This window comes from Nipponia nippon, unplaced genomic scaffold (assembly GCF_047370975.1).
Source record: "Nipponia nippon isolate SJK-2023a ecotype South Korea unplaced genomic scaffold, ASM4737097v1 scaffold_7, whole genome shotgun sequence".
In the NCBI taxonomy this organism is placed as follows: domain Eukaryota; kingdom Metazoa; phylum Chordata; class Aves; order Pelecaniformes; family Threskiornithidae; genus Nipponia; species Nipponia nippon.
In genome coordinates, this window is record NW_028262391.1 from 51,011,587 (window position 1) to 51,081,803 (window position 70,217).

Here is a 70,217-nt window from a genome sequence, read left to right on the forward strand (position 1 = left end):
TCAGAAGAAAATGGCTGTCAGTTTAGCCGAGGTGTGGTTTATTTTGGTTTTTTTTGGAGGAATAAGGTGAGCAGGGCATGCCTCCACGCATGGTTAAACATCTCAACACCTTTGCAAATCTGCCCCTTGCTGCAGAGTCCATGGAATCAGTTTTTGCTGATAGATTCCAAATGTGGGTTGCATAAGTTTCTCCTGAGGGACACTAGCAGACTTCACGGGCTGCCAGCTCCCAGAAATATGCCCTCGGATTGCGTGCACATATTTGGACATTTTGTGCAAATGAATGATAAAATGTTCAACTGTGCTGGCCCGTCCTAGCTGTCTTGGCTTTGTCAGTGCTTTAAACCCCCGTGAGCACAGTGCTCCTTGAAACAAGCAACCGATTAAGGAGACAACATGAGAAGTGGGCTCCGTCCTGGAGGCCTTTATGAGGACTCGAGGGTCAGACACCCCTCAGGGTGGACAAGGATGAATCTTTCAAACACCTCAATACTTGGAAGGGCTGGTGGATCTGCTGTGCTAAAGATTGTTTGGTCTTGTTCGCAGCCTTCCACGGCAGGGCAGGGCAGCAGCAGCATCTGTGTTCTTATATCAGTTGGTGTGTGCAGATGGGTAGCTGTGTGAAGCAGAATTAAATAGCAGACCTAGCATGCTCTCCAATCTATAGCTGTCCTTCCCTCGTCTGCTGTACATCAGAACTGCACCGCCTGTGCTGCCAGGGAAATCAAAGTGGTGTTTGGCTTGGCCTGCGCTATATCAGGGGTCAGCATTACTCATTCTGTCAGAGGACAAACACATCTTTCATTTTCCCCAGCAAAATATTGAAAGTGGCTACACTCACTGTCCTGGAATAACAGAGGTTGAAGAGAGCCCTGATGTTCCAGCAGAGACCTTGCCGAAGTCCATCTGCCACTACGTTGTTTTGGGACCGAACCAGGTGTCGTAAGGGTGGATGCTCAGGGTTAAGTGTTGGGAGATTTGTATTGGCAGTCGGCATCCAAAACTCTGTTTTCTTCAGGTTTCTGTCAGAAAAGGGGCCACATTTCCCTTCTCAGCTCCTTTCCCATAGCCCGGTCATTGTGTGCCAGAAGAATTCATCTACCCTGCTGTCCTCTTTCCCCAAGGCTCTCCCAGCTATGGCAGGGAGTAGGCAGGATTGTTAAATGATTAATTGCCTTTGGTGGAGTTATTTTTAACCTGAATCACTTCAGTTACTGAGTTTATAGCGCAGACTCACAAGCACTTCTGTTGGCCAACCCCAGAGGGCTGAAGTATGGAACTGGCCTGGGAATTGGTGGTCAGGGGATAATAGGAAACTTCTTCAGCTGGCTTCACTGCCAAAGCCAATCGTTTAGCTAAATCCCAACACTCAATACAAAGTTTACAAACATCAATAAATGGTTTGGCCTTGACTTTATAGGGATGGGGGGAGCAAGGGAAGAAGCTTCCGCCACTGGGTGTGCCCAGGTCTGCATAACTGGATCACCCAGACCTGGGGTAGAACCCAGGTCCCCTGCGTCCTGGCTTAGCCTAAAGCGGTAGGCAAGGCTAGGAAGGAGTGACCAGCCGGCACAGGACCAAGAAACGTGCAGCTTGTTTGAAAGAGAGGAGGAATATCTTTGGCCTCTCTCCACGTGGAAATAAATCATTGCAATCCTCCACAGCTCACAAGACAAAAGAAACTCTTTGCATGATCGTAATTAGCAACACATTGTACTACCACAGAGTTCTTTTGTTTGCTATTTTGCAACAGAGCAGAGCAAGCTTTTTCCTCTGCTCTGCCGCCCACTGCCCCCGTTGCCCTTTTGGCTCTTACCCCCTGCACCCCAAAAAATGTAGTGAGTTGTTTTGTTGAATTGAAACTGAAATCCCAAACTGAGTTTCTGCCTTTCCTTGACATAAAAGTGGGGAAAAATAGGGAAGGATTTGAAACCTTTGGCCCAGCTGAAAGATTCTCCTAGACCCCAGGGAAAACAGCCCTTAAGGTAAATCCACTGTCTGTCTTTTGTGGCAGAAGGATGTCACTTGATAATGTCAGAACTTATCTAATGTAGTTTTTTTTTTTTACAGAATGTTTTCTATTACAAACAAATCTGAGTGCCAAATCAACTGCTTTTGTTATCTCTACAGAGGGCGGAATTTAAGGTAACGATAGGTTCGCCTCGTGGGGTGGTGTTTGATGAGCAGAGCTTCAGCTTTTGTAGAAAACTAGTTCATGCCCCTTACGAAGACGTTATATGCTGTTGTAACTGCATCTTCCTGAGTTTGCAGGGAGCCTGAAACGGTAGCTCAAGGAGCTCCAGTCAAATGCCAAAAACCACTGGTCCCTCTAGTGAGAGGAGAGGCCGTGTTGAAGCCTGGCCAGCTGAAGTCTTAGAGAGTGTGCTGGCCCTTGGATTATTGAACTCCTCTCCTCGATCTGTCCTTGAAAGACTGGGAGTTCCAGAGATCATCCTGTCATTGCCCATCTCTTTGATTCCCTTTATCTACAAAGTGGTGAGGGTTTGCCCTTGCTAGCATTGGTCTTTCTAACTCAACACCCAGTCCGTGCCTTGGGAACTGAGTTTAATTTCAGGGTGAAAGGAACTGTACATACACTTGGTAATAGGTTGAGGTTGTGCTTTGGGCTCAGGAATGATTAGCTGCATGAGAATAGAAAAATGCTTTTCCTGTTTGGTTTAATTAGCATAGAGCTTACATTTCACATAGAAATTTGACAGAGGACAACAAATGTTCCTAATTGTTGGCCAGTAAAAACAAAGTAAGATGGCTTCAGCCATTGGTTTGATGTTGTATCACCCAGGGAAGGGGAGTTTGCTGTCAAACACAGCAGTCTGAATTCTTGGCTGAGAAAAAGAAACCAGTCCAAGAATCCACAGAGCAATAACTCTTCAAAATCTGAAAATGGCATGTACCTTTCAGAGTGCGGAGCCTCCCAGAGCCCCAGAGGAAGTCCTTGCTCCCCTGTACTAGCTGCCAGATTTGTTCAGAAATTGTTCTCAGTCATAACGTTCGCTCGTTTAAAGGGCCCGATCCCAAACACCTTGACTCTGCATCTGCAGCGTGGCAGAATGGAGGTGGCCTCTGCCCATACTGGTTAGTCCTATTCTGCTGTTTGATATTATATTAACAAGGTAGAGCTAGGACAGGCTTTACGTAAATTAGATTTTTATTTAGTTTCAGCCTGAAATAAAACTTGCTTGTTTGCTCCTCAGAAGAGGAGCCCTGGGAACGTTGAAGAGCCTTTTGTTGACTGGCTTTCCTGTTGCCTGAACCTAACATTGCCCCCACCCTGTCTTCAGTTTCACTCGAGTCACTTCAGAGCTGGGCTACTCTCCCTGGAGATCTGTAAATTTTAGATGTTATGTGGTGCAGCCAGATCCAAACTCACTCTGACTATAATTGTAGAACCAGGAATTCAGGGGCTCTGAGATGAGAGAGGTCTGAGCTGGGAGATCTGCAGGCATATGCTAGCCAGGGTATGCTGGTGCTAGTCCAGTACAGCCTGCTGAGTAGTGGTGGCTCATAAGCTTGGGTGCAGTAGCCTGCTAGAGTGGCTTGCTCGCACTGTGTGGGCTACTAGCTTGGGTCTCTGCTAGCTCAGGCATTGCTTCCCTAGGCTCTGTTTTGCTCCCTAAATTTAAGAATTGGATCTTGTATTGATGGATGTTCTGCTTGTCCAGCAGCCAAGTACGAATTATTCCTCCTTCCAACTGCAGTCTGCAAGCCAAGAGCCAGACCACATTAGCTAGGGAACCACTGTGTTTCCTGCCAGTCACTGAGTGCAGCCTGGGGCATCTCATGCCTGAGATGGATAGGGTTCAGCTGTTGAGGGGAAGAGCCCTTCCAGAAAAGCTGCTTATGAACTGGGGATGGATGGAGGGCTGGAGGGTTCACAGTTTTGAAGTATAGTGTCCGGGCACTCTTCCGTTTCGTGATCCAACCCAGCGGACTGGTGTGGGATCTGATGAGTAGCTGCGGGTGGTGTGTGAGGTCGGATGACAAGAGGGAGGCTGTGGTGATGTCCCACAACCAGAGAACGTGCCTCCGGCTGGGCCCACACTCATAGGAGCCCCGCTACAAGGCACGCTCCCCAGCTGCAAACTTAACACCATCGTCCCTCCCCATTGTATGACCCAGCCTATGGGGTATCCTGTTTTGGGGGAAAAGAGCACAAGGAGGTCTGCAGAATGAAAGTGCCTGATGGTCTGATGAATTGTAGGCGTGTAAGAGTCTGCCAGAGCAGGAGCACAGGCCCTCAGTCAAAGCAAATATTAAGGGATAACAATGAGAACGTGAATCTGAAAGCACCCTGATAAATAAATGTCAAAATCGAATAGTTCTGAGTTTCATTTTGATTTTCCTGCTGGATCTACATTATGCTGCTTGCTTAAAGGGTAACTAATGTTTATTTTTGTCCTGCAGTGTGTATTTAGGGAGCGACTTCAGAATCAGGCCAACAATTAGTAACATTTTGAATGCTCTGGCACTCTGAATGGTAGCAATATAATAAGGTTCCTCTCTTTTTATGGCGCGAATGGGTCCTGATGGTCTTCTCCTTCTGGAAGGAGAGAAATCTCATAATTGTATCTGTCTTCCTCCTTTTTAGGTCAGCTATGAAATGCTGGAAAAAATCCCCATCCTAAAGAGTCTTCGATACAGAGAGAAGCAGGCTGGCAAGGATGTTACCCTCCAAGATGAACGTTCAGACTTGGCAAATGCCAACACACCAGCAGCGTTAAACGAGAAGGCGATGGCTGAAAATACAAGACCGCAGGCTGCAATGGGCTCGGCTCAAATAGGACAGCATTATGTTGAAAGTGATTCTTTAAGTCCCAGATTAGAGGGATCTGGCACGATTACTACTGTGTATGTGGGGAACATACCTCCCAGCGTAAGAGTGAGCGAGCTGAAATGTGCTTTAAGGGAATTCCGTGCAACTCCTTTACGACTGAATTGGCAAGGAGCGCAGCACAGGGCTTTTCTCGATTACAAGGATAAAGCAACCGCAGAGAGTGCTGTATCCTCTTTGAAAGGCTTGAGCCTCGGGGGTAATAGTTTGCGAGTTGAGCTGGCCAAGAATCAGAGAAACAAAGGGCAAGTAGAAATCAATAGTCAGAAACGAGTATGAATAGAGGAAAAAAATAGGCATGTTTTCATTGTTTTGTGAGAAGCCAACCTAAGTTTTCAAGGATATTAGTATATCCTCTGATTTCTGCAGGCTAAACAACAAAGCGCAAAGCCAGCTCTCCAAACAAATGAGGCATACATCTCACAGCTGACTTGCCTCATGCCTGCAGTTGTACATGCAAAGTGTGTTTGTCAAGACAGATGACAGAGGGGCCATTTCTCTAAACAGTTATCCCCAAAGTATGGACACTCTGTGTATTTGTTTTTCATTGGCCGGGGGTTGATTTGCTGTTGGGTGCGTACGTTTGTTAGGCCTGGATCAAAAACCTGCCCCTTGGTAGCTGTGTGCAGCCACATGCAGCAAGGTGGTTATGTTCTGTCATCTAAAGGTGGTACCTGCAAATTTGTACTTGTGAGCTTAAAAGCCAGCTGCGGAAAATCTGTCGTAAGGGTTACAATTCTGTTTACTGAAAAATGAGGTTTGCCTGTTGGGAGTTTTCAGCATATTTTTCATAAAAATGGCCGGGGGGAGAGATTGCCCTTTCTGTGCTCTTGACGAATGGCTGTGGAAACACCGGCTCAGCCACGGAGTTCTGGTGATAGCTATTAACATCAGGTGGAAGAGGTGGTATCCCCTTTCTCAGCTTCGTTTTGTTAATTCAGCCCTTTGTAAACCTTTTATTTCTTCTTTCAGTCTGGCAGAGGAAAGTGAAGACCAGTTTTCTCCTCTGCTTTTCCCCAAAACACTTCACGTGCCTTTTTCATGGATGCAGATAATTATAAAATAGATGCTTTTCCTTATTGTTTTGTCTCTTATAGTTCGGTGTGATTCCGTTGCCTCCGTGAAATTGCATTAATATTAATCATTGTAGTGGAAATGAAAAGCAGACAGGCCACGGTCAAAACTTGTGGGTGCCTAGTCTGGTATGGAGTCGTTTGAAAAGTTACTGGAGATAGTAACGAAGCCTGTTCCCGCTGTGTCTTTGCCACCACCAGCGTGGTCTTCTTGCACCCAGGACATCAGAGAGCGATGAGGGTTGGACAGCAGCACTGGCAACGTTTCATTGTGAAAGTGCTATCAAGCACTAGCTTGCACAGGAAGATTTGCACACACACGAACATTCCCTTACAGTGTAAAGGAGAACGATGATTTATTTGGTATGGCTTTTATTACATTTTTTTTTTCCCTTCGGTTTCCTATTCCTGAAAAACAAGTTGAATTTTGGCTGAACCATCCTTTCTAAACAGAAGCACTTTTGCCATTGATGCTGGGCACATAGTCAAAGTAAGCATCGAAATGGATATTTTTTTAAGTATGAGTTGGAAACTTTTTTTAGCCAGAGGGTACTGTTAAGTATATTTTAAGCAAGTTATTATGCCTCAAGGGTCAGACATTTTGTACAGTATTAAATAAAAAGTTCTCATCGTTATCATGTACTCTGTACAGACGGGCTCAAGGAAAGCATTGCTTCAACTTCTTGTAAGATCAACAAAGAAAAGGTTTCTGAAAAAAAAAAATAGTGACATGCTCTAAAATCTAAAATGCTCTCTCTTTCTCCAGCTCTAAAATTATTTTCAGTATCACTTAGTCTGAATTAAAACATAAGCACGGCAGAGTCCTTTGCATCGTGTTTCAGTAGTTGTGCACTTCAAGGGTAAGAGTCAGGGGTTATGTTACTACTTAAACATACTCGTTACATCAGGAGCTTAGGAAAGAAAAGCAAAAAAATAATTCTACATCACTGCCTTCCCCTTCCAAATGATGGCAAATTGAGTAACATGATCATTTGATGTTCTTTTTGACTCTTGCAGTACTGCTTGCTTTGGGGAAGATGCCCAGGTGACCTTAGCAGTTAAAAAACAGTTACTCTGCCAATGAAAACTTCCAGCATCTCACTCTTCCCGTGTTGCATTACAGACTGAACCAGCCTTCTCTGGTCAAATTTGTGGGAATTTCATCCTCTACCTTATTTCTTCTCTTAACATCTGGAGTTTCAGTGCAGATACCTTTACATGTTAACGCGATACGTCAATGCGTGACGTTTGCTTGCTTTGCTCTCCACCCTGTGTGCAGTCAGTGGCCAGGTTGGTTTGGACAAACATGTTGAGATGGTTTTCTGTTTGCAGTTGTGGTTCTGCGTGTAGCCCCCGGGGTGAGCTGTGCTAGGGCCCTGTCCGGGCGGGCAGATCTCCGCGCTTCTCATCCCTCCTGTCGCTTTTTTCTGTCCTGTATTGTGAGGCCACATTTCACAGTACTACCCCATATCTTGTTACTTTCCCAATAGGCAATTAACGCTACGGAGAAGATCCTAACTAGGCAGAGGTATGTAACTCTAGTTAGGCTCAGGGAAGAAAAATAGCTACTATAAGCTTACGCTAGCGGACCATTCGTTAGCATTTTGAATGGACTGAAATAATGATGTTATGATAATTGTTTTTCCAACTTGAGCAGTCATTTCTGATGCAGGGTATTAATAAACAGCAAGGTCTTTTGGGCCTTGCCCTCTTAAAGTCATTAAAGCGTGTTTTTAATTTAAGGTAGCAGCTGCCCCAGGTCAGAGTTTGGCAGCCTGTTGCAAACCCATCTGCACCAGCAGCTTCAGCGAATCGGTAGCAACGGAAGTGCAGGTACAAGTTCATTTCTGTCATCTCTGCTTCAAAAGCAACAACCTGCAGGGAATGAATTAGTACCGGCAGCTGTTGAAAATAGAGCCTGAAGCTGCAGAAGGCTCACCAGGGTTCAGAGCTTCTGCAGAGGTTTAGTTGTAAGAGGTCACACGGCGGCAAAACAGTAGTCCTCAGAAATCACCTTTGGGTTGCTATAGGATTCCCACGGGAAAAACAGGAGCTGGAGTATTTACGTTCTGCAAAAAAGCAGCATGACTTGCAGCAAAGCTGTTCTACAAGCTTACCTGTGAGGCGGAGGGTATAGCTCGTGCTTTCTGAAATGCATCATGTACCAACACAGCAGGAGTCTGAGCCCGCGCGCTCCAAAGTCAACGCAATTTCTGTCTTGGACAGCAAGGGAAGTGGTGACGAGGATGGGGCCCTTACCGCTGCTTGGGAAGTTGCACATCTTTAGCTAAAAGACATTTCAATGCAAGATGCTAAATTGCTATTTAATTAAATAATGCGAGACTGCCCAAGGCGCACGCCTACATGGCTTTCTGGTGTCTTCAGCTGTATGATGTGGATTTTTTTTCTTGGCTGACCAAGTTCCTACTTGAGGAAACGGCGGATTTTGAAAAAAAGTGAATGGGGCAGTCTGCGTCTCTTGGATCTATTGTTTCAGGCTCTCTGCACGCTCAGGAAGACATCAGTTATACATGAGGCACTCCTGACTTTTCTCTAAATCCACCAAACGGAAGTGCAATACATTTTAGTGAATCCTTGGCCTCCGATCTCATAATGAAACCCAAGGAACTGAAGCCTGCTTACGTTTCACTTTGGCCCAGACCAAGACTATGCAAGATATTTTACCGACAATCAAACCATGAAGTCCGTGCCCTGAAGAACTGACAGTCCGAATTAACAGGCTCTAAAGATGGGCACGTTTACTCGAGCGATACTTCTTCATTTCGTACCCGAGGTAGTTGTGGCCCTGCTGTTAGCACCTAGGTTGAGCTAGGCTACCTCTACGTAGACACGCCTCATCTCGGGTGGATACCGGCCCGTAATCCCCTCCTTCTTGCTGTGGCTGAAGCACCACTCCAGGACTTCAGAGGCCTCGCTGCTTCAAGCCGAGTCTCTGTAATGGCCTTTCTGTCACCCCCCATCTCTTTCTGTAAGGACAGGGGGACATCCTTGCTTCTCGAGACTCATGATAAAAGCATCCACAGTGACGAAGAAATGCCTGGATGCTGCAGAAAACTCTGAAGCACTGGTGATGGATGGGTAGTCTGCTTTTAATAGGAAATGAAGTGATCCCTAACGCAGGCTTGATTTTTGTTCACTTGCAGCAGCAGAGGAGCCCGCGTTTCACTGCTGTGCGAGGAGAAGAAAAGTTCAGCAGTACAATGGGAAATACTTTACTGAGCCAACTTTGTTCAAAAGTAATTAAAAATGAGGTCTTTCTATTCTCTGCGCAGCCTGATGTCCTCGCTTGTCATGTGGTTCAGCGCATTCTTTCCAGCTCCTTTCATGGCACAAACAAGTTCGGATGTTGTTATTGCACACCCCTCTTTTTGAGGGTTCAAGTGGGAAAGATGCTGAACAGCTCCGGAGGCTGGTCGGTGTGAGCAAACCCAGCTCCGCTCCGATGGCAGCTGGGAGGGTGTGGGATCCAGCAGCGACCACCCGAGGTGTTGCATCACGGACGTGAGCTTCCCGGGGCGATTCTGCCCCTCTTCCTATCCTCGCTCGTGGGAGACCTGCGAAGAGAAAAACAGTATCATCAGATGAACGGAGCCTCTACCGGATCCATGAGGCCGAAGAACATGGTCACTTCGGAGGGGATTTTCTTTTGTTGAATGATGCTAGTCACAGCGTGGTGTGTGGCACAGAGCAGTGAGGCAACGTTATAATCTGGTAACAATAAAAGCGAGGTGGCTGACTGCCACTTAGCACTGAAAACTATACAATCATTAGGGTTTTCCTTCAGACAGCTATGTCCATGCGTTTCCTGGAACAAGGACAAGGCCACACAGCTTCAATCCACCGAAGACAACAGCGAGTAAACAAGCCGTGTTGCTGTGTAGTCTTCTCTGAGTGACAAGAGTCAGGGATTGTTTGTTTCCACGGGGAGAAAAAGGAAAAATAAAAATCTCGCCATCGGGGTGGGAAGAGAGTAAAGCCCTGTCCTGGGTCCCACAGCCGGGTCCTCATCCAGCCCTCCAGCATCTCCATGCGCATCAGCCCCTGGTCCCCTCCCAGAAAGCAGTCATTAAGGACGGAGGCTTCAGCCCATTATCTTTGGAGACCAATAAAATATCTCGGAAAAGGGACGGCTAAATACTGTCTTCAGGTCATGTCTTTTTTTTTTTTATTATTATGTCATCGTCCTCTACTGCTCCAAAGGGAGAAAAAATGTTTTTAGGGGAATGTTTCCATTGAAAAACCTAGCACTGGGGCTGCGTTTTTCTCCACAACTGCAGCGAGGGGTGAGGAGGGGGAGGAAAAGCTGTGCTGGGATTTCTCTCATTCCGGTTCCTCCGAAGGAACAGCCCCATGCGGCCGTTCTGGCTCTGGAGGAAACATCTGTGGCTGTGGCCATGTTATGAGGCAAACATACCCCTCCGTGAGGTAGGCTGTTGTGTACGAATGCTTTAATTTCCTCATTGCCATCTATTAAAGATTATCTCCCTACAAGAAAAGGGCACCATTTCCCATGTTTTCATGTGTAATGTCTGTGATGTCTGCTATAAACATCATGAACCGTTTCCCTGCCCCTACACGGACATAGGTATAAAAGTCACTGCTTTTCATCTTTCAAAGCCCTGCAGAAATGTTTAGGGTCGTGTATCCTGCCATTGTTCTGGGCTGGGCATCCCACTGAAGTCACTGGGAGAAATGAGTTCAGGATACGGACCTATCTAGTCCATCTTTACAGCGGCCCCAGTAACACCCACCTTTTACAGATGGGAAAATGAGGAAGGCGGAGATGGCTCCTGATAGATCCAACTGGTAATTCCTACCGCTTTGGAAAACAACTGGAGAGAACAGACTAGAAAGTCATCAAAAGCTCTCAAAAAAACCCACAAAACCAAAACCAAAAAACCCACAGTGCGGCAGCCTTTGGATTTTTCCATGTGATGGGTACCTGGTGTCCCAGACCGGCGTCTTGTTGCTTCCCAACGGAGAGCTGCAGCATCGTGGTCGCTCTGCCTCCGCACACCGGCCAGCCCTGCTGTGGCTGGGAAGCGTGCGATCCCGCGGGCCCCCCTGCTCCGGTCCGGGTAGCCCACACAAGCCTGTCGCCAGCCCAGAGACAAACCACGGCTCTCCTGCCCTGTGAGACAAGACAGGAGAGAGAAACCGCAATACTTTTCCCAAAACCTGCCTCCTCCAGAGGCCTTGCAGGTCACATACATCTGTTATGGTCCACCCACCCCATGCAGGAGCACATGGCGCTCAACCAGGTTGATTTTCTTTCCTTAAGGAATAAGGCAAACAGACAGGACTGTTAGGTGGGAGGGGAAAAAAGGGGCAACATTCAGGAGATGCTGCAAAAGCTTCTACATTTCTAGGCATTAGTGTACCCATTGCTGCCACTCCTTAGTATTTTTAAGCGAATAATTGTTCAGACAAGAGTAATACTTACATTTTTCCAGAGGGATATCGTGTTTTCAGAGAGTTTCCAGGCACCTGCGCTGCTCACGCTCCGAAGCGTGGCGTTTCCATCTCTCCGAAGGAGGCGATTGCTCGGGTAGCTGGTCTGCAGCGGCTCTTCTGTCCCACCGCAGAGGAACACAATTGCTGCAGCAAGTCCTGCTCCAAGTGAACTCTTAGTACTCTAAGTCCCTGCAAATCTTTCCAGGCCCTGTCGTCTTGCTTTCCCAGGTGTGTTTGCTTGTTTTTTCAGTAATTAGCCCGAAGCTGAGCTGAGCCGCAGAACTGCACTTTCTGTACCATTCTGGGTCTTTCAACTCCTGCCGCTTTAAATAAAGAACCGCCTATGTTCAGGCTCATGTATTTATACCAGTTAAGAACTCCTGAAGTAAAGTGGCACTGCCAGTGTCCCCGCATCTCTTTCCATATTTAAACAGAGATGGTTTGATCTCGAGGGTTGTCATTTGCCCTCTGATGGCCTGCAGGCTTCTTGGGATCGCTCAGAGGACCTGCGAGAAGTGTCCGAGAAAAGGAGATTTACATTTACTACACAGCAATCCACCTCGGCGGATTTTTTTCTGAAGGACCTGCATCTCCCTTGCAAACATTTAGCTCATTTTAAGATGGGGTTTAAAACATTTATCAGAAGGTTTGATGGATCAGAGCAGCCGGTGATAATGGGAATTGGTCTGAAAGAGCTTTTTATAAGCCTGTGCAAATAGACAGGGCTCCAACCCAATAAAAATAAGGTTTATTCCTTCTGTTGTCTTTCCTTAATAATATCCTGATTTTAGTTTCTTACTGGGCAAGATGAATACTGGCAGTGAAAGTTACTTAAAAAACCAACTGAGCTGCGTGCCTTTCCTCACTTGTCGAGCCAATCCGATAATTGTTTTATGAATAAAACACCAGCTCACGACTGCAGAGCTGCTGCTGGCACTCAGGGCATCTCCTGCTCATCCAGGGCTCTCCTTTAGCCAGACACACGCTTACCTCCATCAGCTGTTTTGTCCCTGAGGATGACTCCCACTGGCAAAGATCCTTGGCAGGGATGTGCACCTGCGAAGCCAAGGGGAGCACCCCATGCAATGGCTTTTCCTGCAGAGATCGGTGCCAGGCAGCAGTTACGCTTGTAAACGTGCATGGAAAGGGAACAAACCTTCCTGTCTTGTCTTCCAAAAGCATTTCAGTCACATAGAAATCAAAGTCCCCTTTTCAAAAGTGACAAGTGGCTCAGATCCCCCGAGGTACATAGGTCCCAAACTTCTTGGTTTTGAGGGAGAAATCAGGCACCCAATTATTCTGATGGATCTGAGCTTTTACCTGCTAAAAAGCTGGTACCAAACTCAGAACCCGGCCTTCCAAATACCTGTTTAAGATTCAAAGCGTCTGTTCCCACCAGTTAAGTCTCCGAGGTACCCAGCTTTCTGCTAGCCTGGGCAACCAGCCCGATCTGAGAGCACCATGTGCTGAGTGTCTGTGGTGACGGGCTACTTTATGCTGCCCTGTGCCAAGTGTCCCCATCTGCCCCACCTGGGCACGGAACAGGGCCTGATCCAGAAGCATCCCATAAACGAGTTTCGCCTGGCATGTTCGATCACCAATATTGCACTTACAGACCTTACAGCAGCCTCCCAGTACCTGAAAGGAGCCTACAAGAAAGCTGGAGAGGGGCTCTTTGCAAGGGAGCGTAGCGATAGGACAAGGGGTAACGGCTTTAAACTGAAAGAGGGGAGATTTAGAGTGGATATAAGGAAAACGCTCTTTGCTCTGAGGGTGGTGAGGCACTGGAACCGGTTGCTCAAAGAAGTTGTGGATGCTTCCATCCCTGGAAGCGTTCAAGGCCAGGTTGGCTGGGGCTTCCGCTGGTCTAGTGGAAGGTGTCCCTGCCCATGGTGGGGGTTGGAACCAGATGATCTTTAAGGTCCCTTCCAACCCAAACCATTCTATGATTTGATGATTGCGATGCTAAATCTGAAGCTGGGATAAAGGGACGCTGCCCTTCAGAGCTCCGGATGCCAGATAAGGGGGGGGGGGGGGGGAATAAAAGAAAGCAACCCTTTAACACCCACCCCGTGGAGGAAAAGGTCGGAAACCGCCCGAAGCGGCCCGGTCGTGAGCCCGGTTCGGGGCAGGGCGCGGCCGGGCGGGGAGCGCGGAGCGGGGGCGGTGCCGGTCCGCCGACAGCAGGTGGCGCTGCCGCCACGGGAACGGCGCCGCCCCCGGCCCCGCTCCCCCCGGCTCCCTCCCAATCCCCCTCCCTCGGCACTATCCTGCCCCCAAAAAGGGCCGCAGGTCGCCCCCCCCCCCCCCCCCAATACAGACACCTCTCCCAGCAGGGACCCAGCCCCCCATCTCCTTTTGCGGGGGGTCCTGCTTTGGGATCCCTGCATCACCCCGCGCTGCGCCCCCCACACCCGACCCTGTGCCCCCATGGGGACACAAGCCCAGGGGCAGGTGACAGATGCGGAGCTCCAGCCCGGCGGTGGCCCTGCAAGGATGGGAGGAAGCACCCAGGGAAGGCGCAGAGGGAAGCAGCCATCCCAGTCCTTGCCATGGGTGCAGCACGCCTGGGGACCCCCAGGTCCCCCGAGCCAGGGGTTCATCTCACGCCCAATCCAGGTGGCAACACCAGGTCCTGTTTCCCTGTTTTGTTCTGCTCCAGATTTTCAGCCCTGTCGAAAACTCATGGGCCTGCGCAGGGCGTCTGCAATGAGAAATTCTTTCCTATAGCAGAAATGCCCCAAAACCCCAAGAAAAGGGCGTTGTTGTATCACCTACGGATTGGGAAGTGGGTGACGAGGAGCAGTGAGCAGATCGCTGATACTGAACACACAGCAGCTGACCGGGGAAGATCCAGGCCCTTACGTGAGCAAATACCACATTTCTGAGCGAGCCTATGTCTCATCTCCTCTTACAGGGCTCCCACAGCACTTCTGAGCAAGCTTATTTCTCCTCGCCTCCTACCAGAGCCCAACCGATCCCGCAAACGTGCGAGCGGAGCTTGTACAAAGCGACCGCTTGCGATAGCGGCTAGGCTGTTTGCCATCCCCGGGACGATATATGCAGGGAAAAAATCAAGTTTGCCTTGTGCAGAATAAGGGCTGGGGGCAGGAGCCTGGGGGGTTTCACCCTCTCCTCCCTGGTGTAGGTGTCTGAGATGGAGAGCTGTCTGTTTAGACTGCGCTCACTGGCTTGAGGAATATGTGGCGTCCACGGTATGCGGTGGTTCTGTTTTTCCAGGTTTGGAAACCGACGGGAGGGAGAAAAATGAATCGTGTAAACCTTTGTTGGGGGCCAGATATCAAACCCCTTCAAGCCGGACCTGAGGCTCGCAAGGTGCCTGCCTGCCCTTTCCAGCCTGGCGGAGGCCAGGCCGTGAAGGCATCGGTCCTGCACGCAAACGAGTCCAAAATTAATCTGAGGGATGAAAACGAAGCTCAGGAGCGACAGTGAGATTTCAGGGAAGGAAAAACCACTTGGCAGAGGCTGAACCCCTAACCCTGGACCTTTACCTCAGCCACAGCTAGCGCAAATCTGTGCTTCGGGAGCAAAAATCTCAGTCTTCAGCTTGTGTATAAAAAAGGACGGTAACAACGCGGCTCACCTCCAACAGCGACGGGCACGGTGCAGGCGACGGAGGGAAGGATCAATCCATAAAGGCATAAAACCAGGGAAACCCCAATAATTACTGCAGGTTCATTACAGCTAGCTTAAACAGACCTATGCTTAAAAGAAAAAAGCCCTCCCCAAACCAATTCCCCCCCAAAACAACAACAAAAACCCCTGCTCCAAGAAAGGCCTCCACCAACTCTGATAAAGCCTTTCCCACCTGCCTTAATTAAAAGAATAATTAGATTTATTTTTGTTGTTACCAGCTACCTTTGCTTTTAATTAAGCTGATTACACACAGCTGGGCTAATTAGTGTGCAGTAACCTAATTTCCCTGTACAAAGACAGAAATACACAGCCAATAATCAGACTAATTCACGTGCATCTATTTTTGCTGTGCGTGTATATTTGCAGTATGAGTGTTGATAGAGACATACCGGCCCACGGATTAAAGCAAAATTTCCTGGATGTGGTAGTATCCTGAATTAAACCAAAGAAACCCAAACTTTGCAGGAAAAGACCTATTTTTCAGAAGAGCCGGGTTTGCCTCCCCGCTGCCCGCTCTCCCCTCGCTGCGAATTTATCGCTGCCCAGCGCAGGACGGTGATGGTGCAGGAGTTTTATCTGCTTGGGTTTGATGATGATGATGATTTTTTCCACGCGGGGAAAAAGCCTTGGGAAGCTTTAGCGCGGTTCTCGGCGCGGCCGCTGCCAGCGGAGGTTGCGCGGAGCCGGGGCCGAGGCCGCGGGGATGGGCGGCTCGGGCTGCCCGAAAAACGCCCGCGTCCCTCCCGGGGGGGAGGAGGAGGGAAAAAGGAGCCGCGGGGGCACCCCTGCAGCCGAGCAAGAGGCAGAGCTGTCAAACACCGCCTTTCGCTTTCTCCTCGGGGGGGGGGAAATAAAATAGTAATAATAAAAAAAGATAAAAATAAAAACCCCCTCCGCTTTTCCTCCCTCCTCCTCTCATTATCCAGATTTTAAATATTTCCGCGCAGCGAATGGGGGGGGGGACCCGGGACACAGGGTCCCTCGGAAGCCGCAGGCAAACCCCCAAAAACGCCCTTTCGAGCCCGCCCCGAGCTGGGAAACGATCGCCCCAAACGCAGGCAGGTTTGCAGCGGGCGGCCCCTCTGCTCCGCGGCCCCTCCGCGCCCTGCGCAGCGCTCCGCGGAGCCCACAGACTCCCGAGATATAATTACGCGTGTTACACCGCATGCTCCTTTATTTGCTGCTCATACAATCGTGAAGCCCATGTACAAATAACATACATGTTTTATTTCGGTTCGATTTTTTTTTTTCTTTAGGGACAAAACGTACACAAAAGGGCAGGACGAAAAAAAAAACCACCACATAATTACAATTTTATACAGTGCAGAAAGAATTAAAATAGGTGTCACCGAACTGGACAAAGTTAGGGCGAAAAAAAAAAAAATATCGAGGGGGGAGGGAGGGGAATAATCCTTCATTATATATATATTTCTATAAAAACATATGGAGGATTGTCTTTACACAGAGATCATGATCGGTTTAAAATTTACAAAGGTTAACTAAAAAAAAAAAAAAAATCTATATGGCAAATATTGCCAACAGAGATTCACCGATTTAATACTGATCAACTGAGACTACTCGTGTCTCGATTATTAGCAACAACAACAAAAATATGTAGAATAAATAACAGAATGAGCATGGCTGTCTCTTTTCAAAGTGCCTTATTCTCTCTGCATAGGGTCTCATCCCGCAGTCTTTATGCAGGCAAAAGAAAAAATATTAATAACTAAAAAAAAAAAGTCCCTCTGAGAGATTTTTGCCCGCTGGGTGTTTGCCGGAAAAAAAAAAAAAAAAAAAAAAAAGGTATTTTTCTGAAGAAGGGGCTCGAAGTGAGACGGGACCGAGAGGTTTGGGGCGGGGGGACCCCGCGGAGACTCCGCTCCCCCCCCGCGGTGCAGCGCGCAGGGGCCGCGGGATGCGGCGGCTTTGGGGCCGGGTCCTTCCCGGCCCCCCCAGCCCGGTCCGGCTCCGCGCCGCCCAGCCGGGATGGTGGCATTGCTCAGTGCCAATACACAACCGAATTCGTCATTTAATTTTTTTTTTTTTTTAAAGAAGCATCAAAACCTCATTTGTCAAACCCTTAACCCAAACTCGCCGTCGAGGTTTTCGGGGGGGGGGGGGGGGGGCTGGTTTTGCTTTCTTCTCAACCCAACCCCAAAGCGAAGAAGCAGAAGAAGGCAGAGACCGTCTGTGATTTAAGACCCGCGTTGGAGGCCGGGTCCGGCCGATGCTCAGCTGCGGGGCAGGCTCAGCCCCGGGGCCGCTCGCTCCGGTCCCCGGCCGCTCCCCGGGGCTCCTGTCTATACCTCCTGGACAAAACCAGTCTGCAGAGCCCCCCCCTTCCACCGAGAGGGTCCTGGGGGGGGCTCGGTGCCCGGGTCAGGCCTTGCCGGTCCCAGGAGGTGTTTTTTCCGCCCCGTATCACATAACGCACGGCTTGATGTCCTGGTATGTCACTTGTTGGTGGTAATAGGAGCCGCTGCTCGCTGAATGCATGGAGGAGGAGGCCATGGCGTTGAAAGAGAAGACGAATTCCTTTCTGTCGCACATGCTCGGAGACTGGGAGTGATACCGCGGGATGCCTGCGGGACGGGGGGGAGAGACAGTCAGCCATCGGAATTATATTTAGTAGAGGAGGTTGAGCGCGGGAAGGAGAAAGCCGCCGTCTGGGGGTAAAAAAAAAAAAACCGCCCCCAAAAAACCCAAACCCTCCGCAGCCCCCGGGTCTCAGCGCGGAACTGGGTATATGTTTGCATGCACAGGAATAACACGGGCACCGGCGGGGCTCCGCGGGCGCGGACAGGTGCGGAGGAGGGAACCCCCGCGGCCGCGGGACGGCGCGGCCCAAGGGCGCTTCGAGGAGACGGGATTTGCTTTGGGTTGGGTTTAGTTGGCTTGTTTTGTTTGTTTTTTTATCCCCCCCCCCCCCCATTTTGTCCCTTTGAAGGTACCGGCTGCTTTTCCCATCGCCTCCGCCCGCACGGAATGTCCGCGGGGTGCGGAGCGGGGAGCAATTTCGCCCAGCGGGGCCGGCGGAGAGGCCGAGGGCGAAAAGCCGCCGAGGGCCGAGCTGTTGCTGCCGATTCTGCCGCCGGCTCGGGACGCAAAAACCGCCCCGAAAATTTGGGGTGCGCTGGGGAGGAGCGCCCGGCCGGGGACCGCGCTCCCCGCCGCTCCGCCGCCGTGAATTTGGGTCTTAACCCGGAGTGTTTCGGTTAAAGGCCGCGGGCAGGCTCGGGGGCTCCTGGGGACAGATTTTTGCTGCGTTTTCCAGCGGATCTGGGTGCGCTCGCCCGGAGTCGGGACCGGCCCGGCAGCAGGAGGGGGCCCGGTGCCCGCCGGCCCCGGCCCGGTGCTGTGCCCGGCCTCGGCCGCTCCGTACCGGCCCGGCTGATCCTTTTTTTCCCCCCGTTTCTCTTCATCTTTTTGACCCGCTAACGCTCCGTTTCACACCCGTTTCTGCCAGGCACTTCCCGCTCCCCCGAAGGCCCGGGGTGATGTGCGGGGACCCCCAAACCTGCCCCTTCCCCCGGCCACGGCTCCCAGGGCTCCCCCGTGCCCCGAGAGCCCCCCCCGAGGTGAGGCTGGGCCGCAGGACGAAGCCCAGCGCCGGCCTCGTCCCTCCCGAGGCCTCCTCCCGGCCAAAACACTATCTCCCCGCTCCGCTCCGGGAGCCAGGGCAAATCCAACCCCGGCAGCTCCTTCCCGGGGCCGGGGCCGAGGCCGGGCCGGGGCTCGGGGGGCCTCGGCCACCGGCTTCCCTATGGGCGGAGGGAGGCGATGGGCCTGGAAAACGCAACCCCGAGAGGAGCTGATGGCGGGGGCCGGGGCCGGGAGGGGCCGGCGGACCCCCCGGTGGGGAAATCGCCCCTTTTTTTCCCCCTCCAGGTCCCGCTGGAGGTGGAAGACCCCTCGGGTCCATCCCCGGCCTCGCCATCCCGCAGCTCCCCGCCTGCCTGAGCCCACCGCTCCCAGCGCAGCCGCCCGGCGGAGCGGAGCCCGGACCCGGCGCTTGCCAGCCCCGCGGCGGCGGCGAGCGGGTCCCCCAGCGGGGCAAGCCCCGACGGCTGCCCGGTTGCCCCCGGGGAGAGAGGCGAGGAGCGGGGGTGGACAGCGGCCTCCTCCCCCGGGTGGGTGCATTAAAACTCTCCACGAAGCGGGGCGCCTCGGCGAGGCCGGGATCCACGCGTGGCGGCCGAGCCCGCCCGCCCCCGCCGGCAGCCCCCGGGCCGACCCCCGCGGAGGCGGCCTGGGGGCTCTCCCACGCGTGTCCGCGCCTTACCTTGCAGCTCGGCGGTGTTGTGGCTGTTCTGGTGCAGGTAGGACTGGTCGAGGGAGTGCGTGGAAAGGCTGGAGGAGAGCGGGTTGGCCGTGGGGTTGCAGGGCGAGAGGGGCTGCTGCTTGATGTAGGACGGGCCGGTGTTCAAGGCCGCCGAGGCGGAGGGAGCCCACGCCGAGGCCGAGCTGGAGTAAACCGAGTGGGGCTCCATCACGCCGCCGCCGGCGAGCAGCGGGGAGGCCGGCACGGAGCTGTCGTGGTGCGGGTAGTCCCCCGCCGAGGAGCCGGTGCAGCTGCCCATGTAGGAGTGCCCGCCGTTGGCGGGCAGGTGGGGCACGGAGTGTCCCGCAAGGCCCATCCCCTCCACGTTGCTGGACAAATGCCCGTTCATCATCCCCAAACCCCCTTCGAGGGAGAGGCTGTTGGGGGGGCAGGAAAGCCCGCCGGCCGAGCCCTGGAAGCCGTAGCTCTCGGGGAGGTGGTTGAAGCTGAGCCCGTTCATCATGCTATACATGGGCTTCAGAGCCTGGCATTTCCTCCTGAAACCGCGGGGCCGGCGGCGAAACGAGCCCTCCTCGAACATGAACTCGCTGGCCGGGTCGATGGTCCAGTAGTGGCCCTTGCCCGGGCGTCCCAGCCCCTTGGGCAACTTGATGAAGCACTCGTTGAGCGAGAGGTTGTGGCGCACCGAGTTTTTCCAGCCCTGGTAGGAGCCTCGGAAGAAAGGGAAGCGGCTCTGCAAGAACTGGTAGATCTCGCTGAGGGTCAGGCGTTTGGAGGGCGAGCTCTGGATGGCCATGACGATGAGGGCGATGTAGGAATAAGGCGGTTTCTCCGGCCGCCGGATCCCCGCGTTGGTTTTCTTCGCCTTGGGACCGCCGCTGCCGGCGGCTCCGCCGCTGCCCGGGGCGCTGCCGGCCGCTCCGCCGGGCGCCGCGGAGGCGGCGTCCATGGCCGAGCTCGGCGGCTGCTTCTCGGCCACGGAGGACATGGGGCCGTAGCTGTTCTGCACCGGAGGAGGAGGGGGCTGAGAGGACAGAGCCTGCTGCGCTTCTGCAGTCATCTACGGCCAGGTCCGCGGCGGCCAGCCCCGGCCCTCCTCCGCCACCCTCCCCCCCGCGCCCCCCCAAAAGGCCACGCTGCTGGGGGCTCGCCGCCGCCCCCCCCCCCCCCCCCCCCCAACCCCCGGTCTCCTCCCGGCCCCCCGGCGGGGTTTCTTTCCACCGGGAGACTTCAGCCCTCCGTGGATAAACAAATGGAAGCGACCCCCCCCCCCCCCCTCCGCCTTTTTCCCTCCTCCTCCCACTTTATCCCTAAATCCGAGCCCGGCTGCAGAAGGCGAGCGAGAGGCGGAGGTCGGGGGGGGCCGCAGGAAGGCGGGATGGGGGGGCGGGTGGAAGCGATCTGAGCTCGGCTGCTGCGAGAGAGAGAGAGAGGGAGAGAGAGAAGCCGGCGGCCGCCTCCGCCTTGCCCCGCTGCCCCTCGGCGGGCCGGGCTCCCGGGGCCGCCGCCGTCCCCCCCGCCCCCGGCTTTAGCTGGGCTGGCGCTGCCGGTGCTGCGGGGAGCTGCTTCCCATCGCGGTGGCTGTCGAGTCTGCCCCCGGCCCCGCCGCTCGCCTTTTACTTTATCTCTCGCAGCGGCGTCTGCCGCTCCTTGACAGACGTAAGAGCGGAGAGGAGATCCCCGCCCCGACCCGCTCCCCCACGCCCTCCCGGGCGGCCCCCTCCGCCGTCCTGTCCCGGCCCCCCTCCGCTCCCCGCTCCCAGCTGGTGGGCAGCTTTTAAAGAGCCCTTTCCACGCCGCCCTGCCCGCCGCGGGGGCTGCGCGACGCATCCCTGCCCGCCGCGGGGGGAGCCGCCTCGTACGGAGGGGAGGGGGGGGTGTGTGTGCCACGCGTGACCGCGGCGCTGCGTGGGCCGCTCCCCCCCCTCACCCCCCGCCTCTTTTCTCCCCACCGCCTCTGCTGAAAATCACGGGGGAGGGTGGGAAGGGCCCCACGCGGGCCGTGGAAGGGGCCGGGGCGCGGCGGCCGGGGCCTGCGGGCAGCGCGGAGCTTCCGCGGGAGGCGCAGGGCAGCGCAGGCGCTGCCCGCCCGCGGCCTCCGCGCAGCGCGGAGCTTCACCCACTTTAAACCCCCTCTTTCGTGCGCTCTTTTTAAGCTCGGCGGGCCCGGGCAGGATGTTTATACTGCGCAATGTAAACACGGGCTCGGGGGTGCTTTAATAAAAAGAAATCGGCGAAAACTCCTGCTGCCTCGCGAAATGCCCTTTTCTGCCTCCGCCGCCGGGCCGGGGATGGGAGCGGGCTTGGGACCCCTCGCCTGCTCCGGGGCTGCTTTAGGGATGAGGGTGGGTTTGGTTTTTTGGTTTTTTGGTTGTTTTTTTTTTAGAGGGGGGGTATATAAACCTGTGCTGAAGGTTTGCAGTTGAATGCCAGGAGCCCGATGCTCAGCTCCGGCGATGCCACGGGCATGCACAAGGGGTGGGGGGAAGCAGAATAGAAAGAAAAGGGGTCACAGATTATCCCCCCCCCCCAAAAAAAAAAAACCTTTTGCGCATCGCCCCATCAGGAGAGCTGTCACTCAAGGTAAGTCGCTTTAAACTTTTGTCACCTTTTTGCGGACCGCGCGTGGAAACCTGCGCTCCGGGGGGGTGGGGGGGCGGCAGGGCTGCAGCAGCCTGGGCTCTCAGGGCTGCCGGCTAGGAGCGGAGCAGATGTGCTGGCCGCGGCAGCCCGCTCGCTTTCAAGGTTAGGGAAAGGAAGAGAGAAAGGAAGGGGGGGAAAAAAAAAAAAAAAAAGAAGAAAAAACCTCCCCCCCCGCCCGTTGCAGGCCGCACCGCAGTGCTGTCGGTCTGTCCCGCTGCACCCTCTGCAGAGAGAGGGGGGACCGCCCCCGGGCTTCCAGATTCGCTTTTAAAGTTTTTTAATGATAATTTAATACCTTTTAAAAGAAAGATAGAGACCGGTCGGGTTTCCAAACTCCCTCCGCGTTATTCGCGAGCAGTTGCGAGCAGCCGCCGGGGCGCCTGTCACATCTGTGATACAACCGAGAGGGATTTCACATCAGGGGCTTTTTTTTTTTTTTTTTTCCCGCCCCCCTCTCTCCTTCCCCTTCCCATCGTCTGCCCCCTCTCCGCAAAATAATTCCTCTGGCAGAAAACACCGGCCCTGCTGTTCCCGGGGCAAGGGGGGAGCTTTGGGGACAGGCAGGGGAGAGCCCTGGGCAAACCCCAGGCCGGGGGCAGGTACCCGGGGAGGGGGTGGGAGAGGGGGGAGCAGTTATTTCTGGAGTTTTTCCCTGGAGGAGGGGGAGAAGGGGCTGCTCCGGTTGCCCGGGGTGCGGCGGCCGCTGCTCCCCCCCGGCCGGGGCCGCCGGGCGCGGAGCAGAGCGCGGAGCTCAGGGACGGGGGGAAAAAAACACCCCCAAAATCGCTTTTTGGGGAAGGGATCACCTTCCCCGGCTGCTCACAGCCCCGGGGCGGCTGGTGCAGAATAAACCCTCCGCTTCTCGCTGGATTTCTTGTTATTTTGGCGGGGAGGGGGGAGCGCATCGCTGCCCCTGAGCTTTGCTCCGCATCCGATGACACCCCCCCACCCCCGGCCGCGAAAACGGTGGTTTGCTTTGCTTTACATCGCTCTGCGACTGAATCTCCCCGATCTGCACCCAAAACACCCGGGGATGGAGCTCGAAACACAACACAAAGGGCTCGTGTGAATCCCACGTTCAAAACCGTCGCCACCGGCAGCCTTTCCACTAGGAAAGAAAATATCTCCCGGCAAAAATCCACCCTCGCCGTGGAAATCAAACCATTCCCCTTCAAAGAAAACCAGTCCCGGCACGACTGCCCTTTCTCCCTCTCGCAGTATCTTTTCGGAGTGTGAAAATTTGGTTTTCCGTATATTTATTATAGCCAGCAAACGTTAAAAATGGAAATATATCGCCCGGGGTTTTATAGGCCTCGCCGTGGGAATAGCAGAAGCGCTGGAGGGTTTTAAACCGAGCCCGGGAATTGGGGAAAGGAGAGTTTTGGGGAGAAAAAGCCGGGCCGTGGGGTGCCTGATGCAGGAGGGGGGTGATGGTGTCCGGAGGGATGGAGGGGAGAGAAACACGCCGGGAGAGGGGCTGGTGGTGACACTTTATTGCTTATAAAACCCCCACGCAGGTCCCAGAAGCACTTTCAGATTCGAGATGGGCCGCGGATGGGTTTTTGGAGGGGAGAGGACGGGAAAATGACTGGGTTGAGGCTGCGGGTTGGCCCCCGCAGAGGGACGGGACTCGCTTTTGCTGTTCGCTGGGGGTTTGGCTGGTTTCAGCAGGTCCGGCCCCCGCCCCCGGGCGGGGAGAGATGCAGGGAAGGGGAAAAAAGAAGAAGAAGAAGAAAAATAAAAGATCACCTAGAGCAATTAGCCCTGCTAATCCCCGCACCTTTGGGGGCCCGTTTTGCCGGCCCGGCCCCGCATATTCCCCGCGACCACCCCCGGCCCCGCTGCGCTTCCCGCCCGGCTCCGGCCCAGACCCGCTCCCCTTCCCTCCCCCTCCCCGAAACTCGGGCAGTGTTTTGTGTAAAAATAGACAAATCCGAGCTTTCTTCCTTTTCCTGCGCCGAAGGTATTTTTACTAGCTAATTGCTTAAGTGAAGTCAACTTTGCAACCAGGCCGGGTGTAATCCGAGTATGGAAATGTATATAGGTGGTATTGTTATAGGCGGGCTGGGTGCTGCTCGGAGAGGGGCCGGGGTGTTTCTGCGAGCCCGGACCACCCAGGGCGAGGGGAGTGACCACCCCATGTCCCCCTCCCCGCTGCCCCTGCTTTGCATTAACACCACCCGCAGGATCCCCCCCCCTTTTCCCCAGCACCGGCCCTTTTCCCTCGACTGGGTTTTTTTATTTTGGTTTTCTTTTTTTTTTTTTTTTCCCAGTCGCGGCCATCCCCGTGGCCGCTGGCCCCAAATCCGCGACAAATTGATCCCTAAATGTTTATTTAAGGCCGAGGGGGTGCGTTCAAGCGAGGGGCTCAAGGCTGGGCAGGGGGAGAGGCGCGCTGGGGAGGGGGTGAACGGGCCGAGGGAGAGGTGGTATTTGGGGGGACACACGCACCCCCCGACCATTTTTGCGGCTCCCTCCCACGGCAACGCTTTGCCCCACGCGTGTGCGTGTGCCGGGGTGGGGGGGGGCCTTGCCCAGTGGCACCCAGAGCCCAGCCCCGGCCCCCCGGGGCTCCGGGCGGGCAGAGCCCGGCCTCCAGGACCGGGCGGGACCTGGAGGAGATTTTTAGGAAAGAATAAGCCGAAATGAGGAGCGGGTGCGAAGCAAAGCTGCGGGGTGGTGCGGGCTGGCTGTCAGCCGCCGTGTCTCAGGCAGAAGTTCAGGCTTTGGTCGGGGGGGGGGGGGAAGTAAAATCTTACACGTTTTTCCCCCGCTTTGTCTCTCTTTTCCCCCCTCTGCCCGTCCCGAGACGTCCCCCCTGCCGCCCCCGAAGCCCACATTTTCCATTACGTCCTTGGATGAAATATTGCAGCACAGGAATTTACAGCCTTCTTCAGGGCGGGATTTTTTAGGAGTTTTCTGGCGGGACCCAGTGCCTGCGATACAAACCGGTTCCAGCGATAATAACCTCCGAGCGCTACCACTGAGACACAATCCCTTCCCACAGAGATCTTCAAAATATCTCCGGGTATTTATATCCCTGCTCAGGGACAGATAGCTAGAATACTTTCCCGGAGGGATGCTTTTTGGCTGGCTGGGATTCAGACCCGAGGACCTGGGTACCGAGGGGAACAGCGGGGCTGAGCCGGAGCAGAGCTGGGACCCGGCGAGTGATGCTCTCGGCCATCCCTCAGCAAACAAGTTCGCCCTTAAAGGCGGCCCGAAGTGTAAATCCAGGTGTAAATCCAGATGTAAATCCCGGCTGGCATTGCTGAGCCATCCATACTTTCCCGGACATTTTTTTTTTTTCCCTGGGGAGCTCCTCTAGGGACGGGGCCCGGTGCTGGGGATGCCCCAAAACCAAGCGGACCCTCGGGAAGGGATGCTCCCCTCTCCCAGCTCCTTGGCAGAGCACTGTGGCAGGCAGAAAAAATAAGGAGCCATTTCCAGCTTTTCTAGCCCCAAACTGCGGCGGGTTAGCGGTAAAATGGGAACGGCGGTACTGGAGAAACCTTTCGATCCGCTGAATTTTTGAGGGTCGGGAATCGCCTCCAGCCCCTAAAGTCTCCCGGAGCGAAAAGCCCGGCCGGGCCGGGCCGAGCCGGGCCGGGGAGTCCCCGCCAAACGGGGAGGGCGCGGGGCTTCCCCGGGGCTTAGCCTTCTTTCCAGGCTTATTGAGCTTTTTTTCGTTGTTTTCTTCCCAACTTTAAACCAAAACCCCGTGGAAATCGCCCCGGTGTGCCGGTGCTGGCGGGGGGGGGGGGGGGCATTTTTAGCGTTGGGTAGGCGAGGGCCACCGGCCCCCTCGATGGCCCCGTTTTGGGGCACCACACAAAATCCGTCTGCAGGCAGAGGTGAGAGAAGTTAAAACGGAATTGCCCAAATCAAACAGAAAACCGTTGTTTTCTTGCACGGGTACTAAAAGCCGCGGGGACGGTGTATTGTCGGGCTAAATAATAACCAGTCTGGCGGCTTCGGCTGCACTTAAATATCGAGAGATGCTGCGAAAGAACCCGACGGCTTTTGGGAAGGTGCCGGCCTCCCCGCGCTGCCCCTCGGTGCTCAGTCCCGGGAGGGGGCCGCCCGGCCCGGTGCGGCGGGGGTACCCCGCTCCCCTGGGCGGGGGGTGCGGGCAGCGGGGTCCCTGAGGAAAACCCCGGGGGGAGATCGGGGGTCCCGCACGGTTCCCGGGACGGTGCAGAGCCCCGGGTCTGTCCCCCGGTGCTGCCGGTCCGGGTGGGCTCCTCGGGAGGGAGAAAGGACCTTGTGCAGCACAGCCCCCCCGGGACCACCGAGGCAGGAGCACCAGCCGGCCCCCGGGGGAAGAGGGGGTGCCAGCACCCGGGCAAGTGTCCCTGGGGTCCCCAGCATCGGGGTCCCCAGCCGCCACCACCCCTTTTGCCTTGCCACCTGCCGAGAGGGAAGAGGGGGCTGCGGCGGCAGAGCCACCCACGCAGGACGCGGCGGTCCCCCGTGGGGAGGGATGCGGCGAGAACAGCGGCTGCCGGCGAAGGGTGCTGAGGGCAGGGCTCCCCCGGGAGAGCGGGGAAAGGCTGGCACCATCTCCGGGAGGCACCGACCTGCGCAGGTACCTGGCCGGGGGAGCAAAGCCCCCGGCGGGTCTCGGCGTGCGAGAAGGTCCCTGGTGCAGCAGAGGGGCTTTGTCCCTCTGGTCTCTGCCCACGGAGCTCCCACGCTGTCCCGGGACCGGCCAGGTCAGCCCCACTTGCAAAAACGGCCGTTTCCCCGGGTCTTCTGCTGCAGGGAGAGGGGCTGGGCTGCAGAGCGGCCTTGCAGCCCCCAGGCAAAGGGGCAGCGCACGGCAGGCGGACGGGGGGCTGCCCCGGCCAAGGCAAAGGCCGGCGGCCCGGCCCGGAGGGGCTGCAGCGGGCTCTGCCGCCCGCCCCGGGGACCCCCCTGCTCTCCCCGGGGACCCCCTGCCCGCCCCGGGGACCCCCCTGCCCGCCCAGCTCCCGCCTGCGCCCCAGGACAACCTCCTGAGTTCTTAAAACCTTGTTTCTATAATAAACCCCGCACCTAAACTCCTTTCCCCCCCTCCTTCCCCAACCCAAAGCGGGGGGCTCGGGGCTCATCTTCATAAACAACATGAAAAATCCCCGCTGTAATCCACTGCAGTTCCCCGCTCCCCTCTTTGCAGAGACCTGAGGATGCCTTTCCTTGAAAGCTCTCCCAGCAAAACCTGTTTCCCATCGTTATTATTATTTTCTTAATGAGTAAACTCCCAATTAATGATGGATCGCTTGATGAGCGGACCCTGGTCGCTCTGTAACGCACCAGCGGGCTCTGGAGCCGCACCGCGGGGTGCTGCAGATTCGGGACCCCCTTTGCTTTGCAGGTACCAGCGTAGAGAGTTAAAATACACCAAAAATTGGTTAATCACCTTTCCCACCTCCTTAGAAAAAAACAGAATAACGCCGCGTAAAACGATCCCTTTCGTACGACTGGTCCCTACCTAAATATTATAGGCGATTTGGGGGGGGGGGCTTTAAAAATGTTCTGCAGGGAACAGCGTTGGCATTCCCGGGAAAATGGCTCGGTGGATAGGTGAAATGCCCGAGCCAAGGTGGGAAGGCTTTCCGCAGCACTGGGTGTTATGCCCCGAAGTTCACCGATTTCTGCAGCAAAGCGGTTGCCTTTTTTTGTGAGAACCGGGCTGCGAATGGGAAGGGGCACATCCATCCTCCCGCTGCGCACCTGGGGGCTTGGGGAAGGGGGTGTGCGTGGGTGGAAGCCGGAGAGGAAAGGGGAAGAAATCTGTAAAATAACCCCCACCAAAACTGGCGTAGAACTCCCTAAAAATCCGAATAACGAACGCAGAAACGGTTTTGCTTTTCCTCTTTTCAGAACCGCTCGCTGGCAGCGCGTTAGGCAGAGCACCCTCAGCTCCGCGCTCCTGACCCCCCTTAAATTCCACTCCTTAAAATACGCAAAATCAGTTTGCGCCTAACTCCTTTAAAATCGGTGAGTGGGGGAAGTCCTGCCCGGCCCCCAGGGTGCTGGGAGCAAACCCCTTTTCCCAGCAGATTTCGCGGGTACCTGCGGGGAAAGATGCTGCCCGGGCGCTTAGCTTGCAGCGTCGTGGTTTTTCCTACGGGATCATTCGTTTCTCCCTTGGAAACGATCGAATCGGACCGTTTCTCACGGAAAGCACCGCGTGTTTCCCCCACGAAGCGGGGGTGAAGCCGCAGCCGCCGAGCTCCTGCGGGGCCGGGGCCGGGGGAGCTGCCGGTGCCCGGGGCAGAGGCAGCCCCGGGTCGCCCGTGTCCCCCTCCACGCGTGCGGGGTGCCATCGGGGCGCGGTGCTGAGCCCCTAACGCGAGTGGAAACCCGCCTGCACAGCCCTGGGGAGGGAGCGGGTCCGACCCACGGGGGTGTTCAAACGCTCCCGGTTAAGGTTAAACGGCTGTGGTTAAACCGAATCCAGGCGTGCTGTGAAATCGGCGCTGGCACACCAGGAAAGGGCTTTTTCTTTCCATCGGGAAGAGGTTTTAGAGCAGGTCTGGAGCGGGGTCCGCTTTGCCCCGCAGCCCCCGAAGAGGAAACCAGAAATGCCTCCACGGACTGAAATAGATAAATGGGTACAGAGAGACTGACCTGGAGGGAGAGAAGGAGAGAGAGCAAGAGAGTGGGGAAGAAGAAAGACAGAACAACATACAGAACCACATGCAGTAAGACAGAAAGAAAGGAAAAAAAAGAGAGTAAGAAAAAGAGATAAAGAACGAGAACTAGAAAGAAAGAATACGAAAAAGAGAGAAACAAAGAGAAAGGAGAGAAGAAAAGAGAGAATTTAAGAAAGAGAAATTAAGAGAGAGTGAGAAAGAAAGGGTGAAAGAAAGAAACGGAGAAACAGGGAAACACAGAGACAAAAAAGAGGGAAACAAAAATTAAGAAAGAAATAGAGAGAAAAACAGAGAGAAAGAGGAAAGAAGGAAAAAGAAAGAAAACGAGAGAGAAAAAGACAAAGAAAGAAAGGGAGAAAGGGAGAAAGAAAGAGACTGAAAAAGAGAAAGAAAGGAAAAGAGAAAGAAAGAGAGAAAGAAAGAAAGAAACAAAGAAAGAAAGAGAGAAGGAAAGAGAAGAAAAGCAAGAAAGCGAGAAAGCAACAAAGAAAGAAAGAAAGAAATGGAAGAAAAAAAGAAGAAAGAAAGAAAAAGAGAGACAGGAAGGAAGGAAGAAAAAGAGAAAAAGAAAAAAGCGGGAAAAAGAAAAAGAGAGATTAAAAGAGCGACAGAAAAGAGAAAGAAAAGAGAAGGAAAAGAGGGAAGGGCAGAAAAGGGGAGAATGAGAGAGACAAAGCAGAAAAAGAAAAAAAGGCAAGCAAGAAAGCAAGTACGAAAAGGGAAATGAATTTCCTGCAAAACCAATAATAAGACACAGACAATATAATTTTTCCCTGGCAAACAGGGGTGAGCCGGGAGGGAAAGGCTGCCGCGGGCAGAGCAGCCCGGCCCCGTCCCGTCCCGTCCCGGGCGGCCGGTACCTGCCGCCCCCGGGGCGGGCAGCCCCCTCCCCTGCCCGGGGCCGTTACCGGAGCCCTGGGCACCGCGAAACGGAGGGGAGAAAGAAAACCAGCCCGGGGGTCGGGCTGGGGAGGGGGGACTCGCTTCGATGCTTTATTCTTTCCCTCATCTTTTCCCGCAGAGGGGAACTGGCGGTGCCTGAAGGGCTCTGCCTATACACCCCCCACCCGAGGCAGGGACACGAAGGAGAACGCAGGTTTAACACCCATTTCCGAGTGGGTTTTCCACGCAGCCCCGGCCCCGCGGCTCCCCGCGGTGCGCGGCCGCTCCGCGTAGGCTGCGCCCGCCGCGCCGCTCCCGTTAAGCCCGGCTTAATGCCCGCGCCGAAAGCGGCGCGACCGGCTCCTCATTGCCTTCACCGGCTTAGTAGGTGGCCGTGTATATTTTTGTTGAAGTAGTGTTTATGTTAATGAAAAAGGCTGAGATTACAAACAGACCACTGAATGCCCGGGGTGTTGCTGCCGGATTGGTCTAAGCTGTGTACTTTAAACCTAATCAGTTTTTGGGAGCAAATATGATTTTTTTTTTTTTAAATTTATTATTTTTAGCAGAAAGACGTTTGGGATCTTTGGGGACCCCCGTGCCGCCCCTTCCCCTCAGTGTTGGGGCTGCGTTTCCCAGCGCGGCGGGCAGGGATGGAGGAGGCTTGCAGGGAAAAGCATCTCCAAGAATTAGCCATAAAACCCAACGAAAACGAGCCCTGGGCTCCTGGAGGTGGGCAGGGGAGGGGGGGGTTCAGCTCGCCCTCCCCGAGCCCCCCCCCCGACCCCACGGAGGGGTTTCTGCGTCCCGGTGGCAAACGGGTGCGCATCCCCCAAAACCTCGGCGGCGCGGGGCTCGTCCTTGCCGGGTGGAGCTAGGCAGAACCTGAAATCCACTCCAAAAACCCCGTTAATTTACCCATTTAGGATGGTAAAACATATATATAATTCCAGCGCTTTTAAATTCTAATTAAGCAGAAATCAATTACTCAATTAACATAAAAATAAAAATACAGAAGTTTTTTTTTCGGGGGGAGCAGCAATCATCCTCCTGTTACTTTGATTTCAGAGTCTGAGTTTGGGGTCAGTCTCATTCTGTTTTTCTTAACAAAAACCCTCTCTCCAAAATGATTCCTGCCCCCCCAACCGTTTCTATTCCTGCCTGCATTTGCATGCTTGAACTGTTGATAGCGATAGTTAAAAAAAAATCAGATTTTTGCAGACTTTTTTTCCCCCACTCGATAATTTCCCAGCGTGGAGGGATCCACCTCGGGTCCCAGCGAGCGGGTTTCTCCCCCCAGGAGCTCTGCGAGCAAACGTGCGCACGGCATTTGGCATCTCGCTCCTTTTCAACACTTTCCTTTTGTGGGCAAAAGCTCTCGGCGGAGAAGCCTCGCCAGCAGAGCCAGGGAGACCTGGAGGATTTGTACAGTCAAATGTTTTACTACTGTTATGATTCCTCATTGACTAAAGCACAAAGTAAATCAGAGCGTAAACAAGTCGCCGTTGGAAGGGGATGCAAATAAAATTTGGGGCAAGTGAAACTTTAGTAGGGAAGGGGTTCAAGAAAACAAGGGGAAAAAAGGGAAAATGAGAAAATCCTACCCAAAGTTTTCCCCATGCAACGGCTGTGCTGCGCTAGAGCTGCAGGGGGGATTCCCCCCGGGTTTGGGGGGCAGAGGAGCACTCTGAAAACAGCTTTTTCTCCCTTAAAATATCTTTAGGGGGTCAAGCTGTCTCCCCACGGAAAGGGGAGATTCCCAGCGCAGGGCTTAGTGCGGACCGCAGAGGGGGTTTCTTTGTTCTCTCCTTGCACCTGGAATTAGCCTTTATTCCATTATGCTTTTTTTTCTCTTCTTTCTTTTTTTTTGGGGGGGGAAACATTGTTTTTTTCCCAGTGACATTAGGTGATTCTGTAGGAGGGGCTGTCAGGGCAAAAAAAAACCCCAAAGCCAGTAGATGGCTTTGGAGAAAATGTCACCAAAAGTAAGGCTGTGCTGTTAGAGCCAGGTAGGCCCTGCAGAGGCGCCCGGGGTGGGGGGCAGCAGGGCAGGGGGTCCCCCAAACACCCAGCCCCTCGCTGCTGCTCCCCCTGAGGCGGGGACAGCCCTTGCGTGGGCAGCCCCTGCCTGGGGACCAGCTAAAGGATGGGCACAAAGGGCTGTCCCCTGCCCCGACACACGCCGGTGCGCACACACGCACACACACACACACACGCGCGTACATGCTCACAGACACCCCCCGGCTCCTCTAACCCCCACATCCGACCGCGCTGCTCTCTAGAAGCACTAATGATGCCGCAGACCAGCTATGCGGTGTGAGGCAAAAGCAGATGAAAGTGATGTCACATTAATGTCAGCTCACAACTCGAGCCCACACAGCCTTGATTGCTCTTATTAATCTTGCCAATTTGTCTGTCAGCACTTGGCTAATCCCTAAATAGCCTCCCAACAGGTGCTTTATGCTTCCGCCACATCCCTGCTCCCCGGCACCCCCCGGGAGCCCCGCTCGCCCTCCCCGGTGACACCGGCTTTCTCCTGTCCATCTGGGACCGGCTCTTTTCCCCCCGGGAGGGCTGGAAGGGAGAGAGGCGACTTTGCAGATGTTGTTTAGTCTGTCCAAAGAGGGGTCGAAGCTTTGGGCTTCCCAAAAGGAAGCGATGACCGACGGGGAGAGGAGATGCTGGAGAAGCTGGCGGGTGGCAGAGGGGAATTACCTGGCGGTAACGGGGGGTGAGAAAACCCTCTGCAATTAGAAAACACATTTACGGCACCCTCCGCCGCGACTATCGCACGATAGCGAGCTGCGTTGCTTTTATTTGTCGTGGGTTTGGTGGTTTTATTGAGAGGGGAGAGAAGATTAAAACAAAAGGTCCAAACTGAAGTTGTAGTGGAAAAGCCACATTGCACCCTAAGCAGTTTTATCCTGCAGTTAAGCTGAGGTTCGATTATTTTCTTTACTACACTACCAGAAAATCCACTGGCTTATTATAGTGTATAATTAGCCACAAACTACCAGACGAGTATTGAGTAGAAGACTAAAATTATTATGTTGCAAGGCTTAATCTCCCTAACTTTGTTATTTAGCACAGTAGTCTTAATCACAAAACACAGATTTTGTGTTTAAAACTATTAACTGCTAAACCCAATTAATTGCTAAACCCTATTAACTGCTCAAGTGGAGTCCAGGCTGCTTTCCTCTCTCTGCATGAAGGAAGTTTTATTTCTGTTTGGCCACTCTGCTGCATTAAATGCTTTGCACAGAGATTACAAGCCCTGTGCCTTGCAGCGGTCTCCTCCCGCGGTTCACCTGGGAGATGCTCTGGTCTGGGGGAAGAGCTGCCAAACCCAGCTTCGGTGCAGCAGGCTCCTATTTTATATCCAAAGTTGGCTTGGGCTGTTTCCAACAGCAGGAAGGAAGAGCTTTCAGAAGCATCTTCAACCTTTTCTCCGAGAGCCTGGTCCAAAGTGGTCCGAGTCACCAAGGGAAGTGTATCCACTAATTGAGCTCAGCGCTGTTCATCATTAACCTTTGGGTGTTTCAGATCAGATCCTAAAAGCTCTCTAAAAATACCATTCGCGACTGCAAGCTGTTTCACTCCATCCTGACCTGGATTTATTATCAGGAGACAAATAGATTTTTTTTTTTCTTTCTCCCCAAGCCATTTATTTCACCCAATAAGACTATCCATCATGGTGCGCTGGAACCGACCTACGATCCGAGGATATTCTTGGATACGCAGCATGTCAGGAAACAGCTAGCAGCCCCGCATGATGCAAATATTTGGATGACCGAGAGGTAGGAAGGATTGTCCAAATGTTTACTAAAGGCTGTTGATAGCCTAAGGATTTATAACTGGTGTATAATGTCTGCCCCCACACAGCTCCCCTAGCAGGTGCATCCAGTTTCAACATGACACATGGTATATGTGTGCTCTGGGAAAGGGGATGCAAGAGAAAGCCTGTTTCATAGGTCTCAGCTCCCTTTTCCCAGCTCTGCTTACTGGTTTGGAGCCCATGGAGCAGCAAGATGGGAGCCTAGGATCCACTCCAATGATGCCTACCCCTGATAGAGATTCAAACCATTGCTAACACTTAAAAACAACATACAAGCATCAAGCATGTTTAGTTGGAATTTCCTAAGTGAAACCAATGCTCTGAATTAATTAGGCCCATCAAAATATTCCCTGTCACACTCCTTCGGTGCTGTGGTGGAGGAAATTCATGACATTGTTCTAGTTATTGTTCTTGGCATTTCACTTCCTAATTTTCCACCACTGGGATTTGATCGCTTCTGTCTCACAGTAAGTCCTAATTGCTGCTACAGGCATATCAGAAGTGCTAACAGATCAGTTTTAACCATTTCTGGTGTTCAAATAGCTACAGCTTTCCAGTGGTGGTGCAGACCCCACTGGACATGCCCCATACCTATTGCCAGGTAGTCTCTACTTCTGCCTTTCCAGCCCAAAGAGGAGTGTACATCCAGTATAGACCAGACTGACTGACTAGAGCTGGAAATATAGTCAAGGAGAGATTTAGTACCTTGCCCAAGGCCGTTCAATGATTCAATGGCAGAAAGGTCAACTCTGGTGCTGCAAGTCCTGTAACTTACTGTCCTGATGCTACTGCCAGCCCAACCTCCTGCTCAAAGTAGGTCCATCGCCAGCGCTAGATCGGGTCATCCACGGCTTTGTTTAGCAGAGCCTTGAAAGCCTCCAATGCCAGGGTCCAACAACCATGAATATTGATAGTCCAGGTAGCAGAGGAGCTGCTGGTGCCCTTGTGTCCAGCCAGCCAGGCTCTCAAGCTCTGCTATCAAAGCAGCAGCCGTTTTGGCTGTAAGCGTTCCTGCTACCATGTTATTGAGAAACAATATCCTACGGAACGGGAGAAATCAGAAATCAGCACAGAGTTGAGTCACTCAGGTCTGGTAATCACCTTCCACTCGACTATTTTGCAAGTTTTGACTGTGCTGGGAACATGAACGCATGCGTTTAGCGTGCTGCAGACGCCCAGACAACGTGCTTTTCTTAGTAATGAACAGCATTTGTATCTGTTGCAGAAAAGCCTTTAATTCATTACAGACCCAGACTAGTAGAGTTTACCGACTGCTCAGATGGGGAACACAATGGCCCTATTGTTTTGCTAAGGGAAGATTTCTTAGTTGCGTGCTGTTGCGTAAACTGCATGTTTTCTATTTGTTACCTGATTCATTTCAATGAGCTTCCTTAGATAGGGTTAAGACCATTTGTCGTCCCACGCTGAAGCAACGAAAGAACTGTCGCAGGCTGTGGACTAGATTATTAGTATTACCTCTTTTGGTTTGTTTAAAAAAACTAAGAAGAGAACTTGGTGTTCTTCTAGGGAGAAGAAATTGCGTAATAAAATATATGGGAAAAAAGAAGTAAGTGCTCAAATTCCAAAGTCATCTGTTGTGCTCGATGAAGGTTTTTTTTATATATTAAAAGAATTCAGTCCTGGGTTTGATGCCGCATTCTCAGTGTGACCTTAGATGTGGAGTCATAACGCAGATTAATCTGGACTCCTCTCTGCTTGAACGTATTTCTCAACCATTACCCACCAGTGCTGGAAACGCAGTTCCTAGGCAAGGATCTTGAGCCATCGGCTGGCTCCAAGCCAGAGGGATGCAAGGAAGAACCAGTCGCATCTGGTAAAGTGGCTGGTTGGTAGCTCCGAGTTCTCACCGGGGCTGGTGGCATCTGGACCGGGTGTCCCAGGGACCAGCATCGCAGGTGTAGAGAGATCAGAGGCGGAGTGTTAACTGCGGCATTGCTTTTACTGCAAGAATGACTGTTTCTGCAAATGCATGTGCTGCTTATCTTGTGGTCATACGGTGCATGGCCCAAAGCTCTCTTGACAGCCATGCCAACTATGCTTATGCATCAGTATCTTCAGTTTTTCTTAGCTGTGAGCCTTGGGATTATATTTGCACTCCAGCGGGGATGTCTCCACAGATACTGGCCATGGGGATGGCATGCCAGCGTGGCTGGGTCTCCCCTTTCCCCAGACCCAGCGCTGGCTCAGTGGGTGCAGTGTGTGGGAATGTGAGGGATTAGGTGAAGGAAACGGCAGGCTGGGCTGGTGGGGACATACACGCCATCCTCCCACCGAGGCGTGCAAAGAAATTCCCCCTGGAGAGAGAATTCGGGCTCTGGCTGTGTTATCTCTCCATACTGCTGGGCTTCTGGGTTGGGAACTCATACCTTCTTTTCCAGCCAGCTGTTTTGTGGATGGGTTATGACTTTTCAAATAATGTAATACAGTAATTTGAGATTAAAAAAAATGGTAAAAAGATTGGATATAAGGCATTCCAGCCTAGAACTGCAGTCCTAAAACCTTGGTTTGCCTATTGTCTGAACCTAGAAGCACCCACACTGCATGGGGGCAATTGCAGCTCGAACCTCTCCGGCAAAAGAGAGAACCCGCTGCTCACCCATCGCAGATCTATTCTCTAGACTCTGTGTCAGAGCAGTTTTAGGAGAGAAAGGCCACTGATACCAGCTTCCAGAGAGGGTGTTGAGGGATGGAAACCACTCTTCTGTTTTAGCATTCACTGCTCTCTTCCCAGCTGGCCCAAAGCAGCTGCACTTGGATTTGCTGGCTTTAAGTAGGCGTATGCTCACCTTGGTGGGGGAGATCAATTCATTTTGAAGTCGTGACCTTCCCCAGAACCTGAACAGGGACTTTAAGCACCTCACACGGGCTCTTCTCACTCAGAAGCACTGCTGCTCATTGTCCCACCTTTGCTACTGAAGTCCAACCAGGAGAAGGTTGCAAAATCAGTAGGATTTGGCCCAGGGTTACCCGAAGCACACAAATGAGCTCAGTCCCTGGTACGTTCCAGCGCGTTTGGGCTTGGAGACTGTGAGCGATGGCTTGTGGTCCAGACCAGCATGGTGCTTTCAGCTACATATAATTAGATGTTTTTCTAAAGCAAACCATTCCTGACAGATTGAAAGGTTTTTATTCTACAGGATTTTTGCTGCCTCATCTGACAGGGAACATGCAGGATTCACTCGAACTCTGCTTCCTTGGAGTAAATCACAGCATGGGGCTGCCTTATCTCAACCAGAGACCCTCTACAGGAATGTTGCACTGTCCAGCCCTCGGGCCACCCACCCCTGATCCCAGGCATCAGCATCTGCTCCAGGTCCAAGCTCCGACTCTTCAGAGACATATTTTTGCAAGGTCAGGAGGTTGGGTGGTAAAAGGGGAGCGGGGAATAGCAGAGAGACAGTTGAGGCTGACTCTGCAAAGAGATTTCAGGGGGATGTTTACACTGGCCTTTAAGTGCAGACTTGAGCCTGTTCTCCTCTCCAGATTTGCCGCCCATCTGCGTTGTTTGCATGCAAACACATATCAGGCACAGATGCAGTCCCAGCTTCAAAGTCTTCTGGATGAGGGTGGCCCATGCATGCTCTGCACCCTTGGTCATGCAACTTGGCCCAAGTGGCCCAAGGCAGGACCGGGTAAGGCAGCTAGCCCTGGTAGGCATCATCTTATGCCCGGCTCCTTTGCAGGGCAACGAGGGTGCTTTCAGCATGAGCTGCAACTGAGATGCTGTGGTATAACCAAAGGGCAGCATAAATAAGGAGACAAGCCAGAGGGGCACATAGGAGAAGGGGAGAAATAGCTCTGTCTGATGGAAGTAGGTGGGTGTCCATCTCAACTGGACGGAGATACAGCTCTGTGTATTGCTTTCATCCATCACAGAACATTCCTTTTCCCATCACATTGTGGTGATTCACCACCTGCTAGCTTGTCAGCAGAAAGGATTACAGAAAATAGTGTTGCACTGGACAGCTAGCCTCCATTTTGTACACATCGACGAACCATTTGCCCCTGTGTGGAAACGGTGTCCTTTGGGATCAGGTCAAAAAATTATTTCATGTTAAGTTTTTCTGTGAAATTGCTGTTTGCATTTGTCTGGAACTGGGTTCATCCAAGAAATAGCTGTGAAAGGGGTCACTGAACATGGTCTGACCGCCCATCAGGAACAGAGAGAGACTGTTTCTATGTGCATCACACCACTGTCCCGGGAGATAGTTCAATACAGATAGAGAGAGAGGGGAAAAAAGAGAATGTTGCAAGCAAAATTCTGATTTTCCTAAGCTGCTAAACTGAAAGTGGGTTATTATTTTTTGCACAACCACTTGTATATAAATCCTTCCTGAATGATGGGGAAAACATAATTTCCTTTTCTCTAAGGGCTGGTCTCAACAAGGGAGATGAAGACTCCAATCTGTTGCCCAGTGAAATAAGGATTCACTGTCCAATATAGAGGGTTGCATGGTGAATTCTTACCTAACTACTCATAAGAATAATCTACCCCAACTCCTACAGAGTCTTCTAAGTAAGCGGCTCGTTTTCAGAACCGAATTACTAAGCCTGAAGTCTGGGAAGTCATCCCTGTCTGTCACCCAGCCCAGGCTGCACCTCCCTGTGATCCTGCCCCTGTCCCACTGAAGAGCCTCGGGGCTGAGCCACCCACCGCAGCGTCCCTGAATTCAATTGCCATTTCAGCCCTCGCTTTCCTCCGTGGCAGAGCATGGGAGTCTCCCTCCCTCCCTCCTTGCCTCCCTCCCTCCCTCTCTCGCTGTGCAGCTGCTCAGCTCTGCGAGGGAAAGGCTCCCAGATGTGCTTGGGAGGGAGCGGGCAGAGTCCTGAATTCCACTCCGTGCCGGGTGGACTCTTTGTATATTTTGTTTTAAGGAGAAAATATGTAGAGAGTCCTTGGAGGAAGGCCGGGGACCAGGCACGTCCCTGTGAGCGCAATAACCACAGGGCTAGGAGGTCCTGCAAGTCATCCGCCTTCGGCTTGCCTTTGCCTGCAAGATGGACCGGCGGCTGATGGGCAGCTCTCGGCATTGTCGGCAGCTGAAGTCCATCTGCATCACACAACAGGTCCCTAAACCCTTTCCTGGAGATGGCTCAAGGCAACCAGACCCTTTGAGAAAATGGGGCTTTACTCAAAAGCCAGCAAGCACCGCAACACCTAAACACCCGTGTTTGGTATTTTTGGTATTTTTGGCCTGTAAATGATGTGCCATATCAGATCAATAAATACTCACACACTCGTGTTTTGTGGAGCTGGTTTCATTGCATGTTAAGTGCGTTTAGCTGTGGTACTTGGTAGCTACTTGATTATTGCATGAGACAATACATTTATGAAGTGTTGGCCTTCATTTAGTTAATCACTTCATTGATGTGTAATATAAAAACGGTATGAAACTAATTGTTCCCATGGAAACAGGAACCCAGCAAATGATTTCATATCACAGCTTGGCAAGAGAAAAAGAAGAAACTTCTGTAATTGTTCCCATTAACCAAGCGCAAAGGATTCATGCTCAATCTCTACTACACTCTGCTTCGCTTCTGCTGTGAATTAGGAGACGAAAAGTCAGCACAGAACCACATAAAAAAGCACCAAACAAGCTGCGCTTTATTGAGTATTTGTAGTTCTGCCACCAAAACCATTTCCCTTCTGCTTTACAGGTTTCTGGCCAGCAACACCAATGACTGTCACGGCCAACCCGTTAATTTGGAGATGTCATGTGCAGGGGTTTTAACTATGAACAAGCCATGTGTGTGCAGGAGGAGGGAGGACATCCCTGACCACGCTGCAGGACTGAGTTGTGGGCTGGAGACAGGACAACACTCACCTCAAGGGTGAGTGCTTAGAAAGTGTAGGCAAAGCCAGCTTTTGGAGCAAGTAACTGGGGCAATCCTCCCCAGAGTTGGGCAACTGAGATAGGCTGCCATGCAAATCAGTCTGTGCGCACACGAAGTAACCCAAACCTCATCTTTACTGAGATTTTTCCCACTTCTTCTATAAGATCTACTCTTGACTGAGTCATCTCAAGGGCTCAGTTGCTTTAGAAACCCCCCAGTATCACTGTATTAGAGGGACTCATATTTTCCAGTTCTCTGAATTCCCACCAGACTGACATTTCCTCATCCCAGGCAGCCCAGCGAGGAGCAGCACGTCCTAGCAAGGTGCTTCATGGTCGTGGACCATCACGTGCAAGATCAGCCTGGCCAGTTTTAGTAAGACCAATGGCTCTACAATGCCGCGGGGTGGCCTGCCTGTGCACCCGTGTGGAGGTGTGAGCCTCCCACCCCAGGGTGGAGGCACCTCCATCATCCCCCCATTTGCCTCGGGGCTCTGCCCCTAAACCCAGCCCCATCACGCACACCAATAAAAGGGAACCGGCAGCACAAACCCCATCCTGGCTGCCAGGCCAATGGCCACCCAACTCCACCAGCTTCTCTGGAGGGACCAGGAGACATGGACCTGCTCCATCCCGGGAACCACGGCAGAACAGGTTTCTCACTAGGCTAATTACTGCTAATTGTGCCACTTCCCTATCTCGCCAGCCTTGCCCTGAGCAGAGCTGATAGGGTATCAGTCAGATAAGAGGCACTCAGCACAGGTAACTGGTAAATGTTGTCAGACCTGTGGTGGGGTGAGCTGCCTTCTGGAGGGGTTATCTCTCCTGCTGAGAACCTGAGGCACCGACCTCCTAAGAGGGACATCGGGGTCCTAAGGATGTGCAGAGGGTAGCTGTGACCGGCACACTCCTCTAAGCTTTTTAGGAGGTGCTATAAGGGATTTTGGTGACTCAGGATTTGCGAACACTAGAAAAGCAAGCTGGCATTCATTTTATAGTAATTGTTTTAAATTTACTTAACATGCAGTTGAGTGGTTTTTGCTGTTGTTAATTTAACACTGTGGAAATGAAGGTTTCATCATTTCTTCCTTTTTTTTTTTTCCCCCACAGGGAAATAAATCCTGTTCTTTTAACAAATGCTGTATCTCTCAGATCTTTTGTTATTTTTCACCATCTCTGCTGACCTCCATGAAGTAATTCGGCTTCTACACTGGCCTGAGCTCTAGGTAGGAATTATTAACATCTGCTTACCAAAGTGGAAACTTGGACAAGGTGTCATTGCTGTTCTGCAACATTTTTTCAAAATTATTTGCAACAGAATATTTGAAAATTTTGCAGCCAACTCAGAGAAAAGTCTTGCATGTGTAAATGTAGCTCCTGGCTGTGTGTATAGCCCCACATCACATCTAGCAGGCAAAGCACACTGCTACGCAACGCCTGGCCGCATCAGTACCTACATGTTGTCTTGCACTTGGGTATCTCAGTGCTTGTTGTAAAAACTAAGAGAGCACCACTACTTCATTTGATGGATGAGTCAACAGAGCTTGTTCATGGCTATCAAAGTCAATGGCAGGGCAACTCACATACCTGAGAAATCTGCTGGGTCCTCTAATCCAAAGCTTGGGATATTTTCCATGTCAAGTACCTCCACGTATAAGAGCAACATAGGAGAGATGGATAGGCAGGCAGACAGACAGAACATTTTCTTCCTCGAGGTAGCTCAATCATCTGCTTTTCCTTTTACCCTGCAAGTCCGGTCCGCTTTCAGTTTGGTTTAAGTTACCAAAGTTTCTCAGCTTGTTACAGTAAAGCTCATAACAAAGTCTGTGGCCAGCTCTTTCTTTGATAATTCCTTTCCCCCCATTTGTTTATCTCAAGTGCTGAGCTTTGTTCCAGGCCCAAAACCAAAAGCCTTTCTACCCTGTTCTCTTCTTGACTTGTTGCAGATGTAACGAAATAAATCTTTAGAAAGAACAAACCTTCGCTTCCCCTCTCCCGTCTGATTCAGTCACAAACCCCAGGAAAGAAAAATAAATCACAATGTGAGCTCGCCCAGTCTCAAATGATACCACGTCTAGTCCCGCAGGCCACCGTTCAAATGGGACGTGTGTGTCCCTCAGAGACGTCGGTGAACACAGCGACTGAATCAGCAGCATCAGCCCAGGCTATCGCATGAAACAGCCCGTGCAAAACAAAACCCCGTGCATTGCCGTGAGCCGGATGCCCATCTTACCCACGCTTCCCAATTCGCCACGTTATTTTTTCCCTCCATGGTCCGACAACGGGAAAAAAAGATCTGATAACCACAAAACCCTTATTTTGAGTATGGCTAAAGTCAAGGACCAACAAAAAACTTGTGATCAGCCTGAACTGAGGCTGATGCAATGGTCAGCAGCAGTTGTGAGCACAACCAAGCTGTTGGTGCCTTCCCGGAGCTTGTCCCTTGGGCACCGAAGGGCGATGTGCATTGGTGGCTTTTCTCACAGCCCCACCAGCGGCTCTGTCCCTCTCGTGTCTCCCCTGCCACCCACCTAATGCATTTTAAACTGTAATTGGAAAATCAGCTGCAGGATATGTTTGTTTTTCTAAACTGGCCATAGCAAAGAGCTAGAAATGTGCCTCCAAACAGAGCTTCTCCTTCTGAGAGATGTCTCCATGTGAAAGCTGTGTTGCTCTTCCATCAACCATTAAAGGAAGCCTCAAACGATCTCTAAAGGCTACCAAATTACAGTGGTTTACCAAACCGTTGTTTTCAGCCAATGTGCCAGAGATCCCATGTATGTTCTCCTACCCTGCCCCAGCTCTGGGGTGAAACGCATCAGCCTGAAGCCCTTTCCAGTGCCCACTTCACTTTGTGTTGCCCTGGACTAGGAATGGGCAGCCGGTCATGGCATCCGCACCACAGGGATTGCAAGTGAAGTGGGGCACAACTGCTTAAAATGGGGTTGCCTACATTTGCCTAACCGTGTCATCAGTTGACAGGGGTCAAAGTTAAAGACAGACCTAGCTTTAACTCGGGGTGCACTGGAACCGTATAAAAGGGATGATCTGGATTTACACCAGGTAGCATCTGGCCTGTTGGTTTTTATTCTTTCAAGGGTACTTGGGGGAATATGTACAGAACCACGAATGGTGCTGAAGTCAGAAGACATTTGCGTTATGCCTTTAGTCCCAGACCTTCACTCCAGAGGGATGAACGGAGGGTTTTCTTTCATGGTTTTTTTTGAATTTAAATAAGAGGTCTTCGCACATTTGAAACAATCTGTACAGTTAGCATTGAAGAAAGTGTAATTAGACACTTTGAGAACTGGAAGAAATTAACTCCAACCACAGACCATCACTCAGACTATTACTTAATAATACTTCCCAAATGTGCAAAGTACTTAGTTTTAGAATAACAGGAAAGACGTGTAACTTCTCACTGAGAGCAAAGGCTTTGGTCCAGGAAGCATGCACAGAAAAGTCGAAAGCCACCGTGCTCCAAAGCCATAAGATGCTTGCCACCTCGCACCACCTGAGGGGTACCAGGGCGCTGGGCTGGGACAAACCTGCTCAGCCATGGTGCTGGGCTGTGAAGGATGCGATTCACGGTCCACAGCCCCATGGCGCTTGAATGGCTGGAACGGAGTCAACAGGAGCAACCGGCCCGAGGTGCAACGAGCTGCGTGCGAGATCGCCTTCAGTTTCCAACATGCCAAGGAAACCGCTGAGAAATTGCTGTTTTCCTTCTTCTCCAGCACTGGGCAGAGCCGTTGACTCACCCCGCGCTACAGAGGCCTGGCTAGAAAGAGATTATTGTGATTTCTGCCCATTTCTTTCCTCACTACAAAAGGCCCCATTCATCTGGGCTAATTTTGAAGGGAGAGCAAGGGGTATCAGTAGCATGAACTGTATCTGAGTGTCTCGACCACATTTCAGCAAGCCATGCTTGTTGGCCAGTCCAACCCGGTGAAATAGATATCTTTCATTTGAAGCTTTTTAGTGGATCGTTTCTCTGATTTTAAACAGAAGTATCTTTTCTGGCCGTGGCAAGTTTAAAAAGTACTGACGAAGCAGGGACAGCCATTTTCATAGCAAAAACAAGAGGCCATTCAAAAAGTGGGAGGAAAAATGTTGTTCTCGCGGCAGATATGTGTTTCTGCTGCTGCAATCAACGTACCTATGTTCGCCTACCTAAATGCACCTCACGTATATGCAATAAGGCTGTGTCTAGAACAGTAAATTTCTTGCCTTATTTCAAAGCACTGAAGAAAATTGATTTTTTTAAAAAAAATACATACGTGATGCCTTATATGCTTAACCGCTAGTCTTTGTGGAGCACAACTGGGACTGCCTGTGTGTGTGGGAAGAGCTACAACATAATTGCTTTCAGCAGAATATCACTGTAGTCTATAATTAAAATATATGAGGTTGCCAGTTTCAAAATTTTTAAGTGATTTCATCTGTATTTGGGTGATTATGTCTCTCTGAGCGGCTCATTTAAAATGATACTTCTATTTTCAGCACACAAAATGGTTGCTGGGCAAAAGAGAAAGATAATTTTGTCATCTCCTTCTTGCAGTCTCCAAGAAAGCATCTAGGGAAGCCTGGAGAGACAGAGCTCAGACTTCAACAGCATGTCCCATCACTGGGGAAATCCTTGATGAAAGCTGCTCATGAAGTGTCATTCCAGAGGTGGAATGGAAGGTGTCGAGAAAGAACAAAAAAAAGAAAAAAAAGAGGAAAAAAAAATTACTAACAGAAAAATCTGGCACCTCCTAAATCACAGTGACAATTTCAGCACAGTGTTTACACAGGGTAGTAAAAATAAATTGCCTGAGACTGATTATACCCACATGCCACTCGCCAGGCAACAGGGATGTCCTGCAGTATCGGAAACCAAACACGAGGAAACACGTGCCGGTGGCAATCACCATCAGCACGACAGCATCGGGGCCAGGGCTGCCTTCTCCCTAGCCTCAATAAGTGGAAGCAGCAGTAGGAAGAGGGACGTGTCGGTCCTCCCTGCCACTCAGACATGATCATGTGAAAGGTGACGTTTGAGGCCACCGTTGATGAGGAGTCCTGCAAGGACCACAGGCAAATGAGCAATGTGGTTTCAGGGTATCCCCAAGCTTTGATAAAATAAACCTGCATAGTCATGAAGCCCCTCTGGAGCTTCTTCCACAGCTGGGATCTGTGGGATCAGCTGGGGAGGCCGTGACTCCATCCCCGGTCCTCTCCTAAAGCCCTCATGGTCCCATCCAGTTTGCAGCCAGACCTGTCCTGAAACTCATGCAAAAGTGAAGGGACCTCAGCTGCATCCTCTGTTCCTTAGGAATAACAGCAGGGGAATATTCTGACCCCATCTTAAGGAGAATAACTTGGAGCATGTCTGCCCTTAACATATAACCCACAAAGTATCCCGGATTACCACGAGCGGGAGGTGGCCCTTTTCTCACCCCCATTGTAGTGCCTCTAAAAGCCTTTCTCTCATTTCTGGTCTTTCTCCAAGGGAACTTCTGTCTTTAAGAAGAGGTCTTTGCCCCAGGAGGCTGGCTCCTTGCAGTGGCACAGCCCCATGACATCAAGCATGGTTAGTTTTAGTGGGATTAATCTCCCCAGAGAGCTTTTAACTCTGAAATTATCCTTTGCTGGGGGCTGTCGTGGCATCAGTTACGCGGTGGGCTGCAGCATCCCTGCAGGAGTGAATGAGCCCCATCCCTTGTCAAAAAAAGATGCACGTGCTGACATAACGGAGGGGGTCAAAAAATGGAGAACAAAAAAATCAGCACAGTTAACATACGTGACCGTGTACAACTCTCTCCAGCAGAATGAGGGCTCTGTGCTCACCGCAGCTGGTTACTTCACCTGGTGGCAGGGCCAGAGCAGGTGATGCAGACACCGAGTTACCTTGCCAGGGCTCTGTTGCTCTCAAAAAAAGGAGAAAGAGGAAGAGGTAAACCCTCTGGAGGACAGTTTTGAGCAAGAGAGGACGGTACAAGTGTGCTGACTGCAACATGCGATGGCTTTCAGGACATCCTGATGACACGGATGTGTCCAGAGTAAATTCTGTGCACATTCCAATCACTCATGGGCTTTGGCTTTGGAAACGTCTTGACTTTGTGGCTTTCAGCAGAGCGATAAACCAGCTAGAGATGTGCTCGGGTCCCTTTGACAGATGCCCAGGCCAGCCATGCCTCAGCGCAGCTGGGTAGCAGCCTTTCCCCATGCAGGAGGGATGCACGCTCACGAGCTGTTAAAGGTATGCGCAGCATGCAGCGTTTTTGATCAAAATAAGTAATACAAGAAGGCAAAGATGATAGCATTGCTGTTATAATTGTAATGAGTCACAAATGCTATTTTGATGGTTTTCTTTGAAAGAAATACACAAAACGCAAGTGATTTAATTAAAGATCTCCAAGGCTTTGTAATCAGCATGGCCACAAATGAAGGCAAATCTACTTTCATGTGGCAGAATACATAAGTAGTTTTCCCATTCAAATAAAAAAGAAGAAGAGAAAAAGACATTTTAAAGAGTTTTGTTTATAACAATACTAGGACATGACATGAAGGACCTATATTCCCCATGTGAGAGAAAGACTGTGATCAGCTTAGATAAAGCGCAGAGGGTTCAGGGGTTTTTTTAATGGTTTATGAATGCATGCATTACATTACACATGTCTGCTGAACACGGAGCACATCTCCGAGGAGTCCTTTGGCAAAATGTATTTTGGAACAAGAAAAGGAAGAAACTCCCAGGGAGTCAAAGACACCGACAGGTAGCTAGATACATTCATCCAGCTCAATTTCTGAAGCTCTTTCTGAGCTTTATGGGAACAAATGCCCAAAGCTCAGGACACAGAAGCAGGCTTTGAAGCTGGTGGGATCTTTAAACCAAAGAAATAGGATGGGTCACTCAGCAAACAATTTTTATTTTTGGCAAGCAAGCACGGAGAAAGTGAGCATTTTTGACCTAAGTGTGCCTGGGGCTCTGACCACCTGGGACTGATCTGCTTGGAGAAGCAGGAAACACTGTGAGGCTCGACCTGATAGAAATAGCTACCGTTTCCTTTGCACCGTATCACCACCGTGCCTGCGAGGTGCACAGGATCCCACTTGCATCCAAGATTTGCTGCAAAACGTCAGGGAAATGGCGAGAGGGCAGATTAATCCCGTTTACTCTGAAGAAGCCCATGATTAATGCAACTTGGATGGTGCTGTAGGAAGGGGGATGGCTTAAAAAGATGGAAGGAAGTCTGTGGCTGTCCTTACTTGATACTATATATGGTATTTGGTCAGTTCTGCTTTAGAAGCTGCAGCCAGAATCGCGTTTTTATTGTATTTCTTTTTAAAGCAGAAAAAAGGTCAAATAACTTCACCGTGCTCAAAGAGCCCGCGGTGACGGATAGTTCTGCGAGTGGCAGCTGCGAAGCGTCGAGCCCTGGGAGTGCTCACGGGGGTTGCTACAGGCGCTACGGCCCCCCCTGCCCTCTGCCAGACCAGCGAGCCCTGAGACCGGGTGGCCTGGCTGCTCCGACTCCCTCGGGACTCCCCTCTGCCCCGATTTTGACCCGCATGGACAGGCTCAGCGGGGAACTGTGTCGGGTTTGACGCATGAACCCTCTGGACCAGAGCTGCGCTGTCTGCGGAGGGGACAGCCGCGGGCTGGCAGGAGCCAGGGCTCTGAGGAAGGAAAGCTTCTCACTTCTGCTGTTACTGATTCCCACTGCACGAGTAACACCAGGACACTGGCAGTGCTAGGAGCTGTACAGGCAGTGATTGCAGAGGTTTCGGCCAACCAAAGAGGTTACTCATAGGTGATGAGACAACTGATGGCCACAGATCGACAGAAGAAGAAGATGTGGGACAACAGGGCAACCAGCAAGAAGTGAGTCTCTGTCTACCTTGGAGAAGTCCCAGAGGATCACAGCTGTTTCCCTGTCCCATCCCACTGCCAAGAAAGCCATAAGCTCACCTTTATCCTCAGCCCCCTGACATCTCAGTGCTCCTTTCAGCCTGCCTGACAGCTCAGGCTCATTTTATGGGACCGGGCTTCGCTAGCAGGACAGGACTGCCATTTATTCCCACTCTGAACTGGCCACCCCAGCAGGCTGATTTCTCAGGGCTAGGGCCATCTGGTTGACCCATCTCCTCTCCAACAGCCCTCAGTTAGGGTCCAAACCATCTGGGGGCTGCATTTTTTGCAAAGCCTGACAGCCCTTTCCCTCTCTGATCCAACCGGCACTGATAACCAGCGCTGCTGAAAGCGCAGGAACATCCCCCCTTCCCTCCACTCCCCTTTTACATCTGCTCTACATTTGCATCTCAGAAATTAGAGAACTTAGTTATGCGGAATTACATAGCTCGGGCTGGAGTATGGAACTGATTGGGTATTCAAGCTAAATAAGACGAGTTTAAAGATCTTTCCAGGAAATTGAGTGGAACACCCAAACTGACATTCGGTATTAAATATTATATTTGTGCAGTTGCTCTTTATAGCCCGTTGGCATTGAACATCTGGGAGCACGATTTATAACATACAGAAACTGAATACCTGCTCAAAATTACGCTCATCAGAGCTCAGAAATTAAAATATTACTGTGTACACTCTGAGCCAGTCCATTCCTAAAAGGTAGTGCTATTAAAATATGATTAGTTGCGCCATATCTGGTCTCAGAAATGTCATACACCATTACAACTGAAAAGACCTTGATGCAATCCTATTGGCAAAGTCCTCTGCTTGATCAGAAGCAAGATGCCAAAGAACGAACCTTGCAAATACTTGCCCCAGCACCAGGAGGGGAATTAAAGAGAGAAGGGGTTTTCAGAGCTCTTGGTTGCACAGATTGGGGTGGCTTTGGGCTCTTCCTCACGGCAGGCAAGAGCTGAAATCTTGCATGGTTTTTTTTCTGATGCGGGAAGAGCCCCGCTGCCCTTTGCTTCATCAAGTGTGTGTTGCCTTTTCATCTTCACCCAGGACAGAGGCGGGGATCGTCCCCTGCCACAGCCCCGTCCCAGTCCCCAGCAATCACAGCTCCCTGTCCCTGACATGTTCACTTTTTCAAGAGCGCGCGCTTCATGGGTGGTCGGGATTGCATTTCCCCCCCTTGCTGGAGAATAAAATCCAAACAACAACCACAGAAAACCTGCAGGGACTGGGCTCAGGTTGGGGTAATTATGATCTTCTTCCGCTTCTTGCAACACAGTGATATATATATATATGTATATACGTATAAAAAATCCTTTGCAATATATGATCGTCTCTCCTAATGAGGTGGATTGACCTAATCAGGTCGGCATTGCACAGCGTTAATCACTGTAAGCATTTCTGTGCCGAAACCTCTGCAAGGGCAAATCACCCCACGGGCAGGGCTCAGCCCAGCGGAGCTTGGCGCTGGGTGCCCCATCCCCAGCACCCGCGGGCAGAGCCCTCCAGGCCAGGGCTGCTCTCAGATCCAGCAGAAACCTCCCCTGGGGCTGGCCAAGGGGTTCAAGGCAATCGCCTGCCCTGGAAAAGTCAGTCCAAGGCACTGATCGGTTGGTGCAATTACAACAGCAACAAAATCCCCCAGAGCCAGCCCTTGTTCTCTGTAATTGAAGACATTTCCCATAGGCGGGTGGCATTTTTTTTTTCTTTTTAAGCGTGGCTGCACCAAACCAGACATCCGAGAAGATGCAGTTTTGCAAAAACAGACAGAAATGCAGTTGGTTTGTTTTTTTTTTTTAAGGTCTCGGGACTGAGGCCAGGCGAGGTCCCAGCCCCGGTGCCCCCACTTTGTGCTCTCTGCCTGCCCAGTACGCCGCAGAAATCCCCCCTAAAGCGAAGGCAGTGGCCCGGCGGGAGCTGCCGCTCCCCGGCTTTGTCAGGGCTTATTACTCCGTGTTTTCACACTTATCCCCAAGGTGTTGAACTCGCCCTGAAGGTTAATTAGTAATTTATTGCGCTGTCATCAGTTCGAGGCTACTAATGGCTTCAATTTAGCCCCAGGGCTTTTGGTTTTTCCTTTTTTTTTCTTTTTCTTTTTTTTTCCTCCCTTCCTTTCCTCCTGCCTGCTTTGGAGGAGCTGGGAGTTACAGTATCTACTTGGGAAAGCACCTGGAAATAAGGTGCAAAGGGGCAGCTGAAGATGCCCCCTCCCCAGCTCCGGGAGTGGACCCCAGTTGTCCTGTATCCCTGGCCCAATTTGCAAAGAAACAATTTAAAGCAATTCCCACAGAACTGCAAAGCTGAGGGTGTTTTGGAGTCCTCCTAAATGTCCGGCTTGAAGCAATGTCCTTTGGACAGCTTTTTCCAAGACAAGGTGGCCACGGAGCACGGACCTCAGGCCAAATGGTGCCGCATGAGCTGTCTCTGTGGTTAGCAGCAGCCCCCTCTCCCCTCGCAGGACACAAAATCATCTTGGCTGGAGAAACCTAAACCAGCTTCACTCACAGTGAGACATCTATGAGTGGGCAGAGGGCAGCCTGAGAGGAGGACTCACCGAGCCCATCGCCTCCGCGTCTGGGCGCCTGGTTTTTGCATGCACGGCTGCAGGGCTTGGCTGGCTCAGGAAAGAGCTGTGGTTTGATCCAGCAAGGACTGGGGTTGGGGGGCACTGGGGTACGGAGCTATTCCTGTAATGTGCCTCCAGTATGCCTCAGTTTCCCCATTTATTTAGGGAGTGGATGTGCAGCCCACCTCGCCCAGGCGCACATGCAGCCCACCGGGCAATCTGAATAGCAAACCACCCCCCCAAAACCAACCCACCTGCCCCAAAAGCCCTCCACCCACCCAGATAGGACTTAGATGCTGTCCCATCAGCAATCCCTCTTCATCCTGCTCTCGGATGCTTCCCCGGGGCTTTTGTGCCCCCGCATCATGGGGATGCTAAGCAGAGATGGTGCAAGGGTTGTGTCCCCTGCTGCGTCCCTCTGCATCCCCATCAGCCCTCTCTTGCCTGATGGAGAGCCTCTTACAAAACAGCCGCGCACTGATTTTTTTTGGAAAATAACCACGTTTCCTGTGTTTATACAGACTGTTAGGTAAACCGGCCATGGGGAGGGGGGGCAAAGGCATGTGAGGTGCTGGTGAGGTCCGGCCGGGGCGTCTGTCTCAGCACCGTAGCCTGCGTCCAGGGCAGGAAGGGATGGCTGGGATGGAAGTGTCCCGTTGGGGCTGAGCCCCGCGGGGTGTGGGGACGGGTGGCACCGGGTGGCCTTGCCACCACCAGCCCTTCCCTGCTTGGGTGCTGGGGACATGGGGACAGCAATAGCAGGGCTGCGTCTGGGTGCTGGGCTCCCAGTGCATCCTCACCAGGGATTCACGGAAGAGAGGGACTAGGAGAAGGGGAATTAGGCGATTTTAGGAAAAAAGGGAAGAAATAGATCTCATCAAGAATACGGGGGGTTTCTTTCAACCAGAGGGCTGCGACAAATCCCTTGCAATGTCCTAGGGAACGATACGGTGGCAGAGCTCAGGCCCAGAGGGGAGCAGGGGCAGTGGGATGCCTGCAGCCTGTCCAGCCACAGGACCCGTGCTGGGGCGAGGGACGAGCCAGTCTGGGGAGGAAGGTGGAAAGGTGCATTTCTCACAACTGTGTGACCTAACCGTCAGCTGGAAAGGAAAAAAGTACGGATATTTCTTTGGATTTTGATTTAAGAAGAACCCCCCTATATTTAGCTTTCACCTTCAGACACAGCACGTGGATTCCTAGAGTAACATCTGCTATTCCCCTCCCCTGTTTAATTTATGGCCGTTAACTTTAGGGCTAAGGACAGTTTATGGAAAAAAACACCTGCTTTCCCCTACTCCCAGGGCAAGGGTGGAATTTTCTCTGACTCTGCATCCTAAATAAAGCTCCGTTCCAGGCCCCGATGATTCATAGCATGGCTCACGCACACATGCCTTATGTTAGGAGGCCCTGTCAAGATGCTCATGCCCCTTTCGAGTTCGAGGACTTGAGCACAGGCTTTGCACAGAGTTCATTTATACACCAGGGCTTTCTGCAGAGCCCAGGGGAAACCTGAGCCCTGGAACCGGCTGCCCTGTTGTTGGGGTATGGCCATGCTACGCGCCAACCTCTTGCAGAAAGGCACAGGGAGCTCTGTCTACGTTAGGGTCACTGGGACGCCAGTAAAGCCACCCGGTTCTGGCTGCCAGTCTGGTTTTGCTCCATCCCACAGCTATCTCAGAGGGCTCCATCCTTCCCATCGCTTCTCCAAATGCACCTTATACGCACACCAAGCTCAGGCCAGCCCTCGTTTTGCTTTCTCAGCAAGGCAGTATCTCAGCCCTTTGACACAGATCCCTGGCTTTGCTTCTGTCATTATGAAAGATTGTCTTTCCGTGATGGAGCTTTCACTCGTGGATGCTTGTCAAGAAAAAAAAAAAGGGGGAAAAAAAAAGGAAAAAAAATAAAAATGAGAATTGTTGGCAGTGAACAGAAGATAAAACCTGGACGCTCATCCAAGCTTGTATTTGAAAACTGATAGCCAGCACTCACGCGGCACGCAAAGACCCCCCACGTAGCGAACCACCCCTCGTCCGGAGCCCCGTGCAGCGTGCAGGGCTGGAGCCCCCGGGAGGCTTCGCCCCATGCCAGAAGCCATGCCACGCACCCCGACATCGGTGCCACGGGCGGTTTGCTGGCCCCTATGCCTTTTTCAAAGGGGGAACAAAGCAAGGTGGTGGTGGGGGAGAAGCCTATGACTAATTTTGTAACCTTTCCTTTTAGTGTTTAAGAGAACCTAAGTCTGTTTACAATAAAACAGAGTGATATTTTTCATCCTTCCAAATGGAACAAGGGTTATATAAACAAAGTAACCTCAGACACAGCAAACACCTGTTGAAGGGAACCGGCTTGAAAAGACAAGGAAAAAACTATCTGTCTATCTATCAAGGCCTCCTGTTGACTTGTGGTCAAGTTCAAGTTGAAGTGCATGGCAGAGATCTGCTGATGGGGGAAGGCTGAGATAAGCAAAAGCATTAGCAAATGCCCATGGTTTTTGCTCGGGAGGTTAGTGAAGGAGTAAGGAAGAACTTTCTACCTCTTGAAACCAAGGAGTTTAGGTCTGCATGTTCCTAGATAATTTCTCAACTGGATTGGAGCAGTTTTTTCTGTTCTCTGGTATCTCACTTCGAAGAAGAAACCCCAAATTGGGAAGTTATGGAATAACCTGTCACAAATCTCCCTGTCTTCCTTCTACCCTTTGGCTCAGCTTTCAGTCCTGCCCCAAAACACGTAGGCTTTCATTTCTTCCAAACTGCTGTGGTTTTGATTTTTTCCCAAACTAATCAAATTGAATCACAGAATCATAGAATCATTAAGGTTGGAAAAGACCCTTAAGATTGAGTCCAACCGTTAGCCCAGCACTGCCAAGTCCACTACTAAACCATGTCCTCAAGCACCACGTCTACCCTTCCTTTAAATACCTCCAGGGACGGAGACTCAACCACTTCCCTGGGCAGCCTGTGCCAGTGCCTGACTACCCTTTCAGTGAAGAAGTTTTTCCTAATATCCAACCTAAACCTCCCCTGGCGCAGCTTGAGGCCGTTTCCTCCCGTCCCATTGCTTGTTACTTGGGAGAAGAGACTGACCCCCACCTTGCTACAACCTCCTTTCAGGTAGTTGTAGAGAGCAATAAGGTCTCCCCTCAGCCTCCTCTTCTCCAGACTAAACAACCTCAGTTCCCTCAGCCACTCCTCATAAGACTTGTGCTCCAGACCCTTCACCAACTTTGTGGCCCTTCTTTGGACACGCTCCAGCACCTCGATGTCCTTCTTGGAGTGAGGGGCCCAAAACTGAACACAGTACTCGAGGTGCGGCCTCACCAGTGCCCAGTACAGGGGCACTATCACCTCCCTGCTCCTGCTGGCCACACTATACCTGATACAAGCCAGGATGCCATTGGCCCTCTTGGCCACCTGGGCACACTGCTGGCTCATGTTCAGGCAGCTGTCAACCAACACCCCCCCCAGCTCCTTTTCCGCCAGGCAGCTCTCCAGCCACTCCTCCCCAAGCCTGTAGCATCGCATGGGGTGGTTGTGACCCAAGTGCAGGACTCCGCACTGAGCCTTGTTGAATCTTATACAGTTGGCCCTGGCCCAATGATCCAGCCTGTCCAGGTCCCTCTGTAGGACCTTCCTACCCTCCAGCAGATTGACACTTCCACCCAACTTGGTGTCATCTACAAACTTACTGAGGGTGCACTCAATCCCCTCATCCAGATCATCAATGAAGATATTGAACAGGACCGGCGCCAACACTGAGCCCTGGGGAACACCACTCATGACCGGCCGCCAACTGGATTTGAATCCATTCACCACCACTCTCTGGGCTCAGCCATCCAGCCAGTTTTTAACCCAGTGCAGAGTGCACTTATCCAAGCCACGAGCAGCCAGCTTCTCCAGGAGAATGCTCTGGGAGACAGCGTCAAAGGCCTTACTAAAGTCCAAGTAGACAACATCTACAGCCTTCCCCTCATCCACTAAGCGAGTCACCTTGTCATAGAAGGAGACCAGGTTAGTGAAGCAGGACTTCCCTTTCATAAACCCGTGCTGGCTGGGCCTGATCGCCTGGTTGTCCCGCACGTGCTGTGTAATGGCACTCAATATGATTTGCTCCATGACCTTCCTCGACACCGAGGTCAGGCTGACAGGCCTGTAGTTCCCCGGATCCTCCTCTGACCCTTCTTGTAGATGGGTGTCACATTTGCTAACTTCCAGTCATCTAGGACCTCCCCGGTTGACCAGGACTGCTGATAAATGATGGAGAGTGGCTTAGCAAGCTCCTCTGCCAGCTCCCTCAGTATCCTCGGGTGGATCCTGTCTGGCCCCATGGACTTGTAGGCATCCAGGTGGAGGAGCAGGTCGGTGACTGCCACCTCTTCGACAACAGGGGCTTCATTCTGCATCCTATCTCCATCTCCCAGCTCAGGGGCCTGAAAACCCTGAGGATTACCGGTCTGACTATTAAAGACTGAGGCAAAGAAGGCATTAAGTACCTCAGCCTTCTCCTCATCCTTTGTGGCAATGTTTCCCTCTGCATCCAACAAAGGAGGGAGATTCTCCCTGGCTCTCCTTTTGTTGTTAATATATTTGTATAAACATTTTTTGTTATCTTTAACGGCGGTGGCCAGTTTAAGTTCTAGCTGGGCCTTCGCCTTTCTAATCTTCTCCCTGCATAACCTCACAACATCCTTGTAGTCCTCCTGAGTCACCTGCCCCTTCTTCCAAAGGTGATAGGCTCTCCTTTTTTTCCTGAGTTCCAGCCAAAGCTCTCTGTTCAGCCAGGCCGGTCTTCTCCCCCACCTGCTCATCTTACAGCACATGGGAACGGCCTGCTCCTGTGCCTTTGAGACTTCCTTCTTGAATAACATCCAGCCTTCCTGGACTCCTTTGCCCTTCAGGACTGCCTCCCAAGGGACTCTGCTAACCAGACTCCTAAACAATCCAAGGTCTGCCCTTCTAAAGTTCAGGGTAGCAGTTTTGCTGACCCTCTTCCTTACTTCTCCAAGAATTGAAAACTCTATCATGTCATGGTAACTAAGCCCAAGACAGCGTCCAGCCACCACATCACCCTCCAGGCCCTCTCTGTTCGAAAACAGCAGGTCCAGCTGGGCACCTCCCCTGCTTGGCTCGCTTACCAGCTGCATCAGGGAGTTATCTTCCACACACTCCAGGAACCTCCAAGACTGCTTTCTCTCTGCTGTGTTGTATTTCCAGCAGATATCTGGTAAGTTGAAGACTCCCACGAGAACAAGGGCTAGAGATTGTAAGACTTCAGCCAGCTTCTTGTAGAATACTTTGTTTGTTTCCTCATCTTGGTTGGGTGGTCTATAACAGACTCCCACCAGGTTATCTGCCTTATTAGCCTTCCCTCTGATCTTTACCCATAAGCACTCAACCTTATCATTACCTTCGTTGAGCTCTAGACAATCAAAGCACTCTCTAACGTACAAGAACGCAACTGTGTTCACATAATCCTACAGGCTGGGTTTGAAATCATTAAGTCCTTCAGCTTCAGCGGCATCTCGTGGTGGTGAGTTCCATGGATTAATTATGCATTTCTTACCACAATAAGTGGTAATACCTAAGGTGACTAAATGAGTTATATCATATCCTTTTATTTTGCATTTTTTCACAAAGGTTTGTCAAACCCACCCAGCTCCTTGAGCAGAACCATGCCAGGAAAGTCCTACACCTGTGAGCCAGCCATGGTTTTAGGACGAGCTCTGAAGCAATGAAGAGATGAAAGACACCCAAATTCTGGTTTGGTCTGTTGTGCTGGCAGCACCTCTAAACGTCCCTGCATCTTGGGACCCTGCTGGGAGGATGCACCAGGAGATACCCCAGGTTTCAGCCACTCCGGTGGTGTTTCCAGACTTGCTAGAAGCTGAAGCCCCAGGGGACCACAGCAGCACCAGCATCAGAACCGTAGAAGACCACCCTCCTGCGGTCCTGCTGCTGGATCAGGCCCATAGCCTGGGGAGGTCAACCGTTGGTGTTTTACTAGGGTTTGGCGTCTTCCCGTGAAATGCAGAAGACATCAGCAGTAGGTATGCTTGATGACTCGTTTTATTGTGTCGTTTGATTGGAATTGAAGAAATGAGCACAGACTTTTCCAAAACGGAACTGGAAGAAGGCGTGTCATCCTCCAGAAGCAATTCCCCTCTCCCCTGAGAAGTGCTATTCCCCATGAGCTGCAAAAATAGGAATTTCCAAAGCTATTGTTCAAAACCACGACAATTTCATCCTCATTATAACTTTCTTCCTTTTCCCACCCGTCCAGGAGCAAGGCAAAGAAATATTACCCTTTCCAGCATGCCACAAAGCAGATTTCTCAGCTTGCGTAAAACAGTGTAACTCCACTGACGCCATGGAGGCACGCCAACTTACACCTATTCAGGAATCTGGTCTCCTATTTTTTATATCTTGGATTTCAGCAGGCTTCCCTGGCCGAGGATGAGGAAGGCTCCAGCAAAGCACAAACTACCTGTTTATCTGACATCCCATCCCAGCGGACAAACCGACATTGCAGGACCACGTGCATCGGAAACATGGCTGATAAAGCGCAAAGAAAAACGTCGTTTTCCGCTGTGCGTGTGGGATTGTAATTCTTCTGAAAGCTTTGCTTAAAACCCATTTTTCCACCTGTAATGAGAGAAGCTGTCTTGCTTTGCCTGGGCTCTGGAAGCGCATGCTGACAGGTTGTGTGTAATGTCATCTCTCTGCTTTAAGCCCCGTTCCAAGCTCGGAAATCCAGTGGGCTGGATGGAGGACTGCTCTGGTGGAAGGGAGAGGAAGGTTATTTTATTTATTAAGTTTTTTAAGGGAGTTGGTTTTGATTCTAACCTAACAAACAGGTTGACACAGACGATTAATAATCAACATGATTTAAAGTCAAGTTGTCTGTCAGACCAGCAAATAAATATCTGTGGTACCTTGGTGCCCAGTTGACCATTTACCCACAGCAACCTCTGCACTCATTTCACATAAACAATGTCCAAGCTTGTGCTTCATACATATCTATATTTTATATATATATTATCAAATTAATTAATACTCATAACGTGTTCAGGTCCAAAAATAAGAGGAATTAAAGGCTAGAAAATATATACTAGGTTGTCGTACATTTTCTCTGTGAAGCATCCTCTCCATGGTAAGGAGACGTGCTGCCAGAGGGGTGCTCGCTGGCTGTGGAGCCGTGCCCCTGCACAGGGGCTGCGGTGTCGTACCAGCTCCTCCAAGCACATTTTGCAAACTGTGGTGCTGTCACCCTGCGTCCTGTTTTCCAGCAGACACAAGTCTGAATCAATGGGAATAATGAGGCATGGTGAGAAGAGTGTTGAGAATTGGTCTCTTACTAACTTCAGCTGTAAATCTGTAAGTCTTTAGAGTCTCGGCTCTTTCCAGTTACACAATCTATACTGGACTGGTCCTGAAGTCACAGCAGTCCTTTGCATCATCTTTCTCCTGCTTGGTTTCACACATCCTCCATGTATCATACAGTAAACCTCTTCACCTGCCCTGTCTCTGTACCTTTTTCTAGACCACATCAAGGAGGTAGATCTCTGGAGATGGTGACTTCTTGCAAAATTCACCTTTTTCAGCCTTTCCAGGTCCTGCTCCACCTCACAGGCTTTGCATGAGGTTGCACTGCCATTCACCTTGCCTATCATCACTGCCATTCACCACTGCCGATTGAGTCTGTGCTCAGTGCACAGGACTGAAACGCAGTATTTCACCACGACGCTTATTACTCTGAGGTATCAAGCCTTGGCCACAAATGTCTCTTCTTCATTCATACCTGTATCTCTTATTTACCAAAACAGCAGTATCTAATAAGCAAATAACGGTAATGTGGTTTCCTGGCACTGCATGTGGGACATGCTTTCTGCCCTGTTCCTTGGGTTTTTTGGTTTATCAGTCCTTTCCTGTGAAACTCTTCATGTTGGAAAGACGACAGCAAGTCATCAAGCTCTTTACATTTTCTCTTTGTGGAGAAATGTGGCTTTTAATCTTTAAATAATTATTCAAGTTGTTCCTGAGTATAGTCTTAATATAGCTGCTTTACAGTGTGGCAGTAACAGCCAGGCACTATCTCATAATAGTGACTCATATTCTTATCCAAGACTATACACGTTCCTTACAAAAACACACAGCTGAGCATTCTTAAATATTTATCTCATCCGCAAAAGAGAGATAGGACTGGTATCAGTAGATCTGAGCCAAGGCTCACATCCAGGTTTAGAGCCTAAGTTCTCAGCTCCCCCTGCGTTTTCTAGAAGGGCCAAATCTGAGCACCGAAAGCTTGCCTCTTGACTTGGCTCAGAGGTCTTAATGATCTTTCCTGCACAGCAGTGGAAAAGCAATCTCATCCTGTCTTAGGGATTTCACTTGGGTGAATTGAACAGAGCAATGACACAAGGGGAATCCAGCACACTTTTTGTAGGTTCAGCCCTGCAGGAGATTCCCAAGGGACAAGAGAATGACTGGATGCCCTACGGTCCAACATGTCAGAAGTCCCACTTTCCAGCAGGAGCGAACAAGACTGCAAGTTCAGCTTTGAGTTTCTAATGCGACGTTGTAGAATTGACTCGCTATAGATTGGGTCGGACCAAATTCTGATCCTGCTTCCACTGATTTTGCAACACTGCAAAAAGCGCTGACACTAGCCAAGTCATTCCCATATAAACAGAACAAAATCAAGCTGATGAAACTTGGATCTGGACAAGGGTGCTCAGATCCAACTTGTTGGCTTGAGCTTTCCTGTAACTAACATCCAACTTGGGCAACAAGAGCAGCAGTGCAGAACTTGCATGACTTTCTCTCCTTTTCCAGCCTGTCCAAGGAGTCATCATTGTCCCAGGCAACAACCATCATTTCTAACACTCAGTGCTTTCTGTATTTACACATACACACTCCCTCAAGGTCACCTTTTGGCCACTTCTTTTCCACCTCCTGGAGTCCAGCATTATCTCTGCCGATTGCTTCCAACTATAACACATTCTTGATTTTTTGACTTTTCAGATAACATCAAAACCTCTTCCAAGCTACTTTGTCTTCCCGCCAGTATCCTTTCAAGCTGATGGGAAATACATATATCTTGTATCTCACAAGACTGGCTTCTCACTCGAGGCACGTGGGCACAATACGATAGTGCCAAAACGTTACATATAACACAAAATTAGACCAATACAAAGACAGCTTTAAATTAATAGCAGTTCAAAATACTATCAATACATTCCGTTTGATTACTAGGCTGTTAGAAATCCAAACTGAAGGTACAGACTAAGAAAACAATAACCACCACAGTCCGGAATAAGATAAAATCTCCCCACACTGACTCATACTAATTCCTGCTGTGTAGGTTGGCTGCCTTTGGATGGAGCTCCACAGTTCGGTGTCTTTCACTGGTTTCCACAGACTAAGCAAGGAACCAGACACCGTAACCCAAATTCAAGCATTAAGGGCAGACGATCTGCCCTTATCCAGGTGGTCCTACCAAAGGCTTTGCAGAATCACAAGTCTGGGCCAGGTCTAGTTGAGCAGCTACAGCTGTTTTGTTCATGCCAACCCAACCATAACCTCATGGCTCTGTCCCTCTGCTTTCACCTTCCTCCTCCAATTCCTCCTCCCAGCACAACAGCAGCAAAAACCCAGCTTGGCTTTGGTTCCTGAGCCTTTGGACCACAACATGTAGCTTTGCCTAGAGCTGATGAGAAATCTTGAACCGCTTTTCAATAATCCCACTCCCACCAAGGCCAGCGTGTCAGGTCCTCGGTGGCTGCACATCCCACTTGAAGCTACCGAAGCTGTGGTGAAACACACCACCTGACTCACTTGGCTCTAAACCTTTGATTATTGACTTCAAGGAGAAGAAACTCAGAGCCTCCATAACTTTTTGCTGACCCCAGAAGAGTTTAAGTAACAAATTGTTCTCTTGTCACGTGCAACTCCCATTGGATCCCTCAGTTGAACAGACCACAAGCGTTTGCAAGGTAAGCAGCCCAGCATTTGGAGAGCACAACGACACTACGGCTGAGAATGTTTATTGTTCTCCATCGCCCCCAGTGATTTTAACATTTCATAATTCCTCTGCTGGCTGACAGCTGGATTCTTCCCTAATTAGAAACCAGTTGTAGCTGAAAAATCAGACATTTCCTGGAATTTAAATAACCAGTTTTCCACCAGTCAGCATTCAACAACACAATCCTATAGTTTCCTTCTAAGGACATTGGAAAAAATCATAGGAGCATACTGGATAAGTAAGGAAAAAAGGGATTTTGATGACCTCATCCATTTAAATATACCATTCCTGGATCTTTGTATTCCAGATAATTTTGTAAGTTTTTTGGTTTTTGTTTTTTTTTTTTTTAAAGACAGAAATAATACCATTCATTGACAAAATTGCAATTCAATGTTTTCAAAAGGCAGCATGTTCTTAAATACTGTGAATGAATCTTTTAAATACAGAGCTGACATCTGACTATAAAATTATTCATCCGTGCTTTAGGAAACACATCTTTATTCATAATCGATGCAGAATAAATATTGATTTTTTTCTCAACTGGCTGCCACAGGATTTGTTAATTTTCTCGCTGCAGCAAACTGCTATGACAGTAAGGAATAGCTCTAAACAACCAAGTCTTAGCCTATCGGAAAGACAAAAGGAAAAGTCCTTGGACACCTGCTGGCCTCCAGGAAAATCCGTGAATGGAGACCTACGGTGCTGCATCCTAATTGCATCCTTGGGGAACAGTAGAGAAGACAGAGCCCCAAACAGCCACGCCGGTGGAGGCAGTAACAGCAATACCATTTGACAGCACATCTTCTCAGCTGCTATTTTCTGTTCCAGAATCCACAGTCTCATGCATATGTCCTTTTTTTTTTTTCAAATCAGTCTCTATCTCTTGTGGTCGTGGGAAAGAAATAACCCTTCAGCTGTAACTGATTAAAGAAGTTGGTGCTTGAGTTTGCAAGCAGCCTGAAATGAGAGCTAGTAGAAATTTGAAGAGCCTGCTTGTCTCTATGAACTGTGTGCCGTGACCTCCCAGATAGATGTCATTTAACGGAGTCTTTGCCTTAACTAAGAGAAGACAACTGCAGATAGAAAAAAAGCATCACATACTTAAAATGACCTTTGAAACTATGACTAAACAAAAAAGTTGCCCTGGATTGGAAACCTTGAGGCAAGAGCTCAGAAGTCATTGTGTCTGGGGCATCTGTGTACCAAGTACTTTCCAGAGGAAGCTATTTTATTTGGGAAAGAAATGACTTTGCAATGGAACTCAAAGCACGTATATATTTTATATTGGGTTTTATTTTCTTTTCCCTTGGGAGCAGCTGGGTTTTCCCCAGAATATCCATTCTCATGGTTTTGTCTATTTTGGCATCACCTCTATTTTACTCGCTTTGCCTGGGGGAGGAGGGCTCCATAGACAGCCCAGCCCCTTCCATCCTCAGCCTACAAGATGCAAACTGCCTCTACCTGGGAGCACGGTGCTGTGCCTCAGGCAACGTGCTCAGGGAAGGCAACCGAGGAGCCAGCAGGTATTTGGACATGTGGGCACACTGAGTCAAGCCAGAGGCAGCTTAGGACCTCTCCGCTCAGGGCATTTGCACAGCTGAGCCTATGAGAGGACGATGCAATTGGGACTGTACAAATTACCCCTGCCCCAGCTCGTTTAAAGCACAGGTGAGAAGCTGTGGCAAATGCTCTGGAAACAACACAACTCATCATGCTATATAATTTGTCCCTAGATAGCGTGTTAGCCAATGTAGGGCTTGCCAAAGGCATTTAAAAAGCTGCTTTGGCCTTCAGCAAGGAAAAGGGAAACCAAGGAAGAACACCTGTTTTAAGGAATAGGAACAATCTTGGAGAACATATACAGAGGCTTCCAGAGGGGCTTTAAAATGTACTTGTCAAGTAACTTAAATGGAAACGTTATTCCTAAAGTTTATTCTAAGATTTGTGCATACTTAACCCATAAACCCACAGCAAACAAACACTGTGTAAAAGCCCCAAGGGTAAACAGAAATAACAAATCCCACGTAGATCGCTACAGTTGTGTTGGGGGAAATCTTTTGGGGACAGGCTGTTTGACTCATTTTCAGTCTTTCTGCCAGCACTCGGTTGTATATAGCGCACAGGAGAATATATTTCATTTGTTAAATTCTGCTTAGTGGGGGTACCGAAGCCCATTGAGCAAAATCGATGATGCCAAGCTAAATCTTACCCCAGTTATTAGTGCTTGAAAGGTATGTGAAGATTTTTAATAATAAGGAAGGCTAAACAGAGATGTCTGTTTTTCATAATTGCACGGTGCTCCCAAGACAGCTGTTCAGCCATCTTGAAAATCAATGTTTTGATGCCCTTTGAACCTTCTTTTCCTGTTGAGTGTCTCTCCTACAGGTTGCTCCCCAGGATGAAAACAATAAAAGCAAATATATAACAGTAAAGGCCTGAGGTTAATGTCTTTAACAAGATAATGTTACTTAAGGGAACTGTAAACTAAATCATTCCTAAATTCCATTTGTTCTTTGCAATCTAGGATATATTATGAAACCATATGTGTGTGTATGGATCCGTACACAGCGTGCAAGATTTTTTACAGTAATATGACTGCGTTTTCACATTGCATATTCCAGTATTCCCATATCACATGGTTTGCTGAGAATTACTATTATTCTAACCATTAATCCTTTTATTAATAACTTACTATTACAGCTGTGTCATAAAGAATCACATCGTAACGTAGCTGGCTATGAGTTTAATGTGCAAGATCTAAAAAAATTTGCACCAGGTCATTTTACCAAGCCGAATTTCTTTCTTTGGATTTAGTATCAAAAGGTTCATTCATCATTCCAACAAACTGGCACATGCCTTTAATATTTTTTAATTTTCACCAGAGAAGAACTTGCTAAAATTACTTCAAGCTGCATTCCTTGTGTATATATGAACCTAAAGGAAAAAAAAAAAGGAAAGAAAACATGAAAGGGTAAATAGTCTCCTGATGCACACGTACTGGTTTTTATACCCACTGAAAATTTATCTCAAGACATGTTCAGGTTACTCTCTCCAGAAGTTACTTTTGCAGCATTCTTAGAAATTCCCCGCAATTCAATTAACTTTGGGCAAATTTGATATGGAACAAGACTCTGACCCTACACGTGTGTTTTTTCTTGATTTTCATGGAAACGGTAGATATAAATAAGAGCAGACCAAAGGAGCGAGACTAGTTTATTTAACTTTATATTATCTACAATACTATAAAACCTGGAAATAAAACAGAAACATAATCCTACCAAAACATTTTGGAGGTTGTCCAGAAAAAAATCTAAGGACACTCGTTTCTGCTGATATCTACATCACTGGACTCATTTCCATTAACACAAGCAAATGGAAATCCCTGCCAGTGAGAATCACAGGCGATCATAATCACTCCACAATGACAAAGTCTCAGTTCCTTGTGCCTTCCAACTGCAAACCTATGTAGATGCCGAGGTAAAGGATAAGAGAACTGAGGATATGGTCACCATGAAAAACCCCTGACAGTTTAGAAAATGTTGGCCTGAGTCCAATTCTTCCTCCTCCTGAGTTTAAGTCTTGCTCCTGTCCATATGTAACTCTTGGGTGTCAGAGGGCAATGAGTGCCATAGGCATCAGGCAGTGGGATATTTTACTGTGAATCAAGAATCTCTACAAGTGATCAAGATGGAAAAGAGAAAGCTCTTCAACACTATTTATGGCAGGAATAGGCTTAATCATGCCTTTTAATGATCAACACCATCTAGCTATGTTCCTGTGAACCATCAGGGCTCTCTGAAGAGCCTCATTGTGCCCTGCAGTACAGTATTATTTGTACAGCCACACAAAACGGAGGCTTTAGAGGAGTCCATGGGTGAGCATGGCAGGACCACAGGGTCTTGCCCAGGAGAATTTCCTTCTGGGATAGAGAATAGGTACATGTGGAAACCAGGGTGAATTGCCCAAGACCACTCAGCAGGTCAGTGGTGGAACCAAGGACCTGCATCTTTTGCATCCTCCCATGAGATCACTGAATTTCTCATTAGTCTAATAAGCTTCAGCAGTTGTTTCCTCATCTATTCTTTGCGGAAGAGCAGCAGCCTTAAGACCTCTGACGTTAGCCCAATCTGCCCACCCCGTGATGGGCACCCATCATCTCCCAGCAAACCCTACAAGGCACACCAGAACGACACGCGGCCGAGAGGAGACCTCCCTCCCCAAAGGCAGGAGGTCATGGACTCTGCTTTGACACGAACCACCTGCACGGTGTCAGCACACACCATGACCTTCGCAGCCAATAAAGCCACAGTGCTCCAACAAGCTCAGGTTTAATGGGACTTGTGCGGGCTTTTGCTGCTGCCCTGTAAAATGTCTTTCATAAATGGAAACATTACATCTTTCTTCTTGCACAGATTACACGTTTTCACATCAAAACATATTTTTAGATAGGTTCCAAGTATTTCACTTGCTCTCCTAGTATTAATTACAGATTAACCCGACCTCATCATGCCATCACAGCTGCTGGTCTAACACAACCTTGGGGCAGCGGACATGTTTATCTCATTAATTGTCAAAATGCTTCCTTCTGTGCCATCAAGTAGAAGTATCGCCCCACAGTCCAGAGCAGAAGGGATAAACCAGCACTGGTCTCTCATCCTTCCCAGGATGCAACTACACTTTTCCCAACTCAGGTTACACATGCCTTCATCCGTGCAGTATTTATAAAGGGATAGGAAAGAAATGCTGTTTAAACTAACAGACATTTTCATACATACTTATTAAAGGAAACAGATTAGCAAGGTGCCAGATTTTCCTGATACCAAATGTATTCCCAGAACTGAATATCCTCTGTAGAGGATTAAAGAAAGATCTCACAGTATGCCTAAATGAAAAAAATGGCAGAAAAAATTCACTGTCACTCAGCTTAAAATTTTATACTTGGAGAAAAACCCAAATCGTAGCTTGGGAAAAGAGAAAGCTAAAAGGAGAAGAAGAAGATTCGACAATCATTTAACCATGAGTGGCAGACAAAGGGCATAAGGAACAATTGCTCACTGTTTCTTAGAAGCTGGACACTTAAAATTAAGTGATCAGGCAGTAGTTTGGAAACAAATAGAGTATTTTTTTTTTATACCTCACCATCATGTGCTGTAAAAAACACTGCCCTAAGGATGTTTTGGGTATCAAGTGCATAAATGGGTCCAAAAATCCACCATCCTCTCTGTTGCCACTGGGAAGAGAACTACAAATTTGAGTACAGGAATGTAGCATTGAATAAAATCAGCATATTTATACCTAAAAAACTTTTAGCGCTTTTGGATCTTAACTCTGTTTCCACTGATTTAAGGTTCATCATGTTTTGCAACTGATTTTTAAAGAGATCAAATACCGCAGTTTTTCAGTGTGCGTTTACAGTGTGAAATTTTCATTCTGGAAAAAGGAACCCCATTAGCATGAGATTCGGGATCCCTGGAGGTGGAGACATATGTATTTCTAACAGTTGTGCCAGAAAGACAAACTGACACTCTATACTAATAACCATATTCTGAAACAACTGCAAAGAAACATTTACCTCGACCTCCCACCAACAGGCTATTTTTAGATTTTTTTTTTATTAAAAAAAAACAAACCAAAAAACACAAAAAGCCCCCAAAATCTTTTAATCTAATCTTGGCTATATTTTCCCCTTCAATGCCTAAGGGATACAAGCTTATTTATAACAGGAAACCTTTGATTTCTGAGCTTTTATGTTTTTGCAATGTTCCAACTTACCAAAAAAAAAGTGTGTTGATTTTTAAGCAAAAAGCAAATTGCAGCATGCACCCAGGGCTATTTCTCCCACTCACCAGAGCTACCCCTGCCACCTCCTGCTAGCGTGACCTGGAGCAGAATTCGGTCTGTGTAAAGGGTTTTGATAATCCCATCCTTAAGCAACGCAACCTCAGGAGCACGCAAACGCATCAGAGAGCAGCACCCCTTTCTGCGCCTTACAGGAACAGCCGGGAGACAGCGGTGACAGACGGATTAAGGACCCCCCTGGGCATTTGCCTTCCCATTAGCACGGCCAGTGCGAGGTTTGCACGCTGGGTCAAGGCAGGAACCGAGCATCTCCCTGACAACAGCACGGCCGTAGGGTCCTCCCCCAGTCTTCCCGAGGTTGGTGGAAATTTTCCCACTGACTTCAGAGGTTGGAATTAGGGCCATGAGAAGCACGTGGATAGTACTAACCCATTTTTCCACATTGCACAATATGTATATATGCAAATGTAAGTGTAAAATCTAGCTCTGCCTCTTGGAGAGGAGCCTCATCTCCTCACCATTGCCCCATCCTCTCCAGCCCCATCCAATGTGCCTGTGACCCTCCACTGGAATAAGTCTGTTTTAGCTCTGCCAGCCTGCTTTTTAAGAGGATCTTGCTCCATTCCTCTCCCCCCAAAGCTGTCCTCACTTCTTACATCTTTAGCTAAACATCTCCAGTTCCAAATGAAGAAGCCACTGCCTTTCTGAGTGACAGATGTCAGTCACCCCAGGTGATAGCATGGGCACAGGGCTTTAACTGATCCAGTGTGGTGATTCGTGCAGACACAAGGCATGGTCATCCAAATTGCTATTATTTTCAGTAAAACTTTCCCTATAGGACACAACCCAATGGAAAAACTGCTGGTGACAAAATTTCAGCTGGATGGGGGCCTGTACAGCAAAGACGATTTCAGAATCATTGTCACCCTGTGATTTTCTTTTAAAGTTAAAAAAAAAAAAAAAAGCCTTTTTGATGCCTTGATCCTTACAAGGGCTCAGAATAATGGTATGTTTATTATGAGAGCAATTCTTTTTTCTTGGAAATTTCTGCTTTGATTCATTTAACAATTAATAAGCTTGCTGAAAGCAAAATGAGGGCAAGAAGCTGCTCAGTGGATGAGATTTGACTGCCAGGTCCCGTCACTTCCATCCACAATTTCTTTCTAGTGATATAATGCACACTGAACAACATGAGTAAAATTGGATGGGAATATGTTTGTAAAGAGGAGGCTCAGCATCAGAGTCTAAGTGATTGCAGACCTGGAAAAGTTAAAAAAAAAATTTAAAAAATCATGTGGTGATACATTTCCTGCAAGCTTCAATGCCCAGAAAAACAGGAAAGTTTCTTCACATGTTTTGAAGAAATATATATATACATATATATACGTATATAAAATTAGGTCTTTGCAGATGGTAAAACGAATGCCAAGCTGAGCTTATGAGGGCTAAATCAGATTTCTGCACACGGAAACTTTCCTCTTCCTGCGTGTGCAGGTTAAATGGGCTTTTAATAAAGTCATTTAATCAGACCCCATATAACTTGAACACCAACAGCTTCACATAGTCTCTTTTAATCTCACCTTAATTATGGTTATGAAGAATGTGATAATGGTTTTTCTTTTGCTGGTAAACTGAGAAAACTCATTTTGCTGCTGGCTTTGCCAGGCAATTTTCCAGGCAGATGGGCTGGACCTGGTGCCAAGCATGGTCTGAAGTTGGTCGATCTCCTGGCTTCCTCACCGAGAAGATGAGGATGGACAGAGGAGACTGCAGAGGGGACACTGCAGCATATCCCTGGCTGCACCAGCCAAAATCCCATCTCTGAACCCATCACTCTTTATCTGGTTGTTTCTTCACTCCTATTCACACAAAAAAAAGCCACTGGCTTCTTTCCACCATGACAAAAACTGGAGCCGTCACGCATGTCCAGCAGAGAACCCAGTGATGTAGGAGAAAACTTGGCTATCTGGCTGAATTTTTTAAAAATTATTATTAGGACAGGAACTTACTCCTCAAGCCTGGATAGAAAGCTTTTCAGAGGCCAGAGAAAAGATGTGGCAGAGAAGAGATGTGACAGATGGGGATGTCATTTCCCCCATCTTGTCAAAGTTACAATCACTTCAGCAACTGGGCAGATTGGTCCGCACATCAGTAGAGGCTTGATCCAGTCTGGTTTTCTCATGTTTCAGAGGTGGTCAGCTATCAGCTAGGAATCCAAAACCACAGACTAGAATAAATCTTAGATCTCTTTTAACTCACAACAGTTAGAATAATAAAAATAAAAAGGCTGCAGTGAGCTCTGGCAAAACTATTCCTTTTAAAGTTTAATTCTTTTCCTTGCCCATGAAAAATGACAGTCCCCCCTGCCCCTTTTCTTTCCCTTTAATCCCAGCAATGCTGCATTTATTCTAGTTGACCATGTACTTTCCTTCTCCTCTCCCTTCCTCTTGCACCAGAGCATTAAGAAATGGGAACATTTTTCTTACTTTCAGAGGCATTGCAAAAGGTTTCAAAGTAAATTCTCTGGAAGCCCAACAAGAGCCCACACTTCCCCCTGTAGTGCATTCATGGCGAGGAACCCAGTGAGGAGAAATCACCGTGACCCCATCCTCATCAGGAAAAATAAATATGTTCTCTTCCATCCGAGCTGCAATTCTGCGTGGAACAATTTAAGCCTTTCCTGACACCTCCAGGCATTGAGGTTTGTAATTGAAATCCTGAGGAACAGAATTGGCCAGCAGACAAACAAGAAACTGTCATCCTTTTGCATCTGCTTTGCTTTTGGATGATTTAACTGGCCAACTGATCCTTGCTTTTCATTAATATTTAATTTTTTTCCCCTCCTCCTGAGCAGGGCAAGGTGTTATGAGTGTTACTCTTTGGAACCAGGAATGAAAGCTTCAATCCACCATGCCGCTCTGCTGAGCTACCACCAAGTCAGCCTGGAGAGATTGCTCCGGGGGGACTAAGGAAAACATCTGGCTTTCTGGGATGCTTAAAGTGCTCAGCCTTTCTGCCAGAAAGAAGCTGATGACTGCCAGCTCTGGCAGAAGGCTTTCCAGTGCGATGCTCGCCTATAAGAAATTAGATGGACCTGAGCAACCTTGTGCAACTTCAAAGCTGGTCCTGCTTTGACTGAGACCAGAAGACCTTCAGACATCCTTTCCAACCTAAATTATTCTGTGGCTATCATGACTGTTTTAGCATAGGAGTCTCAATGTTCATAAGATGATAAACCCCAGAGGCAGTCTCTGATTTGCAATGCTCCAGCCCAAAAGGGAGTTGATGTGTTGTGAAAAATGACTTACGAGTGAATCTTGAATCACAAAAGTGGGGAGAGGGAGGCTGGGGGGTGCCAGCCAGCTGGCCTCTGGAAACCTAGAGGCATCAAGCTCCAAACTTCCAGCACCCAAACTTTTTCTAGGGTCCTTCCAAACACCCCTCACTCCTGAAAGGAACCAAAAATCCCTTCAAAGGACACCCACATCTAAACACAAGAGGCTGGTAGGTACCGGCAGAGTTCCAGTAAATTCTTACAGACCTCCTGGCTTATTTACGAGGTGTCTTAGGCACTATAAACAGCTTTTTTTTTTTTTTTCCCCTGTGAATTGTACCAAGAAAGGAGCAGAGGAGCAGGACAAAAGCAAGGAAACTTGGCTTGAGAAAACACCCAAACACGTCAAGATGAAGAAACTGTACAAGGCCTGGAGCAGGCGTCAGCCTGTCCTCCACTCCCCCTTGCCTCCTTGGAGAGCGCCGGGCTCCCTAGCACATCATGGCTGGATGCAAAACGTGTCATTAACTTTCATTGCTGTTACCCTGGACTCGTGATGATGCTGCAAAAGGCTACTCATCCACCTGCTCTAGGTGACCCTGACATAAACCTCTAAGGAACATAAGCGAGTGATATCCCAGTTAAAACTAGCTGAAAACTATTCAACACACATTTTCCCCTTTCCAAGACAACAAGGCTTTGACTAACCAAAGACATTTGGGAGAAGTCGTTTGCTTTCCCTGGGCATGGATTTTTATTGAGGTTTTTTTTCCTCCTTTTTATTGGTGGAGAAAAATGGGATGCCCAGATAATTTCTACAGCACAATTTCTCTTTCTTTTGGCTTTGTCTGTCCTTTATTTTAATTTTTAACTGGTTTTGGGTTGATCTTTTTTGAAAGAGCGAACGCATCCCTCAAAATATGAGCAACAAAAATGGAATAAAAGAAAAAGCCCACAGTTATGAGCAAACCTAGAAAGCTCAGCTGACATCAAAAGATGCTTTGAGGTCCAGCCTATGGGCTCATCTGCACGCTTTGCACACAGAAGAAGATGCCCTCACCCAAAGCGTCTGCATGTCCTCCCACCTCTGTGCCCTGATTTACCTTTGGAGCTAGAAACAACCCTTGTTGACAGCTACGAAAATCCTGCATATCTACAGACACCCCAGTTCTTTGATTAACTGTCTCTTAATTAAGGTGCAGGCAACTTTTTCATGAAAAATGTCAGCAGGGGAAGATCTCCAGTCTGTCACAACACATCACAGGAAACTTTAGGAGAAAACAACCAAGATGTACTGGATAGAGAGAGCTTGTTTTGGTCCTCCCAGCTTTCTTTTCCAGTTCTGACATTCTCCGTTTTGCTCCCTTGGACTCTGAGAGTTTTGATGCCATGTTAGAAAAAAGAAAATTATATATACACATTAAAAAATATATGAAAAGACTATCATCTTGCTGCAC

At 50.0% G+C, this 70,217-nt stretch overlaps 2 protein-coding genes and 1 long non-coding RNA gene across 6 annotated transcripts in view; 2 read left to right on the forward strand and 1 right to left on the reverse strand.

Moving 5' to 3' along the window:
* MTHFSD (methenyltetrahydrofolate synthetase domain containing) overlaps positions 1-5,931 on the forward strand; it is a 15,657-nt gene extending 9,726 nt beyond the window's left edge. For both annotated transcript variants that reach the window (XM_087740649.1, XM_087740648.1), the window contains exon 8: positions 4,610-5,931. In XM_087740649.1, the coding sequence (XP_087596775.1) occupies positions 4,610-5,131 (522 nt within the window). In that variant the 3' untranslated portion in view covers positions 5,132-5,931. The remainder of the gene's footprint in view (positions 1-4,609) is intronic.
* A 10,332-nt stretch (positions 5,932-16,263) lies between these two features.
* FOXF1 (forkhead box F1) lies at positions 16,264-20,474 on the reverse strand. The gene is made up of 2 exons (XM_087739628.1): positions 19,340-20,474; positions 16,264-17,639 (listed from the first exon to the last, which is right to left on the reverse strand). Exons 1-2 carry the CDS (start codon positions 20,397-20,399, stop codon positions 17,479-17,481), a joined length of 1,221 nt encoding a protein of 406 aa, XP_087595754.1. The 5' UTR covers positions 20,400-20,474; the 3' UTR covers positions 16,264-17,478.
* Positions 20,475-21,606: 1,132 nt separating this feature from the next.
* Positions 21,607-43,486, forward strand: LOC148051070 (uncharacterized). 3 transcript variants are annotated; one of them, XR_015700779.1, is made up of 6 exons: positions 21,607-21,922; positions 33,166-33,302; positions 36,499-36,712; positions 39,020-39,193; positions 40,306-40,421; positions 41,142-43,486. It is a non-coding gene; the product is annotated as an uncharacterized LOC148051070 (long non-coding RNA). The 3 variants fall into 3 exon arrangements; XR_015700778.1 differs by lacking the exons at positions 40,306-40,421; positions 41,142-43,486 and having other exon boundaries at positions 39,020-40,284; XR_015700780.1 differs by lacking the exons at positions 39,020-39,193; positions 40,306-40,421; positions 41,142-43,486 and adding an exon at positions 37,733-38,992.
* Positions 43,487-70,217: the final 26,731 nt, after the last annotated feature.

Bases quoted from the DNA above. Each gene is read 5' to 3' on its own strand.
- FOXF1 (XM_087739628.1), bottom strand. From the start codon at position 20,399: ATGACTGCAGAAGCGCAGCAGGCTCTGTCCTCTCAGCCCCCTCCTCCT. The intron at 17,640-19,339 runs GTAAGGCGCGGA...CCCGTCCCGCAG, and splicing joins CAACACCGCCGAGCTGCAAG to GCATCCCGCGGTATCACTCC.